Genomic DNA, 72,089 nt, shown 5'->3' on the forward strand with positions numbered 1-72,089 from the left:
TGAAAAGTACTACTAATTTTAAACTTTTGTGAGCATATTAAATACTTTTAAAGAAGACCTGTCACCAGACTTTTACCCCTCACACCAGTAATACCTGCTGGTAAAGGTTTAAAAGTACTCCACATATCACCTAAAATTATATGCCACTGAGGCACCATACCTCAACTACAGCTGCTGTTCTGATATGCAAATAAGTAGACACGAGTCAACTTCTGGAGAGAAGAGTCATGTTTTCTCCGGGCTGCCAGTGAACCCGCCTCCTTCTTTTGACTGACATCACAGCAGTCAGGAAGTCCTCTTCCTGTTCTTTCTAGAATTACCTTATATACTCGAGTATAAGCCTAGTTTTTCAGCACAAAAAATGTGCTGAAAACCCAAACTCGGCTTATACTCGAGTAAAAAAAATATAGGTTTTACCAGGTTTTTCTGGTAAAATTAGAGGCCTTGGCTTATACTTGGGTCGGCTTATACTCGATTATATACGGTATCTCCCTCCCACTGAATGTGGACACAGTGAGCAATGTATGGGAAACTGCAGATCTTTGCACCATTTCATGTTTGCCATGATGGGGAAGGCCAAGATAATAATTTGTTTTTTTATATAGCGCAGAGTTTTCCAAATCAGTCAGTCACTCTCCCCATTGGGCTCACAATCTAATCACACAACAAAAACCAAAAATGCCCCTACATTCTATGGTATAACAACACAACTCCTAAACTACAGCAACCAGAAATACCAAAAGAAGGAGCTGCCAAATAACTGGTAAAAGATATGTTCAAGTATGTTATTAAACGATTTACATTTTTTACCATTTATTTGGCAGCTCCTTCTTTTGGTATTTCTCACAATCTAATCAACCTGTTTTTTTTTTGGAGTGTTGGAGGAAACCGAAGGAAACCCATACAAACACAGAGAGAACATACAAACTCGTTGCAGAGGTTGATCTGGATGGGACTTGAACCCAGTACCCAGCGCTGCAAGGCGGAAGTGCTAACCACTGAGCCACCGTGCTGCCGTATATATCAACAGGATGGGAAGTCCCCCAAAACACCCTGGGCATTGGCAGCAGAAAAAAAGCACAGTGTGAACCCAGCGTTACAATGGTGCGAAATGCTAAATATTTGATAAAAATGCACTTTATATTATGTGCTCTTTGAGGTCAGTTTATAAAAGTCTAAAAACCCTCATATTCCCAAAATTGTCCTTTCTATGAAACCCCCACCAGTTCTGAGACTAAAAGGAGCCACAGCACGGACTCCACTCTCCTCCTTTAGCAGATTTTGGGAAAGCCAAAGAATGGGAAATAAGCCTTTCCAAAAAAAATATTTTTTTTTTTTTTTTTTTACGCAGTCACTTTTTGCCAAGTAGATTGTGGAGGTGTACGATTCTGTCACAAAATCAAAAAAATAAATGTAGCTAAAACTGCGATATGTGAATAGACCCCAATACAGGACATGGAATGAATAGAGGTAATTCCTAGTAATTGTGTTATTCCTCATACTGTAATCATAGCCGTTATCAATCATGTCATGAATGTAATCACATTATGTGTACACATCCACATGACTGGCACCATGAATCAGCCTCCCTCACCCCTACACACAGCTTCGCAGGGGGCAGCTTCTTGGATTTGTATGTATCACGACATCGCCCTGTAGTTACTAATATAATTTGGCTGTAGCTAAAAATTTTCTATTCCTCACCAAGGTCAAGAACAGCTTAAAAATAAACACGATAACAGGAAAATACCTGAATGGTGACAGATCCTTGAAATGCCTTTCATTATAAACAGCCAATTTTCCAAGGATCAGCCATTGTCATGGAAACCTGCTCCGTTTCATATGAATAAAGACATTTTTGTCTGCTCGCCTTCAGAAAAATAAAAATTTTTGATTCCATTTTGTTTGCTGTAAAGGATTTATAGGAGGGAGATAGATATTTGTATAGACAGAGACCGTACAGGGAAGTGCAGAGCGTGGGAGGATGGAGACCATTATCTTAAACTTATCCTAAATTAAAGGAAATCAGAGAATCATTTTTGACCATGATAAACTGCAGACAGTGTTAGGTATAGGCCCTAGACTTCTGTGTAATTTTACTTCTGTGTGTAATAGGTAGAATCATTGACTGTGAAAAGTTAATCCAAGTTTGCAGCTCCTCCAAGAGCTCTGGTTGGATCTATAAGCCTGAAGAGCTTTCTGCACTTTGCAATGAGCTGTTCCACAGCCCCTCCCCTCTGCTCTGAGTGACTGTGTAAGTAACCAACCAAAATTCCGATACAGCATCTACTCCTAGCATAATGGAGGGGCTGTGGAGCAGAAAGCGGAAAGCTCTTCAGGGTGATCCAACCACAGCCTTTGAAAGGGCTGCAGAGCTGGATTATAACTGAAAAAGTGTTCACAGTCCTGTCACTACTAAAAACATACACAAAGGTATGGCAACACAGATCTCCAGGACTGCTACATCACACTGTATGTAGCTTTATAGGGCAGCACAGTGCCTTAGTGGTTAGCTCTTGCAGCGCTGGGGACCTGGGTTCAAGTCCCAGGTCAACATCTGTAAAGAGTTTGTATGTTCTCTCCATGTTTGCATGGGTTTCCTCCTGGTCCTCCGGTTTCCTCCCACACTCCAAAACATACTGGTAGGTTGATTAGATTGTGAGCCCCATGGCGACAGGGACTGATTTGGCAAACTCTGTGCAGCGCTGCGTTATCTGTGTGCACTATATAAATAAAGGAATGATTATTATTATTAGCTTTGTATGGTTAAAATCACTGAAACATTTCCTTTAACTTAGACCATAAAATTATCTGGATCATAAAACTAGTCATGCAACTTGAATGAGAACCTGCCTTCTGTCAAGATGTTTCTCTTACTGTTCTTACTTGCTATGTCGCCCCCTGGAGATTATTTTAAATCTCCCGCAGAACATCTAATAGGTCCAGTTTGGTGGTCACACATGCTCAGTAGAGTGGTCTTGATATTTTAGAACACAGGCAGCAGAATAATTCCTGTAAGAGGCAAAAAATAAGAATCAGTTCAAAATATCCAAGTTCATGAAGTGTAAACTAAATGTACCTGTTCAAACATGACATAAGTAATGAGGATTCCGACTTTGACTACACAGTAAATATCATTAAATCCAGTAGTAGTCTGAATCTAACACTTGTAATGTTAGTAGCGTCTCCCTGCTTACATGTATCAGAAAAAAATATGTGTGAAAATAGCTTATAGACAATGGATAAGGCAGTGTCCACATCTGATCTGTAGGTTTTGGTGCAGGCATTAATAATAATAAAATGACGGACACCATAACAAGAACCTGATCAACCTCATCGGTCTCTTGAGCACCATTAATGTTCATCATGTGACAGATTTGACACTGATATTTTTTTAATATTATCGTCCTGCAATGAGGGAGCAGAGGATGAGAAATGAGTAAATAGTAGAATCCCATAAGATTTACTCCCGTTTAATAAAACCTATTGTAACTTGCACAGATTAACAGGACATCAAATTGCAAGTCCTGCAATGAAATACAGCCTCTGGCTTCAGGGCTCCTAGTAAATATGTGTCACATTAGCCACAGGCAAATCCAACACAGGTAGGAATCCTCCTTATCATACACCAGTGCCTGGAGGGAGGAAAAATAAACCTGTATTCCTGCAGATTTTATTATATTTCTATGTTATATTGCCCTTTTTACCCATTAAATGATACAAACACAGGTGCCCTCAATGTGGCCATCATTGCATTGTCTATGTGTATATAACCTACAACATAGTCTATGTGGCCGCCACATGCTTTAATAAATTACCCTATAGTGTAGACAACGTGGCCTTATCTATGTGGCTGCAACAGGAACAGCTATGTAACTCTATAGCATAGTCTTTGTGATCAGTACATACATTGATAAATGACCCTTATAATAATAAGAATCAGTCCCTTTCCCCAATGGGGCTCACAATCTAATTAACCTACCTATATGTTTTTTTGTAGTGTGGGAGGAAACCCACGGAAACATGGAGAGAACATACAAACTCTTTGCAGATGATGACCTGGATGGGACATAAACCCAGGACCCCAGCGCTGCAAGGCTGTAGTGCTAACCACTGAGCCACCATGCTGCCCAATAAACCCTATTGTTTACTCCATGTTACCACTACACATATTGATATATAAACTATAGCGCCATCAATGTGACTGCTACACACATTGATATATCCCTTTAGGCTACCTTCATAAGAACGAATATGTCCCCCATACACAGCAATGGGCTCACGGCACCCTACTGGAGTTGTAAGGGGCACCGTACGGTTCCGTAGCTGGGAGTATGATAGGACATGTCCTATCTTTCCCCGTAATACGGCGCCGCAGCCATATATATCGCTATGGAGAGGGGCGGTGGTGAGCAGCGCTGCCTGCCGTACTGATATATAAAGTATAGCGTCATCAATGTCTGTAGTGGTAACTTGCTGGTTGGTACATACATTAATATTTAACCTACAGTGTTGTCTATTTGGTTGGTAACCTAGATTTATATAAAACCCTATCCTGTTGCGTTGTCTATGTATATAGAACATTATAGCATAGTCCATGTGGCAGCTACATACATTAATCTATAACAATGTAGCGTAATCCAAGGGTCAATACATACATTTATAGACAACCCTATAACGTAGTCCATATAGTTGGTAAATACACTGCCAAAAATCCTATAGCATATAGTCCATGTGACCACTACATACTGAGATATGTACCACTATATCAATGTGTGTAGTTTATGTGACAGCTACATACATTAATATATAAACCTACTGTGTCATCCACGTTGTCAGTACATACTCTGATAACTAAACCCTATAGCGTCGTCTATGTGCCTGTTACATACACTGATATGGAACCCTATATATTATTGCTACAAATATTGGTATATAACCTATAGCATCATCTTTGGGGTCAGTACATACATTGATATATAATTTATAGTATTGTCTATGTAGTCAGTATATAGATTTATTCATAACGTAGAGCACTGTCCATGTGGCCGTTACAATCATATATAAATAACCCTATAGCATCTTATATGTAGTCAGTATATACACTGATACATTACATGTGGCATTGTCTATGCTATAAAGTTATATACACAATGCTATAGGGTTATATATCAATGTATGTATAGTTTATGTGGCAGTGATATATAACCTACAGCACTGTCTAAGTCATTATATACTGATATATAACCCTAGTCCATTGTGTATATAACCTTATAGTATAGTGTGTGGCATCGATATATAACCTGTAGCACGGTCTAAGTAATAATATACTGATATATAACCCTATACCATTGTGTATATTACCTTATAGCATATGTGTCAGCGATATGTAACCTATAGCAGTGGTGGCGAACCTATGGCACGGGTGCCAGAGGTGGCACTCAGAGCCCTCTATATGGGAACCCTTGCCATCACCCCATGATACAGTTTGCCAGACAGGACTCTAGGCCTCTTGCAGTCCCAGGCAGCCATTGTAGAAGGAAGCTACAATGATAATCCAAACTTCTTCTCCTTCTTTCTACTGTATTGGTGTCCTCAGGTGTCTATACAATTTAAACCTGTGACAGAGCAGATAGTAATAAGTTATTGCTTAAATTGTTGTAATGGCACTTTGTGAAAATTATGCAGGTTTTGGTTGTACTTTGGGCACTCGTGTCTTAAAGGTTTGCCATCACTGACCTATAGCACGGTCTAAGTAATAATATACTGATATTTAACCCTATAGTGTTCTCCGTGTGGCCACTACATACATAGATATACTGTATATCGCCCTATTACCCAAGTTGCGGGGCTGAGAGTCAGATTTCCATATTTCTCATAAGACCATGAAACCCCCAGCATCTTTGTCTCCGCTGTCCATCATCGTGTAAGCTAAAAGAACAGACTGACTGGTAATAAACTGAATACTTATTACCCCTAAGCTGAGGGGCCTGAAGTGACAGCTTAACCTTTTATTGCTCAGGCTGCCTATACAGAGTGATAAATGATGCCCTTTCCTCCTGTGTAATGAGAGGAGGAGAAGAGGCATCTGTAAACTCCCAATTTTCTCCCTCACACGAGGAAGATTTGATTTGCACAGTGTGGAGTCCCTGAGGAGGCGTGCAGTGCGGCAGAGTGTCCTGCAGAGGGCGCCCGGGAGCAGAGTCTTCCTGCAGCACATATAACACAGTGCACACTCAGTGCTGCTTACACTGAGGATCAGACTTAAGCAAATATTTCACTCCTCAACTGTTTCTGTCCATTTCACATGAGAGATTAATGGGAGAGCAGGAGGGGATCTGGACCAGCCTGTCCCTGCAGTCATTATGTATGCAGCAAGATTGATGCCTCATTAAACCTCATCCAGGGAAACCCTGTCTTCTCACCTGCTCCAGAGGTTTTTCCTTTCTAGCTGCTCCTGCTATTGAATGAGGACTGAGCAGAAAGCATGCAGTCAGCCACAGCCTCAGTACTGGATCTCTCAAGGACTGTCCTGGTCACAGAGGAGAAGAGCAACTTGTATAACAGCACAGGTAAGCACCAGCTATCTGCTCATCACATACCCCATGACCGTATACTACACACACACGTATACAGCAACATTCTATCCCTAGTGTATACAATCTATATTCTAATATATGTCAGATAGTAACTGATTATTTTGAAGCCACTGATAATGAAATAATATCAGAATTGTCAAAAATTATCCCAAAATTGATGCTCTTAAGGGGGATTTCTTGTTTTCATTAGTAAATGTGAATCCGGAGCCTACATTTCTTTATGATAAGCCATTTCCAATGTGGGATTTCCGCCAGATGTCAGGGATTTTGTAATATAGGACTTGTAGAAGGAGGAATCTTCCCATAAGTTTCGGACTTCTTGACTCAGGTGACCTACAGGTTGAGCTGGGGTTATCCTAAACGGTCCTCCCCTTTAATTGTGATAATGTATTTAGAGATTGTGTCCTCTCCTTTAATTGTGATAATGTATCTAGAGATCTATTATAAGTTTGAGTCCATTGGTCCATATTTGGGGAATGGGGGATTTAGTTTTGAACATGAAGAAGGTCATATAAATTATATTATGTAATATATTATGTGTGTACAGCTATTACTTGTCACATGTTTGTTACATTGTATATGATGTTTGAATTATATGCAAATAAATATATGCTGCAGGGGGCACATTTATTGCAATTTTTTATTCCCAAATTTTGCACAATTTAGAGATAAATCAATATTTTGGAGAATTTCTAAGTAGATGTTTGGGTTAATTTAAACCCTTTAACAAATGGTGAGTGTATACATAGGTGATGTCACATTGTAGTCCTAATTCCATATTAACATCATTTGAATGTACTAGAGGTGTTAATAATATAATGAGCCCCTAAGCTTTTAATACTGCACCAGTCTCTCCATTACTTGGGAGGTTAAAGTCTAAAACAGTCCAGGAATTCCCAGTAATTAAATCTGTAGAAAATAGCAGAGAAGTCCCAGAAGTCTACACTCCGGGAGCCTTGTTAGAGAAGAGTTTGACTCAGAAACAGGCAAAGTGATCTATGTCCCCCGAGGGCTGATATGATCTGTTTCATGGGCCATTGTGACAGCTCAGTTCCAGCCCTTTAAATAACAATACAATGAGGACAAGTAACAGATCCGCCGGTAATTAAGCCGTGCTTTACAGAGACGGGGTTAATCTGCTCCTGTATGATTTGTATTGAACAATTGGGAGCAGTCATTTAATCTGGATGAGGCGAGGAGTGTGGTATTACCACACTGACCTAGTGTCTGTCCAAGTGACACAGATTCATAGCAACAAACCATATGGTATATACAGTCACTATAAAAAGGCACTGCCATGTGTGACTATACAGATACTAAAGTTCCTTAGCTATCCCATTGCTTAAAAGCAGATGGCAGGATGGAATTCTATGTGAATAATTGGATTTCCCATAATATATGGATTCTGGAACATCCTCATTAATGTTATGATACATTTTTTATTGGCAACTGGGTGTTACCATGTGGGGGGTGTCCCTCATAGAATGATTTCGTCCAATCAGTGCTGACATACATCACTTTGAAATGAGTAATGGCTACACCCCCTTTGACAATTTTTTCATATTTTCAGAGAGGAATAACAAAAACGGCAAAACAAAGAGCTATAAGAAAAAAAATTGTGCGAGAATTACGATTGCTACAAAAGACAAAACAGTGACGGGTCCCGCCATAATAATCTTGGTTTATGTTTGATTTACATTGTCTACGCTGTCCTGAAGTTCACCCTCCTTTCCTTATACCACCCCACCCCCCTCAGGCGGCTTGTTTGAACCCCCTATAGAGGTCTACCCTCTTCCTACTCATCTACCATTTACTTGCATAATGAAATCCCTATCATTCAATAAAAAGGTCAAAGGGCAACAAAAACTAAGAAAAAAATAAGTCTACTTCTCAATTTCATGAGGGTTGATAGTTCCTTTAGTGGCTTTTGAGTCTAATATCTTTGTGCACCAGTCAAATCACTTCCCTCACCATCATCTCTGGATATGGGATGTATCATTTGATATTCTAATCATGATTCAGAAAGAAATAGATGGTTTGTCCGGTATAATGTATGGTTACACTGCGTCCACTAGAGAGGATGGTTCTCCTTACATTTGGAGGGGGGGGCCTTTTATGAAGTCTATTTACTTTGCATGAAATGATTTATGGACTTGAGGGACAGCCACTTTTTTTTCTGCTGATGGTTATTACATGTTCTTGTCACCTTAGAAATTTTTAACTAACCCACAGCACAAATTCCAAAACTGAACATGGATCTTTAGTCACCAATTGGCCATCAGATCCTCAGGCAGCTTTATATTTTTTGGCTGCATTCATACATTCAGTCTGGATCGCGTTTCAAAATGTAATCCAGATAGAACGTAAAGGGGCGCTATCGCATATGCATTTCAAAATAAATGCAACGAGTACCCGTGTTTTGCATGTAAATAACGAAAATAACGCCACGAAAAAGTTCTACAAATTACCGATCGTATGCGTTTCAATGGCAACGCATATGCGATCCCACCAAGCCCCGCCCACATCAATTTGAAGGCGATGTAATTGGAATGTGTGGATGCAGCCAAATACCAGAGATTTTCTGAGCCTTTTCCATGTCATGTTGACAGGTGTTTTTTTGCAGCCTGTGAATGGGGCATAAACTATTGCAAGGGGAGTAGTTGTAAAGTTTTTGAGGATTTCGATGTGGAATCAGCATTCAAATCAATGTGTAAACTTTATAGAAATTTTGGAGACGTCCGGAACAAGCACATGCACACAGAAGCATTTTATTTAAAGGGATTGTCTGGAGCTAGTGGCGTAACTAGAAGCTGATGGGCCCCAGTGCAAAGTCTGTACCAGGCCCCCGACTATAATGTATGGTTATAGTAATAGTCTTCTCATATGGGAAAGTCACACCATAAGGGCCCCCTAAACCTCTTGGGCCCGGGTGCGATCGCAACCTCTGTACCCCCACAAGTTACGCCCCTGCCTGGAGGGTGAAAAACATGTCTGTTCCAAAAGCAGCACCACACCTGACCATAGTGCTGGTATAGAGCTGAATGGTGCTTAGTTACAGTACCACACACTAACCATGGTCAGGAAAGGAACCTTCTTTTGGACGCAAGAAGCCATGTTTTTCACCTCCAGACAACCCTGCCAGAATTGTTACATTTTGACTTGTGTAACTTACCGTATGTACCCAGTTATGTGTTATCGGAGCTTAACCAACCATATAACCCCATTCCAGATTATTATAATTTATGGTAACTCATTGTAATAATTTACACTTTGTATGAACTCCTACAGAGCCTATACATTATTTTCCCACCATTCTACTTTGCATTCTGTTGTTACAAAATGTAACTGTCCCCAGTGCATTAGACTTTAGGTTTAAACATTAATTAGACAATAAGTAAAAGGTCATGATTGTGGATAGTTACAATTTGTCTACGGTGCTAAATAGTTTTTACCGTATATAGTTTCCCCGGGTTTTCATATCAAATCTTGTGTGCAAAATTATTAAGATTTAACCTTCTTTGTCTAGTTGTAACTAAGTTGTCCTTATGAACTTTGCTCATCACTTTAAAACTTTTTTTATGGGAACCTGTCACCAGATGTTACCCGATTAAACTAGCAGCCCCCTCAGGTGGGATATGAAATGTCCTTTCCAGCATTCCCTAGAATTTAATGTGAAATCTCGTACGTTTATCTATAAAAAAAAAAAATCTTCTCTACAATTATGTGAAAATAAGCATAGAATAGTCATAACACTTTCTGTCCTATTAGGGGTATGGAAGGAATTTTACCCTGCTTTGGGCCAATTAGCATCAGCCTTGCAGGGTTTTTGCCTTCTTCTAGATCAACACAATGGGGGTCATTTACTAAGGGCCCGATTCCTGTTTTCCCGACGTGTTACCCGAATATTTCCGATTTGCACAGATTTTCCCTGTATTGCCCCGGGATTTTGGCGCACGAGATCGTATTGTGGCGCATCGGCGCTGGCATGTACGCGACGGAAATCGGGGGGGGGGGGGGGCGTGGCCGAGCGAAAACCTGACGGATTCGGAAAAAACGCTGCATTTAAAACAAAAAAAGTGCCGCTTGGGACGCGCTTACCTTCATTTGGTCCGGCTCGGTGAATTCCAGTCCGTTCAGATGCTTTTCAGCGCAGCAGCGACACCTGGTGGACGGCGGAGGAACTCCCGGCTGGACCCGAATCCACAGCAGAGAACGCGCCGCTGGATCGCAAACGGACCGGGTAAGTAAATCTGCCCCAATGTAATGTATAGGTTGGACTTGATGGACTGATGTGTTTTTCTAACCTTTTTTTTTTTACTATGATATTTTGCTTGAGATCGGTCAAGTTTGCAGGAGGGGGGAGCATTAGCACAGAGATCCCCATTAACAGTTCTATAGCACCTAGAAACATGATTTTATATTAAAGATAACAATCTCATCCTTAAGATCGCACCAAGATTCTGTGAGATACTGTACAGAATGAGAGATACATACAGTTTTAAAAAATAACAGTTTGGAAATGGATTTTTATCACAGCTTACATTTCCAACTGTGTCTTTAGCTGCATGTATAGCTGCCTAATGTGATCTGAAAGATAAGTCATCTCTAAAGCATATTTCTAGCTTCTTTAGAACGAAAGTATGTGACACTCCCTCTGAAGCCTCTACACTTGACTTATCTCAACCAAAAATGACTCTTCTCTGCTCCAACATGTTGGAGAAGATATAAAAAGGAAAGTAAATGGGTGAGATTTCATATAAAAAGGGAATTCTAGAAAAGACATATCACACTGTATCTATGGGAGCTGGTAGTTTAATGGGGTGAAATTGGGTGATAGGTTCCCTTTAAACTTTTTTTTTTTTTAACGCCTTAAATGTTTTATTAGGTTACAATGAAACACTGGCCATACAATTCAATGATATATTGCCACTGACCACTGCAGTAGATTGGGGATTCAGATGTGGTGGCGACTGTATTATTTGGAAGATCACCTGCCTATACCCAGAGATGCCCATTGAGTTTCCTGGAGGATGTGTCATGATTCAGTGAACTCCCCTTGAGGACATATTCAGCGCTCCCCGCTGATCGAGAACCTTCAGCTTCATCTTGAATCCTGTATCTCCAATATTCTGTCTAAATTGTATAGTCAATTTAAGCTTGTTCATAGACCTGCATCTAACCGGTATATGATCCCATATAGTCCATATTTTGCAGTTTTTTCATACTGCTCTGCTTTGTTATACATAAAATATGTAGAGGCAAGTTTAAAGGGATCATGTAACCGTGAAAAATCCTAATTTCATTTTACATCATCTTTTTATAGCATAGCAAGAGCTGAGCAGATTTTAAATAGTGTTATAACATCAGTTAGCATGTTATAAAGCAAGAGGAGTTGAACAGATTGTAGATTGTGTCCTACCTACAGACAGCATCTTATAGAGCAGGGGGAGCTTAAAAGATTGTACATTGTGTCCTACCTGCAGGCAGCATGTTATAGAGCAGTGGGAGCTCAAAAAAATTGTACATTGTGTCCTACCTGCAGGTTGTATGTTATAGAGCAGGAGGAGCTGAGCAGATAGGACACTATGTACAATATGCAAGCAGCATGTTATAGAGCAGGAGGAGTTAAACAGATTGTACATAATGCCCTACCTGAAGGCAGTATGTTATAGAACAGGAATTCTAAGAATATTGTACATTGTGTCCTACCTGCAGGCAGCATGTTACATAGCAGGGGGAGCTCAAAACATTGTACATTGTGTTCTACTTGCAGGTTGTATGTTATAGAGCAGGAGGAGCTGAGAAGATTGCACATAGTGTCCTATCTGCAAGCAGCATGTTATAGAGCAGGAGGAGCTGAGCAGATTGTATATAATGTCCTATCTGCAGGCAGCATGTTATAGAGCAGGAGGACTTGAAAAGATTGTACATAGTGTCCTCTCTGCAGACAGGAGAAGCTGTGCAGGTTGATATAACTTACTTTCCTCTGACTCCCTGTTATCTCCTGCCCCTTTTCCCTTGGCTGCTGAGGTCAATCACAGGAGGGACAATATTGACCTCATTTGAAAACAGAATTAAATGAGCCTCATTATATGGCCCAAGTTGTATTGTTGAGTCCATGTAATAAAACTGGGAGGGTGCTATCCAGGGATTTTAGCTTTGGCAGAGCCCACCGCAGCCATCGCTTATTTCTTATTTCCATGTTGTCATTTTCCTGCCAGTTTCTGCTTTAGTTTTGTGTAGATCGATCGTCGCTGGCACCAGACCAGAGGAAATAGTGTGAAACGCGTTAAGCCTGACAATAAACTCTGCGCGTGAAATAGCTGCGGCGCCGGGTGGCCTTATGTCTGTTAAATTTTTTACCAGCAGAAGATGCTTTTGTCACTCTCATGCTCGAGGTTTTAATCTAATATTCATTAAGCGCCGCCGTCTTATCATATCAGGCTATTTATGCCGATATTATGTTATCTCAGAAATATTCATTGCCGCAGTTGGGTCAGACAAGGAATGGGTGGTGAGACATTACATTGGTAATTTTATTATGCTAAAATTGACCTTTTTAGGTGGCGTGCATGAACAGTTTTATTCCAATTTATTGCTTTGGTTATGGCTTCTTCTTGGGATCACACTGAAGGATGTTATAATAAAGGCTGGAAAGTCCTCCGTCAGCATTTAAAGGGTTAGCAGAGTCACTTGCCATTGAATTGCTGTTAATCGGTCGTGAAATTGTTTCGTGATTCCAGTCTTTTCTTTGTCTACCTGTCGGCACGTTGCTGCTCTGTGACATCCGTTTTACATGTTCCTCTTGTACCAGGGCCATTATTCCATGGTCAGAGAGAAGAATTCTTATACGCTTCGTGACTCTATTGTACTGGGGGCCTATGAGTAGCTCTAGATTTTCCCAAATTTATAATCATCTTTAGTGGTAAATATTAATATTTTTGCATCATAATCAGTGGCGTAACTTGAAGCTGATGGGCCAAGTGCAAAGTCTGTGCCAGGCCCCAGACTATAATGTAGGGTTCATAGTAATAGTCTTCTCCTATCGGAAATTCACACCTTATGGGCCCCCCAAACCTCATGGGCCCGGTTGCGACCGCCCCCTTTGCACCCCCTCAAGTTACGCCCCTGATCATAATATCGTCATTTTGTAGATAGAAGTAGTTTAGTGAAAGGCTGCTATGTTGATGAGTAGTGGGGTACATCACACCAAGGAAAATTGGGCATACAATATGATTCTTATGCTGAAGGGGCACTGGTAGCGCTGTGTCTGGTCCTCACAATGCTCCATTTAGTTTAAGTGAACCTGCGCCAATCCCTGTTTGTAGTGGTGACCCCTCAGTCTCCGATTGGCCTCCTCCTCGTGTTTCCTGTGACGATACAAACAGGAAGTGGGGTGTGGTGGGAATCGGGAGCAGTGCTACCGGAACAGGAAGTATAGTTTTATTTGTTTACTAGTCCCCTATATTATTGCAAGCAAGTAATGTATGAATAAATTGACACCTGGGTGTTACCCTTCCTCTTGTTATAGGGCTTCTCACAATACAGTTTGACATGCTAGTAACACCGGAGTGTCATTCCGGAATTTCTTGATGGAACAGCAGGGAAATGTGATGGAATTCTTGAAAAACAACTTCATAAAATAACCATGGGGCTTGTTAAGACTAAAGTAACTAATGGGTCTGTCGTGGATAAGGATATGTTTCAAGAAACTGGACCAAGTAATAGGGGATAATAATCATCAGATTATTATCCCCTATTACTTGGTCCAGTTTCTTGAAACATATCCTACTGGATCTACTGGAAACCCCATAGATCACCACAAATGGGGGTCTCACTGATTGATGGCGTGGCAAGTCCACCATTCATTCCAACTTTGCATTCAAAACTATGGGAGTGTTGGAAATTACTGAGCACACCATTCCAATGATTGGTGGGGTTCCGTTAGTCATACCCCCACTGATCGGATAGTTTTCCTCTACCCTTGATACAACCCCTTTCCAGTACATATTAAACTTTATGCTTTATACAATAGCTACTAGTTTTCATAATTACTGACTATATATTTATAAACCATATGTACAGCTTTTTTCACGGACAATCCCGTCTTTCCATGTTATAATTGTTATAATTTACCCAAGCCAGGCAAAATGATCAAAGGTCAAATGTACTGGTGCACTGAACTTTGAGGCCACACCCATGGTGCACATTGAAAATCAAATTTGCATATTAATACAAATGAAGATTTCTTTGAATTCAGCCACAGATTGTTGCCTATAATGCAGGACACCTACATGCTCATGCGATTAGTTTATATGTGACCTGGAAACTGATAAAGTCCCTTGAATTGGATACACAAGCATTTGGCTCAGCGGTATAAATAGTATAAGATAAAGTAGTTAGTTATTAACCGCGGTGGGAAGAGGGCAGACAGAACATTACAAAGAGTCCTAGAAGAAACCTCGGCTCAGCTGATTGAGGAAAATCATGGCGTTTATGCAGTTTCTGGAGGCGCCATAGTATCCATGATTAGTTAAAAGCCTTAAATAATTTATATTTGTCAGACCCTGCTAGGAAAAAAAATTCTAGGTCTGTTCGGAGAACACTTCTGTAGGATGGATAATTGTAACATTTATCAGTTCCCAACAGAGCTTTCATTTGCTTAGTCATGTCTTGTTTTGGATGTTGGTGATGTATCTTGTATGACAGGCACTCGCACTTTTAACTCCTACATGAGCAGAAGGAATGAGAACACACTGGGGGGGGGGGGGGGGATTTACTAATTTTGTCACAAGCACGACTGTTGGCATCAGAGATCAGTCTCCGGAAAGCACAGCCCGATGTTTTCAAAGTGGCGCCATAAAAATGCTGACATCAATGAGATGTGCGCCAAAATCTTACATGGACTGCCCCTTAATTTTACTCTCTGACCATTATTTTCCCTGGTCTATTGTGCGCCAAAAGTTGCACCTAAAAATGCCAACAAAATACACACAAAATGTGACGGATAATGTGGAAAAGTTAGGCCGCGCCCACTTGCGCCAAAAAAAGACGGAGGAGTCGGGATAGTCGGAAACATCTGTTCTTTCTGGCGCAAACTCATTATAAATGATCCGCAACAATTCTGCGCCCATCTGCACATTTTTTAGCCGCAGATACGGTAATACACGTGCCCCACTGTGTAGTAAGGATAATAACTAAATGTAAATTAGACATCCTAAAAACCTTAAGGGTGATGCCACATCTGCCGTTTTGGGACCGTTTTAAAACATGCATTTTCAATCCGTTTTAAAACGGACCTAAAATGGACCTAGACCTCTTTTCTTCCCATTTTCCCTTTTCGAGCAAGTGTTCATGTGTTTTCACAAAGGGCAGGGGAATAACTTTCTACCAGACTTTTCTGCTATGTATACGGGAGTCTAAAGTAACTTATTTAACTAATTTATGATCTGAAAAGTAGATTGTGACAGGTTTGCCCAAAATGTGGAGCCTAAAGGTGGCAGGACTTGATTACTATCGTGTGTGTATGGGAGTCTTCTACTACTCCGCAGATACAGGATGTTGTGCAATAGAGGGATCAGGAGCTGTTGTAATTGATCATGTACAATCCTTGGTTTCCCTGAGGGTGCGTTCACACGTTCCGCTAGCGCCGCGTTCATAATGCGACGCTAGCGCACAGGGGGCGGAGTTTGGGGCGATCGCATATGCGTTTCCAGAGAAACGCATGCGATCGGGTTATTAATCGCATGCGTTTCCCGGGAAACGCATATGCGATCAGCCCGAGCCCCGCCCACTGTGCGTTAGCATCGCGTTATGAACGCGACGATAGCGGAACGTGTGAACGCGCCCTGAGAGTTAAGCCACTGTCAGAAGTGTTTCACATCGGCTTTAAGGAACCTGTAAAGTTTTTGGGGTGAGGTCCCCTACTGAACCCCCAGTTCATAGATAAAGCACGCCAAAGCTTCCTAGGGTCCGATGACTTAGGTCCAGTATAGCTTTTTGGTGCATAATCATGGCGTCTGGTTAAGACAAGGTCAGTACATGTGGCTTCACTGTTCATGTGGACAGGGAATGTGCAGTAATGCGGTTTTGTGCCCTGTCTATTTTTTTAGATCTCTGCTTGCTGTCCTACTATAGAAAGTTTCTATGTTTACTTTCACTGGATCTGTCCATGGTCATGTCATGTCACTGTCTGTCCATTGTCACACAGGTGCACAGCTCGTTAGTATCATAGATAGGGTGGTGGCACACGTGGCATTTTGTACCCGTTTTTAGTCATACATTTTCAGTCCGTTAAAAAACGCATACGGTTTTTGAAAACATATCAGTTTTTCACCACTTTTCCCAGTTATCTTAATTAAAAACAGACAAAAATGGGTGCATTTTCAAAAACTAAAAACGGGTTCAAAACGCCACGTGTGCCACCACCCATAGTAATCAGAGCTATGTGATATAACGAGACGTGCACCTGTGTGACCATGGACAGATATCTATCCAGTGGAAGTAGATATAATAGCTTCCTATAGTATGACAGTAAGCAGAGATCTAGAAAACCAGGAGGAATTGATACAGAAAGTGTTAAAAATTGTATAACTTTTCCTTACTCAAACCACCATATCAATTATTTGCTGGAAGTGGACAACCCCTTTAACAACACATGCATGCTCACCCCAGCTGAGCATGCATGTGTACAGGGAACTTGCAGCCAATATACAGATTTATCAGGGTTTGTTTGCCTGAAATGCCCATAGCCTGGGGTCGTTGATGCGCAAGGTATGGCGCAATTATAAGCCAGATCAGACCTGGTGTAGAAGTGCACTTTGCGCCAATGTATGATTAATGTGTCCCTAATTCTGGTTTGATGGTCATCTTGTTTTAGGAAAGATCTGTAAGGCCGGTGACACGTTTTGTTTTTGTTGTATTTTTTTCATTGCGTTTTTGCGTCCTTTTAAAACGCATCAGTTTTGTATACTGGCTTTTTAAATGTGTTTTTGGATAAAGTCTCTCAACTTGGCGTTTTCTCCCTTTTTTGTGTTTTTAAGGTGCGTTCTTATGGCGTTTTTGAAACCTTATGCGTTTGTGGTCTGCATTTTGAAACGCACAAAATTACATGCACAAACAGCAGGGAGAAGAAGATCACAGCTGCTTGCAATTAACGCACATCAAGCATGGAGTTTTAAAAAACGAAAATAAACATTTGAAAACGCATGCAAAAAAAGTGCCCGTTTGGTTCGCTCGAAATCCCAGCAAAAACGTGACGTTTTAGCAGATGCAGTGGAAAACCAATGTAACCTTAGCATGTAATCAAGGCTGAAGCCAGTGGAATGCGTCAAAAACGCAAAGCACGACGCGCCGCAACACATTCGTGTGAATGCGCCCTGATTATTAGGTAACAATTTGGGAGGATAGACTAGTGATGTTGAGGATTGATGTATTTGGGTATTTACATACTCCACATTTTTGTTGTTTAGTGCTCATTTGGACAGGTCCCCTCCCTGTGTGGCCACCAATTGTCCTGGGACCAGTTGCCACACATCAGGGAGCAGATGTCACCTCAGTCTGCGGCTCTCCTCAGCTGCTGCAGAACTGTTGGATTTCGTTATTGACACAGTCAGCTCCAGCAGACAGAGGAATCGCCCCGGGCAATAAAGTCATTAGTCAAATCCCTTTCTGATTTCACAGAGTTTGTGGGTTTCCAAGGAGTAATTGGAAGAATTAGTGGGAATCATTTCAATTTCACCAAACTTGCCAAGCACTGCTACGAAAAGTCTGATGAGACGCAATTATTCCCTGCAGGAAGTGACATTATGTCATCGTGTCACGAGAAACGCAAAGCGATTGTACGCTTTATTTTAACTAGAAAGTCGAACACAACAATGGGAAGAAGATGAGAGGAGGTTTTCTACTGGCTACAATGATATATGAAATTAATTAGCATAATCATGGATATAGTTACAATATATCCAGATCTGACTGTGAGTGTAGCAGAGCTGAGTTTGTCATCGAGGACAATGTCATATTCCTTCTATGTTCCAAAAAAGGTATTTATTAGTAGGATATGGTGAAATGTAAAGTTAGACCTACCTCAGACTACGTTCACACAGTTTCAAAATGCGATCCAGGTGGAATGGGGAGGGGCTCGGCCAATCACATATACGTTTTAATAGAAGCAATTGGTAAGGGTGATGACACACATGGTGTTTTGAACCCGTTTTGAAACCATTTTTGGCCCGTTTTTAAGCAAGAAGCAAACGGGCCAAAACCGGATATAAAACGGGTTCAAAACGCCATGTGTGGCATGACCCTTAGGACCACGCAGTCTTTTGCTTTGTTTATAAAACGCTATCCAGACGGAAAATTTGTATATATATATATATGATACAAATTTTTTAAAGTTCTGGTACACTAAAAGTTTAATGAAAATAAGCATAGGGCTGTGGAAGAATACAGGAACCTCCCATCGGATCCTGTCTTATTGGGTAGATCTTTAATGGTGGGTTTCCTTTAAAGTGTAATAGAAAGCCCTGATGCAGGTGGGAACTGGGATAAGTATGGCCTCTGGTGTTTTTGATGTTAGGATATGTCATCACTTTATGATTGGTTGTGGTTTGACCTCCAGGACCCCCCAGATCCTGGGATTTAAGTGGCACGGGGATGGATTGATTTCAATTTCTTTCCCTATACAGTGGAACTCTAAGAAATATGTTTAAATTGAATTGAATGGGGCACCTCATTAGTTCCCTATATAAAATGTGTACCCTGGGGTGCTGTGCTTATATAGAGTGGGAGCGGAAAGTATTCAGACCCCTTTACATTTTTCACTCTTTGTTTCATTGCAGCCAATTTGTAAGATCAAATATGTCCTTTTTTCCCCTTAAAGGAACACTCTGCTCCCCATCTGGACAGAAAAAAAGAATGTACTTTTGCTAATTTACATGATCACAAGTATTCGGACACTTGTTTTTTTTAGAAAACTGTATGCAGCTTTCATATGTCTTGCACTGAGGAGAAGCTTCCGTTGGCAAACTCTAACATAAAGCCCCAGCTGGTGCTCAGCCATAGTGATCTTGGGGTTCTCTTTTACTTCTCTCACCAAGGCTCTTCTCCCACGATTGCTTAGTTTGGCTGCCAGGTCGTGGAAGAGTTTTGGCCGTCCCAAACTTCTTCCATTAAGGATTATGGAGGCCACTGTGCTCTTAGAAATCTTAAGTGCTGCAGAAATTCTATTGTAACCTTGGACAGATCTCTACCATGCCATAATTATGCTTCTGAGCTCCTTGGGCAGGTGATTCTTATGTGCTCTGACATGCACTAGGAGATGTGAGGTTTTATATAGACAGGTGTGTGCCTTTCCTAATCAAGTCCAATCAGTTTAATAAAGCACAGCTGGACTGCAATGAAGGAGTAGAACCATCTCAAGAAGGATCAGAAGGAAATGGACAGAAAGTGAGTCGAATGTGAGTGTTACAGTAAAGGGTCTGAATACTTATGACCATGTGATAGTTCAGTTTTTCTTGTTTAATAAATTGGCAAAATGTCTGCATTTCTGTTTTTTTTCCTGTCAAGATGGAGGCAGAGTGCACATTAATGAGCAAAAAAGGAGGTTACCAATTGGCAGCAATGAACCAAAGAGATATAAGTTTAAAGAGGTCTGTATACTTTCCATACCCACTGTATATGTGTAGATAGATCGATCTTTGCTGTGTTGCAAGGTAATGCCAGGTCAAACAGCCAAGAAACTAATAGTACATGACATCTGCTTTAGAACTTTTTACAAGTGGAAGCTTTTACATACGGTGGTGTTTATTTTCCGGAATACCCCCCTTGTGGCGCTGACGGGGATTCTAGGTGGTAACTCAATTTACCTTGAAATGGATTGCAGGCTGGCTGAGCACATCAGCTGTTCACTGCGCTCTGCCGCCAGCATGGGATGGAGACATTTCTTATACATTAGTGCGGCTCTATGTGATTTCAGGTTTATTTTTTTTGTCTAAAAGACTACAGGATAAAACACAATTCTTACTGCTTAAGTATCTATTGTTTGTATAGCACTGCCATATTTTTACTATCACCATGGGGATCACCATCTACTATTTTTAAAATCCGGAGACCAATTGAGCTGATTCTAAAATACAAGAAACAGTGAAAACATCTTCAAGTTTTGTGGTGCTCCCTGCAGACATGACTTTGGCAGCAGATGCCACCGACAAAAGTTATAAGACCCTAATAGGGTCACCTATCAGGGCTGGTGACAGCACTGGGCATATCAGGGAAAGTGTCAGGGGCCCAGGGTTGCTGAGGGGGCCCACATAAAGCTATAAATAAGAATTCTATAGGGGGGGGAGGGTTTATGTGAAATAACCATGAGGGGGCTGTTTGGGATGATAATCTAGGCAATATTTTAGGGAACAGGAGACAGGAGGGGTTTTCATTTCTTAATTTTTAATGCGCCACATGAGTTCACTGCAGAGAGGCCCACTGAGGCTCTGTCGCCAAGGGGCCTACTGCAAACTGGAGCTATTCCTTTCACCTGTAATATACTCACCCTGATAAAGTTTCCCTCCTGGAGCCGCAGGTCATGTGATCCCCAGTCAACAGGTCCTGGGACTTCCTGTGACATCCGGTGTTCTGCTGGCGTTCAGCGAGCGGTGGGGGCTGTGAAGCCATTACTATCTGAACTCCTCCGCCATAACCACTACCATAATAGTGGTTTGAAAAGTGTGCATTGACCTCCTTAGATCCCAGATTTATATGTAAGTAACAACCCCCTCACTTCCAGCCAGGCTGCAGATGCCAAAGACTGGATCACCGTATCATTGTGGGAACCAGAACAGCTTAACTGTCTAGCACCCCCTAGGATTTTAACAATTCGTGCATGACCCAGTTCAAAGATTTTGTTTAAATTGTTAAATGTACTGATCACTTCAGAGTGGCTCATTTACTGAGGGGGTAATTGACCCATAAAGCATAATAGGCAATTGCTTGGGTTCAAGGAGATCAGAGGAACCCCACACAGTGGTGGAAACGGTACAATTCTCTTGATCCAGATGGGATCAAGTGAGGATCTGGGTGCCGATTCGCATTTTGCAAACTGTATAAGCATCCAGTGGACTCCAATACAACTAAAATCTATAGTAGCGCAGGAACCTACGGGTGCCCTGTCGTTTTGAGCAGATAATGTGCATTTGGGAGCCATCAGACTTTTTCTGGAGCCCTAAAAATGCCCCTTTCACCCCTGAATATGCCAAGTTCTGAACAGAAGGTACTTGTTCTACCCCACAGTGAACACTTATAGCTCTTCAAATCCGTAACAGGCCCCAACATCCAATTCTAATACTGGTAATATGCCATGCGCAGGGGAAGCTCTAACTCCAGTTGCAATCGATCTCTACACTCACTACTTGCTACCACTCTTCTTGCCCGTATGTAACTCGAGCCACAAATCTCCTCAATTTCAATCTCCGTGAAAAAAGCATTGTCGTTATTTTTTCCTCTGAACCATTCAGCTTCAGCTCTTTGAATTGGAAACTGTCATTGCCGCAAATCAAGAGCATTTTTTCTGTATCTTATTTTTATTTCATTTATGCTCCGATTGTCACGTCGAGGGCTTGTGATTAGTTTCCCGAGCACTCTATTTACTTAAAAATGCTGTTCTTTTATATTCACTGCCGCTGGTATATCCTCTGTAATTATTTTCAGAAAAGCAGAACATATTTCATCCTGCTTTACATTCCACCAGAAGAAAGTGGATTGCTTCATATCTAGAGAGTTGGGGAAAGCAAAATCCTATTGTTCTTGGAGGTTTTTTTTATGTCTTTTCATAATGTTATGAAGGACGATCTGTTCCTTTGGTCAGTGTATCGGCTATTGTTTCAGACGTGTAATGAATCAACTGACAAAAATATGTCACCGCATTCTACCTGAGAGAGTTCACCGATTGTTACCATAGGAACTACGGCCGGGCTTCATATAGCCTAAAGTGACTTTACTGTAGTTAGTACTGACAGGAGAGCAACTTCTCATGCAACTATTCTAGAGAGATTTACAACAAATAAGTCCTTATACCATTTAGAGCCACAGTATCAGCATGAAGGATGGCCACTTTCAAGGCTCCAGGACAATGTTATATCAATGTCGGGCTCCTAAAAAATAATATTTGGATGTAATATTTGGATCTTTTTAGAATAGTATATTGTATTGTCTGAGTTGCACTTGTTGTTTCCAACATCCTTCCATTGGGGCCTGATCTTATGGTGTGGGGGCTGCTGTATTCTGCTGGTACCTGAGTGGTTTGCTGAAGCACAATGGTTCATGGATAGCTTGGTCCAGGTGAACAGTCCACTTCCACACCAGGCAGGGCCAGCAAGGGAATGCAAGAAGAGGTAGTGGTCGCAATGAGGCACTCCCGGAGAATAGGTGATGACCGGATCCCCAGGTAAATAGTAGAAGGGAGGCACATGATGTTAGTGGCAGCCAGGGATCACATGTGGAGATAGAGGTTATGAACATCAAACTCACAGTCTCTTTTTTCCAAGCTTTCAATGCAGCATTGGTTAACAGGCTGAGATGGAAAGATCCTATCTGCCAGGTCTGAGATAGGCCACTTCTCAGTCTGAGCTCAAGAACACTCTATGGGCCCATACAGGGACAGTCCCAGGAGCAACTGCTGAGAATTAACTTTATTTATTTTTCTTAAAAACACTATAACCAAGGTGTTTGTAATGTGCACCCTGTTTTTTATGAATATGTGCTGTACCCAAAATAAGTTACTTGTTGTTTGATTCTGATGATTCGATTTGTTTATGGTTCTCAGTTTAAAGGGCATCTACCATCAGGATGAAAGTTTGTATGCTAATGAGCCTAAGGGGTTCCAGGCTCCTTTGACCCTATGGAGCCTGGAGCCCCTCAGGCTTATTTGCATACAGTCCTTCATCCTGGTGGTAAATGCCCTTTAAGATCATTGTCAGAATATGTATAGGAAGAGAGCTCTGTTAATTATAATTGCATTGCAATTCTTTACTATACATAGAAAAAAATTGTGTGTCATGTGTTACTATATGTTAGTCTATTGTAATCGTACTTTTGCACTTGGATTATTGTAATATCTTGCACTCCAATAAAAAAATTATTCAAACATTTTTAAAAAGGAACAAAACGCAAGCAACGGATTCATACACATTTCTTATTTTCTAATGTAATTTTGGTCTCCGCTCTTGAATACTGATTGTAGGAGCATGTAATAAGATAATGAAACAAATGGTTTGTGCCGGTTTAATATTCTGTGTGTTATGGTTCCAGCACTTCTGCTTTGGTTCCCTCTTGTAATATTTATTTTTTGTACTGAAGGAATGATATCATGCCGGAACATATGACTGTAGCAATCAATCTCTATTCTCAATGCTGTAATGCCTGCAGCACAGTCAACAAACATTGGCAGGGGGACCCAGAACAGCAGTGCTGGAATGAAGGAGTTGTACATTGAAACTGCTGCTTCTTGTCTCTTTTTTTCCTTTAAATTTTGTGAATACTGCACTGATAGAAAGTATAAAAAGATATAAAATTCCACTTTTTTTCCTCTGTTGGTGAATTTTCATTGAGTTGCATTTCGACCGCAAGTAGACTCTGAGTAGCACATCGAGTTCTTTCATCCCTCATAATAAATATATTATACTGTAATACCTGATTGCGGGTCGGCGTATACTCAGAACTCTACAAGAAAAATCATTTGATGATTAATCTTTCAACAGGTTGCTAGGAGCAACAAATGTTATTATAGCTACAATGCTGGTTCCCATAGAAACCTATTATTTCCATGAAGTCAAATAATTGAAATGCAGTTTGGGGGTAGAAAAAAAATGTGATGAATGTATTAAAAAAAAATATTCATGGAAATTCAGAATGCGATGAATCAACACATATAGAGACTGGATTTTTGTGTCTCACCTGTGGTTATTCATCGGATTGTATTCTGGAAGGGGCCTCCATGAATTATACATAGACATTCAGTTGGGGTTGTGCTGTATACCCTCCCCTGACTTCACGGCTGTTGTACAAAATTATAAAGTCAGGTTTTCATTTAAGTGGATTACTCTGAGAAGATGATGTGAATTTTTTTTTTTACGCTCAGACAAACATCTGCTACACGAAGACGTTTCGGAGGAGTGTGGGAGGCAGGTGAGGGAACAGATACCCGGTATAGACAGATGTGCATCTGCTTCTTACAAGAGACTTAGAAAACCAAGAATACATTGTAAAGGTCAATGGTCCTTATATGCAATGTATGGATAATATATACGGAATCTCATCAGAAATTTTTTGACCATCTGTTTCCATAGAACTATATTGGGAATGTTTGACTTGTATATGTCAGTGCACTACTCTATTATCCCTTTCCGTTTTTCACTCCCCTCCTTCGACAAACCATATCTTTATGATTTTATTCCATTTACAAAGCTATGAAGGGCTTGTTATCTGAGGGACAAATTGTGCTTTCTAGTGGCACCAGTTAATAAGTGGTGCAAACAGACAATAAATGAAACCATCCATTGAAATCAATGAGATCAGTTACACTTCCCTTATTATTATATATACATCATTCACACAAAGCCAATCAGAAGATTTTCAGATTTGGTGCCTGAAAATAGTTAGATTCTTACTGAATTTAAAGGGGTTTGCCCATGAAAAAAAGTCTAAAAATTTAATCCCCTAGTCAGTGGCGTAACAAGACCCCAGTGGGCCCCGGTGCGAACTTAGAAACGGGGCCCCCATACACCTAAACCCTCACTGCCGGCTCCATACCACATGTAATTCTTCAGAATACACATATTTCATATATGCACTCCACAGATATAACCACATATACACATATGAATAACACCGGGGCATAACCAGCTGAGGTAGGGCCCCATAACAGACCTTTGAATGAAGCACGCATACAGTATATACACAGCATACACACACATATATACAGCATACATACACAGCATACACACACACATATACAGAATACATACACAGCATACACACACACATATACAGAATATATAAACACTCATCCATTATATATATATATATATATATATATATATATATATATATATATACACACACACACACAGCATACATACACATATACAGCATGTATACACACACATACAGCATACACACACATTTACAGCATATATATACACATGCATCCAGTATATCCAGTATATAAAGAATACATACACATATTCAACATGTACACACACGTAGAGCACACACACACAGCACATATATATACACACACACATACAGCACATATATACACACACACACATACAGCACATATATATACACATACATACAGCACATATACACACACACACATACAGCACATATATAGCATATATACGCAACATACACAGCATATATACACATGCATCCAGTATATACAATATATAAAGCATATAGATACATATATATGTACACAAACACATATAAATATTCTATTAATTATACTCACCCACTCACAGGACGGGCCGCAGTTGAGTGGGTGGATAGGCCTGCCCGCTGGTGAAGAGGGTGGACGGGCCGGTACGTGCTGCAGGTTGGACGGAGCAGACCCGGCCTGGTCGCATGTTGGACGAGGCACGCCGGGACGTGCACAGGTCAGACGAGGCGAGCCGTGGCGCTCCAGGGGTCAGAGCGGGCCGTGACGAATGTCTGGCGGAGCGGGCCGGGCCTGTCCGCAGGGGTGTGCCTGGAAGCATGTTGGGTGGGTGGGCGGTCCGCAGTAGCTATCACCGCCCCCCTTCCCCCGGCAGCTATTGCCGGGGAGTGTAGCTTTTACAGGAGAGACCCGTCCGATGGGCCCGGTCGCAAGTGCGACCGCTGCGACCGCGATCGGTACGCCACTGCCCCTAGTGATGTTTACACAATAAAGATAATTTTAATCCCCTTACTTTACAATTTTACTCTGTTTTATAGCAGTTTTAGCTCCTATCATTCAGTGATGGCCATTATAAGACTCTCTAAGCAGACACATTGGGGGTCCTTTACTAAGGGCCCGATTCGCGTTTTCCCGACGTGTTACCCGAATATTTCCGATTTGCGCCGATTGTACCTGAATTGCCCCGGGATTGTGGCGCACGCGATCGGATTGTGGCGCATCGGCGCCGGCATGCGCGCGACGGAAATCGGGGGGCGTGGCCGAACGAAAACCCGACGTATTCGGAAAAACCGCCGCATTTAAAAACCGAAAAAGTGTCGCTTGGGGAGCGCTTACCTTCACCTGGTCCGAGGTGGTGCATTCCGGCATGATCCTTGTGAGATGCTGTGTGCTGACAATGGGGGACATTTACATAAAGTGCACGTGTCTGCATTGGCTTTGTTACCGACCTGCTCTCGGAAAGAAGATACACATTTAATATTGTGGAGCTGTGCACATACATTTCTGGCGCCGAGACCATTTTCTTCTGTCCCTGTGCCCAAAATGTGCCCCACAGTCGGGGAACAGGCAAAAGTGCAATAGCATTGTTTTGTGTCCCTACTAGACCAAATTTCTACTTTCCGCCAGTTTACAGCGCCCAAAAATGGCTGCGACACAGATTAATTGTGTCTGCGTTTCCACTCCGCTAAAGCCACGTCCCTTTTCAGAGAAGAGTCGGAGCAGGCGGAAAAGGTAATTTTTTCTGGTGGGGCCAGCTAATAAATGGGACAGAGAGCAGAACATGCAGTGAGAGCGCTACAAAACTGGCGAAAACACCATAGTAAATGTCCCCCAATGTGCTTAGATTACCAGGATTCAGGGTTTATCCACACTTTAGCTTTTGAACGTTCTACTAGGCTCTGACACATAGAAAAAGAGAGAAAGGTCAGAGATGAAAGATGATGAAATCCATGAGATGGATATAAAACACAATGACACTCTCCAGCTCTTCTATCTCACCTATAACAGACACAGAGTCAGCTCTGCTATATGCCTCTCTCACAGATGAAGACCTTATCTGTCTGTAGCTAGTACAGCAAGTCTCTGCACACTGCTTCTTGCAGGGTACCTTCAAACCCTCTATACTGTTCCCTTTAGATTGTTCAGATACAAATTAATAATAATTTGTCAAATAAATCTAACTTTTTAGTTGTCTAATCTGGCCTTTCCTATCTTGGGTCTTAGTAGAAGTATGAAAAATCCTCTGGATATACAACCATGATGGCTTGGACTAGGATATGGCAGCTATGTGTTGTCAAGCTTTCCCTCCTTTTAGCAATGTTCCAAATTGTTGATTTTGCCACTCAGAAAGTTTCAGTTTTCTCTCTGACTCAACTATAGATATAACTTTCTGCAGAAGGAGTCTGTCAAAATTGTTAAAAGGTTCTTGTTCTTCTGTACCAGGCACTGATAGACTGAGACGGTATGTAGTGTTCCCTGTCTATTTATACAAGGGGTTCAGCAGCAGCAGTGTGGACTATACATCTTCATAATATACAGTACATCATAATTGTTGCTGCAGACCCTCGTAATAGAAAAGGATGAGTAAGTTTTCTATCAGTTACAGTATATAAGAACCATTGCCACATATATGCATTATAACAATTAATCTACTCCCTACTATAAATAATTAGAATTTGTTATATGATCTATATACCTTATATTACATACTTATTATGTTTGTATTCGCTTGAATATCTTGGTACCGTATATCTTATACATTTAAGGTGTGGGAGGTTTTATGACACGGAGTGAATGCATCTGGGGCTTCAGTATTTCAGCACCGGTATCTTGGAGATATCTGTACTCTTCATTTTTGAGCTTTTGTGACATTCTTGAAATAACTTAAAGAAATTTTGTTTAATTTTTCTAGAAAACTTTTACAATTTATAGGGTGCAAGTGGTAGATGTGTATATGCCCCACCTTTCTTATCTGTGCGTAAGCTTCAATACTTTCCTTTAAATTTAAAATGTATTTAGTTTTCTAGGTGCAGCTTATGAGAGATTGTGATGGTTAAAGTGAATTATTCTTACCTCTTATTTGAGATTTCCACTGACGGCGGACACCACCTGCCACTGATACATGCCTTTATCAAATTCAACAACCAGCATTTACTTTAAGGAAATATACTTACATAATTCATACCTTATAAAACAGCATCACTTACAGAATCTTCTTTTCACCCTTTTAGTAAAAACGATGTATTAAAAATATGCTAATAAGCTGCAAGTGCGGGGTAGGGGGTCTGCATATCCCCATTCAGGCTCCTCCTGCACAGGCAGCTCATTAAGTCCCAGGATACCCTTTTATTTTATAAATAAATAAGTGAAAATTAAAGCATATTCTCATATGTGATTCACCCTATAAAAACAAAAATCGTTCTCACCATTGGTGAAATGGGCAGAGACTAACCTCTTCTTGTATCTACCCTGAAACTGAGTCCAATTCACTTTTCCCACAGATCCCATGATGCCTTGTGTTCTCTCATTCAGTAATTTTCTTTCTCATTTAGCAATTTAGCTGCAAATCCAGTGAGATTTAGTAATGGGAAGTTCGGCTCTTTATAGTGAGTTGAGTAAAACTCTGCTCACTATAAAGAGATGGCTCTTCTGGTTCCTGAATGGCTGCCTATGTAATTACATAGGGAATCATTTTCAGGCAGCCTTCCACCCATGACTATTCCACCTTTAACCTGAAACTTTAGGGTATAAAAGGGGCATAGGGGTGGGACGATCTGAATCCGGTGGAGTTAAGTGAGCCGTTGGCTCTCATGGCAGAGCCAACTTCTCGCGTTCATCTGAAAGAGACGGCTCTTACTGCTAGCTCTTACTGAATGACCCATCACTAGTGAGATTCATCACATGGAGGAACATGTAATAAGTAGTAGAAATCAAAAGTAAAACAGTTACATGAAGTGTATAGTCTGTGTTGTGTGAGCACTAAGGGTTAATTGCTTTTCTGCACGGTGCAGAAAGTGCCGGGTAAAAGTGGGGGAGGGTGCAGCATGAGGTACAGAGAGACACAGAGAAAGTTCTGTAGAATCACAGACTGTGATGGAGAAACTGATAGGGAACTATTCAGTGCAGCATCTGCATCCACAGCACTGAACACATCCAACCCTGCTACACACACACGCAGAGCACTGTCACATGACCTCCCCCCTCCTTCCTCCTCCGTGAGCAGGGAGCAGCAGCCCCCCCTCACCAGTGACTGTGTAGAGTTGTTTACAGGACGTTCTCCAGGGCTTGTCAGCACAACCGGTGGAAGTAGCTACTTCACCACTAGATAAAGAAACCGCCAGCATATGAAACAAAGATAATAGGTAAAGTTCTTCTAAATTCCAAGAGCCATTGATTTGTGGGAAAAAAAACTTACACACTTGTGCCTTAAATATATGACCCCAAAATAGTAATGGGTGAGGGGACCTATCTAACATCTGCAACATGGCTGCCATCTTAAAAAAGCCACCATATTGAATCATGGACAAGTCTTTCCAATGGGAATGTGGTCATGTAGCAGATTAAAGGTAATCAGAATCGACTCATAAATTGAATGCTTCTATTAGATTTGTTTTTTGTTTCAAAAATTAGCAACATAGAGATTATTCAAAGATACTCATGCAAGTTTATAACAATTGGATCTAGCGCCTTCAGCTGTATGTTCAGCACTATAGACAACACGTCAAATAGCTGGGCATCGCATCTCAGTTTTAGTCGCAACATTCTGTGTTGATAACTTTGCATATGTCCCAGGGTCAACATCTGCAAAGAGTTTGTATGTTCTCTCCATGTTTGTGTGGGTTTCCTCCGGGTCCTCTGGTTTCCTCCCACACTACAAAACATACTGGTAGGTTGATTAGATTGTGAGCCCCATTGGGGACAGGGACTGATTTGGTTCAATAGTTATTTTCTATAGTTCTTAGCAGTTTGAGGTCCCGGGACAACCCCTTATAAATTCACTAAATTGAAAGGTTCTCTCCTGATGACAGGTTCTCATCAAGGAGCAGCAGCTTAAGGAGGTGAAACTATTTAACCTGAATCCAAATGAACTTCTTAGACTCCTTGTGGGGTGACACATTGGCTTAATGATTGATGATATTCTATTCAGCTTGGAGTTTATCCCTCTTGACTTATCTAGACTCCATTGATTCTTCCGCTTGACTCAATTAATGAAGCAAAGTGTAATCTTATAGGTAATTACCTCTAACGTATTTGATACAGGAGGATCCTTGAGTGATTTTATGATGCAAAGCACATGATACTTTCAGCCTTTGAAAGAACTAATGCGGTGCTCAGAGAGGCGTATTCCGTGGATATCTCCATTAAATGTTACAGTGTGTATTTCGGCTTGTGAATTGCGCATCTACAGATTTGGATGAGCTTATTATTAGTTTATTGGTGTACTGTACCCAAGGCTAATAGCAGCACAAGTAATGAGTTATAGACTCCATGAGATATAGTTGTGACCTAAATACAAGGTGAGTGACTTTCCCAGTAATAGGTGAGGGGCGACCTATCTTTTAGGCTATGTCCAGAAATTTAGATTATATGGAACATGTGGTTCAAACATTATCAACACAGATTCTCTGTGGATTCTCATATATAGTAGTATAGATCCAACATCTTCAGCTCTGTTTTCAAAACCATGGACACTATGTCAAATAGCGGTTCCTTGTTGTGTGCCTGTGTCACCTTTCTTCCATTCTTGCATTCTTCCTCTACTCCACACCATCCTGCTCAATGCACATGACAAGAAGGGGGGAGGGAGCTGGATGAGTGTGTAGGAGAGGAGACTGACACAGGCACATACAAGGCTGCAGCTGCCCCTCCCCAGGACTCACCCCACTCTACTGACAGGGAGCCAGGTAATGTGAATTAAACTTACATAAAGTACAGGCAGTCCCTGGGTTACATACAAGATAGGGTCTGTAGGTTTGTTCTTAAGTTGAATTTGTATGTAAGTCGGAACTGAATATTTTATCATTGTAATCCCAGCCAGAACTTTTTTGGTCTCTGTGACAATTGGATTTTAAAAATGTTGGGTTGTCATAAGAATCAGGATTTACACTAATGCTTCATTACAGACACATGTGATAACTGTTACAGCTGTTTATTGTAGCCTAGGACTAAAGTAGAATAAATTACCAATATCCAGAGGTCCGTTTGTAACTAGGGGTCGTATGTAAGTCGAGTGTTCTTAAGTAGGGGACCGCCTGTACTGAAATGATGTAGAATGCTGACAAAGGCATTTTTAAAATCCGCATAGCATAGGACATTGGAACCTGTGATCAGCTAAAAATGACATTCCTGGTCACAGGTTCACTTTAAATATCTCCGGAAATGTTTGAAACATATTTGCCAAATTTATCAAACACACTGCATGAGAGTAGAGTGTTACTTAGAAATAAAAAAAACCTACATCACACCCCCTTTGAGGTCCATTCCACACCCCTTTTTGATACACAGGCACTGTAGATGCTGATGAGGTCCCTAAAAAGAGGTGTAACCCTCATGTGCAGTGCCCATATCACATCTAAACTCAATGATAACATAGCACCAACAGGAACACTGAACCATTTTGAGAGATTCAGCTTCTCTTTTGGGACTGCAGGGGATCACAGAACCGGGAGCCCACATGCAATACCACCAAGTATCCAAAATGTATCCAAAAAATATGTTGAAATACCACTTTAAGGGAATAAATTCCAGTGTTTTATAATTAAAACTGCATACAGCAAAAGTAATTAGTGTAAGAGCCGTCTCCTCCTTGACTCCTCTGAACCTTTTGCTTTGTACACCCTTCAGTTTGCACCTTGAGGGAATCGCAGTAACACAATGCTAGAGATACAAGTATGCAGGTCACACTGTGCATCAAGAAGAAGGGCCGGGAACATTGCCGATGGCTTTATAGAAAGTTTCCGCTTAGTGTAGCATGAAACTGCGGTACTTAGGGATGACCTCGTATTTACGGGCTACACACTCAGCCTACTGTTTATCGATTATCTGAAATCCTCGCAATCATTGCAGCTTTTCTCTCTGCTTGTTTGTAGGTCAGTGTAAAAAGATTATGCCGCCAGAGTCCGGCTCGCTCCACGTTGTGCATGGAAATGGCTCTTCAGTCGGGACAGTGATTATGTTCCAGTGCTCGTCGTCTTATCAGTTAGTTGGAGATGAATTAACCACCTGTGTCTGGAAAGGAAACAGCACCTTATGGACAGCCGGGGCACCTTCCTGCAAACGTAAGGGAGATGTTTTGTGATTTTATTTATTTATTACTTATGATGTGTTCTACCATTTCTTCTTTGCAAAATTTGCAGATGATATATTAAAAATAAAATTATAGCAACTTCGCAAATATTCATGCAGAAAAAAAGCGTCCTACTTTCGGTACACAGCTCCAGCGCAGGCCTATGCAATTGAGGTAGCCACCAATGTATGTGCGGTCAGAGCAAGTTTTTTATTTTCACACAGTAGTTTATATATAGCTAAACTTCCAAGCTACATTGGCCAACATATATCACATTTATCAAAAGGTCGCGCCATTTTTCAGGTGCATTTTGCACATGTATCTTTGAAGCGTTTGCACCAGTTTTGTGTTGTGGCCGCACTGTGTCCGCCATCACACAAAACTGTGCACCTAAAGGGGCGGATTTGCACTAGCCGCCACATTTATGTTAGAAGTCCCAACATAATTGTGGTGCACGTCCATTAAACTGAGTGCACCAGAAAAAAAACTGGGGCTTTCAGTTAAAGCATATTCAGCACGAGTAGGGTGCGCCGGATTATTGAAGACTGAGCGGTCTTCAAAACTCTGGCGCACTGTGTGTGCCTCACTATTGATAAATGGGGGTCATTGTCTCCCGTAAAAGTAATATTTTAGTAATGACATAGGAATGTAAAGGAATATGCACATTAACGTGAGCTCTGTACTTGTAGCGTCACAAGCAGAGAAAAAAAATCTTGAAACTTGAGAAATACTGGAAACCGCCAACACTGTTATGCAACTTGAACCTTTCCGAGTGCACAGAGACACAATAAGAGTACTTGTTTATGACATGATGGCTCAATTTCACTTGGAATAAACTTTCTCATTATGACAGCTTCTGCCAGTACAGCCTATTAGACTTCAAATGAGGAACCCTCTTATATCCGCAACTTGCCAGACCAAGGAGTCAGTCGCCAAAAATGTACAAAAAATGGCGCTACCATTTTGCCTAGTATTGCAAGCCGGTATTGCAAGACTTTGGCCAAGCTGCAATACCTGCCACAACCTGTGGATACAAGTGGTGCTGTTTCTGCGAAATAAAACACACTCCTCTTAATAACATGGGATGACCCATTCCTGTATAAAACTGTCTTAAATGATTGTACAAAACTCAAAGGCTATTCCTACCGACCTCTTATACACATGCATGCTCAGTTTAGTCGAGACAGTGATTTTTAGGCTTCTGGTAGTGGCTTATCTTTAGTGACATCTGCAGAAACAAAATCGACGCAACATCCAATCCAGATTGAAGGACAGCCCACCTTTAGTCAGCAAGGGGTTAAATTACTGTGAAAACCTTTTTAAATAAACATGTTGTTGTTTATGGAGCTTTTTATTAAAACATAAGCTGGGTCTAGGGAAGCTGTTTATTCTGTATGGCTGACTCATGAGTTCTCTCCCCATCTGTCACTGCTGACTGTAGTGCACGATGCAGGAAGGTTAAATGTACACCAGCGAAATATTTGGGAAAATATTTGGGAAAATACCCAAACCATAAAGTAACAAGGGCAATTATACATTTAATGTGCGGTCAACGGAAGGGTCGTTGTTAGTATAGACAAAGTGTAGAATATGGTAGAATAATTTTAGAAGAGGCACCCTAGCTGTAATTGGTTCTAAAATTAAAGGGGTATGCCAAACTCATTAGGAGAACCAAATCTTGTTTATATTGTTTTCTGAATCTTCTCCTATTGAATGATTGATAGACCACAAGCTCTTCGACTCATTATAGAGAGGAGAGTGTGATGTGGACTCTGTGAGAGAAAAAAAAGAAACATGGTGCTGAAGTCAATAGTAAGTTTTCTATCTCATCCCAAGAGCTTCAGTCACACGAGTACAGTAAGCTCCTGCAAGCAGGGCCCTCACTCTTAGGCTGCATTCACACACATGTATGGGGGACGTATATACGGCCGACGTATATGCGGCCGATATACGTCCCCCACTTCTATGGGCTCACGTGCGGCACCGTACCGCTCCGTAGCCCGGGAAAAGATAGGACCCGTGCTACGGTGCGGCGGGCTCACGGCAGTGTGCATGTAGCCTTATTGTTTTATATGACTGTTGTTACTCTGTAATGTCTTATTTTATTTGTATATGTTCCCCAGAATCTGTAAAGCACTACATTAGATTATTATTATCAGTATCACAAAGTACTGCTCTATAATACTCCCTGTGATGCTTCTTAGTGAATTAGGAAGCACTGATACAAATTGTTCATAGCATTTAGCCTCCGTCTACTCATTAAGGGAAAAGTGGCACACATAAACATAGTACTGCAGCTGACTGTAAGTTTTCAATCTAACTCAAAGTGTCTTTTTTATATGAATACTGCTCAGTATCGCTCTATAATGTTCACTATGCTGTTTCTAAATGAGAGAGAAAGTCAAATGTCCAGTTTTTTTCACCTGCTCATATCACATAGTAGGGACAAGAGAAAAATGTAAAAAAGGTGAAGGATTCATTATTCCTTTATTTTAGGGACATGGAGGCTCTACCTATGCCTCTGTGTATGTATATATACTATGGATATTTATTTCAATGGCACCTTAATGTAACATAACACTCCTTGATCCCTGCACATAAATACATTTACCATTTATCACCAAGGTCCACTTGGCTCGCTGTTTTCAATCAATATCTGTCACCAGGTAGTCTTGAGCATTAGTGACATAAAATAAGATCAAACTCAAGAACGGCCTTAAAGGACACTATGGAGCTTGAATGACATCCAGGTTTAAGATAATTGTTCATGCAGAGACTGATCAGCGACTCTGCAATAAAAGAGGGAAGGGGGTGGATCTGAACGATGACTTAATGATTAAATGGCTCTTCTATTTGGTGTCCTCATTCATAATTTATCTTACTTTACAGCCTTATCGAAATACGAGACATTTGGATTTAAAGTGGCGGTTATCGCCTCCATCGTGAGCTGCGCCATCATCCTTTTAATGTCCATGGCTTTTTTGGTGTGCTGCCTCTTGAGCTGTGTAAAGAAAAGTGAGAAAAGACGATCGGAAAGGTAAGAATTGGGGGGGGGGGGGAATTTTTTTAAAAAATATGCATTTTATCTTTGTTCACAAAGTTAAGTTGAAAGCGGGAGAACTTAAAAAAAGAGGTATGTGTATAAAAAATTTCAGCTTTGGTACTATTTGAATAAGAACTCATTGTTTTGGCTCAGCAGCCTCTAGCCAACTGGGAACAACTAAATTCCACAGAGTAGGTGCAGCACAAGAGAAGTGTCTTAAAGGCACACATACAATTGATTCTATTTTCCTCTCATGGACCCGCAATACTCTGCCTGGCAGATGCAGGCCCCTATTTGCAGGCCCAGTCTCACCCCCTGATTGTTACACCAATGACTCCAAGTGTGTTGCTTGTCTGCAGAATTACCGAAATTGCTCGAAATCCAATGTATAAGAGGGAACAGGTCCCAGCAGCAGACACATATATAAAATAAATTTAAAAAATTTGTTGTAATTTATAAAGTCATATATTTTTACATACTTTTATGCACAGCCGGCTCCAGTTTTTAAAAGGCCCCTGGGCGACAGAGGCTCAGTGGGCCGTTTTACAATGAAATGGTGGCAAAATTAAATTTTCAGTAACTAAAATAGTCCCCTGTTCCCTAAAATTATCCCTAGTTTGTCATCCCCATTGGTTATTTTATATTAATCCCCCGTGAACTGATATTGGGGCATATGGGCCCCCTCAGCAGCTCTGGGCCCCGGCATTTCACCAGGTATGCCGGGTGCTGGCGCCGAACTTGCTTTTATTCCTTGTACAGCAAAAAAGATTTGTGGGAAGGGGTGTGACTTTATGGAAAGGTTATGCGCCAAAAATGATGCTAATGCATTTTGAGCGGAGAACTAAATAATAGGTGTAAAGTTAGACAGTCTGACACTTAGATATACTCATTTGGACGGTCACGGCGGTATCTAAAAGAGATGTACTGTTCTGTGCACACTGATTGGCTAAAGTTTAAATTTGGTTACATTTGGCAGGTGAGATCTGTGATTTGATTGGCTGCTCAGAACTACAACAGCTCGTCTCCTCTTCACTAGTTTTGATGAATATTTTCTATTATGTTTTATTTCAGGCTCATTTCTGAAATGTCTGGGCCATCTGTTTGTATCATTAGGCAAATCCCCCCCCCCCTTCCCTGTATACTGTACATCCTCACAACAGCCTTGTGTGATATCCCAGGAAAGTGGAAACAATCAGGGGTAATAAACCAAGAATGAATCAATAAAGCAAAATTAATGTCTTTAATAAAATGTAACAGGAGGCACATCCAGGCTCCATATTACTATTTGAATGTATCCCTGTCGGATATGGACACAGTAGTAGTGAACGTGCGGTATTATTTATGTACGTCCCCCGTCACGTAATAATGAAATGTAACTAGTTATGTGGAGCTCATACATTTCTTATAGTAAGCATCTGCACCGGAATCAGTTTTTGCTGACTCAGTCGTTCCCATTATCTCCCTGGTTACCGCCGGTATCGGTCGCCTCATTATAGAACCTGACTCCATGAATTAACTACCGCTATAGCATCTCAGGATCTTTAAATACTAGTATGCTTATGTATTTTATATTTCCCTGATATCAGCATAATCAGCTGTATATTGTAGTTGTAGGTTTTTTAACATTCCTAAGTCAAGCTCCCTCCAATCAAAGAAATCACTTCAATGTACCCCCAGGGGTAGGATGATAATACACTCTGCTGTACATAAAAACCACAGCACGAAGACTCTGGGGTACATGTACTATTTCTGGCTAAAATCATTAATGTAAAGTTGCCTGTACACATTCAGTAGGTGTTAGCCAAAAGCTATTCCTCCTGACTCATCCATATTCATGCATGCACAGTTCGGCTGAGCATGCACGTGCTCTATTGGGAGAGCAGGCTGACACCTCTGGAGGTAACCTTTATCCCATAAAAACAAAGTATCAAGCATATTCAATGCATATTATATGAATAACTACACCACATTATGTGTATATGAGAAGTAACTCCCTTTCTGGTCATTAAGTGATTGCATTTCTAGCAGTTTTCCACCTATATGTATACTATGTAGTTATCTCAGAGCTGGTGGGTGGAGGTCTAGCTGCTATGACTTACCCCTTCCCCCCCCCTTCATAGATCTTCCATGTTATCTGATATCTCAGTGAATTTCTGTTCTATCATGTTAGCAGGGTGAAATTCAGCAAAACTTATTAGTAAGGGAGGGAGCATAAGAGGATTAATAGAAACCGTAAAAAGTCCTTTCAATAAAGCTTCTTATATTCACTATTCATTTATGCAAAGTTTATTGAAAAGTGACAATTGAAGGGGAACCTGTCACCAGCTAGCTTATGCTATGGTGATTTTAAAAATGCCTTTGTCAGCATTCTGATTCATTCCTTCTTTTTCCCGGTGCATGTAAGTGCTTTGTCTTGCGCTCAATCCGAATCAGTCGGATCGTCCGACGTCCGCGCCCTACGATTTCTGTCACATAGAAGCAGCGCAGCTGCGCCACAAACCGATCGCGTGAGACACAATCCCAGCGCAAACCCCTGATAAATACCTGTCAAAGCGGCGCAAATCCCTAAAAACTTGAACAGTTCGACAAATGTGCGGTCCGCGACCCTTAGTAAATAAGCCGCCATGTTTTTTTAGACTGAACACTAACTGTGAAACTTGCCTGAGGGTGATTTTTTATGGCCAGATGTACACTAGTATATAGGCGTCTATTTCTTCAGGTTTTTGTACCTTCTATTCAACAATTATTAGTGTTTCTGCAGAGTGAGACTAATAATACGTCTATCATTACAGGTTGTCTCGCAGCTTTTCTCTGACCTAGAATGAAAAATTAGCCTATTTATATATCAATACTCAGTGATTCATGGCTGTATAGGGCTCTGTTCACACTTGTGACGTGACTTTCGTTTATAACAGAATCCCCTACACCAGTGATGGCGAACCTTTTAGAGACCGAGTGCCCAAAGTACCACCTAGATCGACTTATTTATTGCAAAGTGCCAACACAGAAATTTAATTTGGGATTTATACTCGCTTCTCTGTCACAGCTTTCATTGATACCAGCCCCTGAGGACACCAATACAGCAGTAAATAGAAGAAATTTGGATGATCATTGTAGCTTCCCTTAGGGTCCCGTAAACAGGAAGAATTGTCAGGGCCGGAGCAGGAGCTACAATGATAATCCAGATCTGTCCACACCTTCCCACTCCTCCAGTAGTCCCAGGTAGCGCTGCCACATTAAAATAGCTCTGTGCACAGCAAGTCCTGGGCTGTCTGGGACTGCAGGAAGATACCTGGAGTCATCTCTGGTGATCGCCTGAGTGCCCACAGAAAGGGCTCTGAGTGCCACCTCTGGCACCAGTGCCATAGGTTAGCCACCACTGCCCTACACTGTATGACACATGTAACTGGCTCCTGACAGACCAGATTGACTTTGGGGTATAACATGTTCCCTCAGGCAATAATTCCTATTAGATTTGACAGAATTTGTGTTGGAGTCTACAATGGAAATGGGACTTGTCCTGTTGTGGTGTAACTACAGCCGTAGCGGTTGCTACGGGGCCCGGGAGGTCCAGGGGCCCGCGCTCCCGTTCCTGACTTCACAACTTCACTTTGGAGGTCGGATGATGGTCCCTGCTCAGGCTGCCCTGCCACATACATTGGCACAGGTCCGGCGGTCCATACGCACTAAGTCCCCGAGAGTTCCTGCACCCGGCTCTCCTCCTCCTTAGAGTACTGTTCTCCCGGCCAGTGCTCATACAGCAGCAGCGAGGCCCGGGCTGCTCCCTGCTGTACTGTATGCACACAGTGCTGCTGTACTGTATAGGTACAGGGCTGCTGAGCCTCTGGGGCCTCGAGGAAGCAGCAGCCCCAGGGAGACAGCAGGTAACACAGGCCGGGCAGAGAGCTATGGGCTCCCGGGGAGTGAGGAGCAGAGAGACTAGGCTCCAGGAGGAGGGAGTTCCCGAGCAGCACAAACTATCATCGGAGGAGCCTGCAGAGAGGAAACATCTTCTGGTAAGTATATTTATAAGTGTGTGTATGTATATGCTGTATATGTGTGTGTAAGTGATGTATGATGTGTATATACTGTATGTATCTGTGTGTAAATGATGTATGATGTGTATATGCTGTTTGCATACCTCCCAACTTTTGGAGAAGAGAAAGAGGGACACAAAGCCCCTCCCCTTTTTCTAAGCCACGCCCATTGTCCCACCCTCAAGCATAGTATAATATCGGACTTGATGGTCCCCAAATGCTACAACGCCCCTTAATTTGCCCCCCTTCCCGTGGACCAATATAATATCCCCTAATGCAACTCTGTAACATGTAAAACATATAGACTGTCCTCCAGTCTCCTCCTGTAGCCTCCAGCCCCCTGTCCTCCTCCTGTAGCCTCCAGCCCCCTGTCCTCCTCCTGTAGCCTCCTGTCCTCCAGCCTCCTCCTGTATCCCCCTGTCCTCCAGCCTCCTCCTGTATCCCCTTGTCCTCCAGCCTTCTCCTGTATCCCCTTGTCCTCCAGCCTTCTCCTGTATCCCCTTGTCCTCCAGCCTTCTCCTGTCCTCCAGCCTCCTCCTGTCCTCCAGCCTCCTCTTGTAGCCTCCTCCTGTCCTCCAGCCTCCTCCTGTAGCCTCCTCCTGTCCTCTAGCCTCCTCCTGTCCTCCAGCCTCCTCCTGTCCTCTAGCCTCCTCCTGTCCTCTAGCCTCCTCCTGTCGCCTCCTCCTGTCCTCTAGCCTCCTCCTGTCGCCTCCTCCTGTCCTCTAGCCTCCTCCTGTCGCCTCCTCCTGTCCTCCAGCCTCCTCCTGTCCTCCAGCCTCCTCTTGTAGCCTCCTCCTGTCCTCCAGCCTCCTCCTGTAGCCTCCTCCTGTCCTCCAGCCTCCTCCTGTCCTCCAGCCTCCTCCTCTAGCCTCCTCCTGTCCTCTAGCCTCCTCCTGTCCTCTAGCCTCCTCCTGTCGCCTCCTCCTGTCCTCCAGCCTCCTCCTGTCCTCCAGCCTCCTCCTGTCCTCCAGCCTCCCCCTGTCGCCTCCTCCTGTAGCCCCCCTGCCTCCTCCTGTAGCCCCCCTGCCTCCTCCTGTAGCCCCCCTGCCTCCTCCTGTAGCCCCCCTGTCCTCCAGCCTCCTCCTGTCCTCCAGCCTCCTCCTGTCCTCCAGCCTCCTCCTGTCGCCTCCTCCTGTAGCCCCCCTGCCTCCTCCTGTAGCCCCCCTGCCCTCCAGCCTCCTCCTGTAGCCCCCTGCCCTCCAGCCTCCTCCTGTAGCCCCCCTGCCCTCCAGCCTCCTCCTGTAGCCCCCCTGTCCTCCAGCCTCCTCCTGTAGCCCCCCTGTCCTCCAGCCTCCTCCTGTAGCCCCCCTGTCCTCCAGCCTCCTCCTGTAGCCCCCCTGTCCTCCAGCATCCTCCTCCTGTCCCCCAGCCCCTCCATCCTCTATCTTCCTGCTGTCCTCCAGCCTCCTCCTTCTGCTCCAGCCTCCTCCTTCTGCTCCAGCCTGCTCCTGATTTCCCAGCCTCCTCCTCCTGTCCCCCAGCCTCCTCCTCCTGTCCCCCAGCATACTCCTCCAGCATACTCCTCCTGTCCCCCAGCCTCCTCCTCCAGCATACTCCTCCTGTCCCCCAGCCTCCTCCTCCAGCATACTCCTCCTGTCCCCCAGCCTCCTCCTCCAGCATACTCCTCCTGTCCTCCAGCCTCCTCCTCCAGCATACTCCTCCTGTCCCCCAGCCTCCTCCTCCAGCATACTCCTCCTGTCCCCCAGCCTCCTCCTCCAGCATACTCCTCCTGTCCTCCAGCCTCCTCCTCCAGCATACTCCTCCTGTCCTCCAGCCTCCTCCTCCAGCATACTCCTCCTGTCCTCCAGCCTCCTCCTGCCCCCCAGCCGCCTCGAGCATCCTCCTGTCCCCCAGCCCCTCCATCCTCTATCTTCCTGCTGTCCTCCAGCCTCCTCCTTCTGCTCCCCAGCCTGCTCCAGCCTCCTCCTGTCCTCCAGCCTCCTCCTGTCCTCCAGCCTCCTCCTGTAGCCCCCCTGCCTCCTCCTGTAGCCCCCCTGCCTCCTCCTGTAGCCCCCCTGCCTCCTCCTGTAGCCCCCCTGCCTCCTCCTGTAGCCCCCCTGCCCTCCAGCCTCCTCCTGTAGCCCCCCTGCCCTCCAGCCTCCTCCTGTAGCCCCCCTGCCCTCCAGCCTCCTCCTGTAGCCCCCCTGTCCTCCAGCCTCCTCCACGTGTCCCCCAGTCTCCTCCTGTTCCCCAGCCTGCTCCAGCATCCTCCTCCTGTCCCCCAGCCCCTCCATCCTCTATCTTCCTGCTGTCCTCCAGCCTCCTCCTTCTGCTCCAGCCTCCTCCTTCTGCTCCAGCCTCCTCCTTCTGCTCCAGCCTCCTCCTTCTGCTCCAGCCTCCTCCTTCTGCTCCAGCCTGCTCCTGATTTCCCAGCCTCCTCCTCCTGTCCCCCAGCCTCCTCCTCCTGTCCCCCAGCCTCCTCCTCCAGCATACTCCTCCTGTCCCCCAGCCTCCTCCTCCAGCATACTCCTCCTGTCCCCCAGCCTCCTCCTCCAGCATACTCCTCCTGTCCTCCAGCCTCCTCCTGCCCCCCAGCCGCCTCGAGCATCCTCCATCTTCCTGCTGTCCTCCAGCCTCCTCCTTCTGCTCCCCAGCCTGCTCCAGCCTCCTCCTGTCCCCCAGCCTCCTCCTCCTCCTGTCCCCAGCCTCCTCCTCCTCCTCCTGTCCCCAGCCTCCTCCTCCAGCAGCCTCCTGATTTCCCAAACTCCTACTCTTGGTGATCGGCTGTCATGGTAGCCTAAAGTCCCATTGAGACTAGTAGGCCTGCCATGTGTAATGATCTCTAATAGCAGATGAGAGGCTATTAGAGATCAGCAGTAATATTGCTATACACTAGTATTCCAGTATATTATATTAGAGAGTCTAAAATAATGGTAACATTTTTTTAAAAAAATTGAAAAAAAAAGAAAAATTTTAAAGCAACCCCCTTTCACTAGATCACATATATACACATTATATACCTGTCACACTGCCCCCCACACATTATATACCTGTCACACTGCCCCCCCCACATTATATACCTGTCACACTGCCCCCCACACATTATATACCTGTCACACTGCCCCCCCACACATTATATACCTGTCACACTGCCCCCCCACACATTATATACCTGTCACACTGCCCCCCACACATTATATACCTGTCACACTGCCCCCCACACATTATATACCTGTCACACTGCCCCCCCACACATTATATACCTGTCACACTGCCCCCCCACACATTATATACCTGTCACACTGCCCCCCCACACATTATATACCTGTCACACTGCCCCCCCACACATTATATACCTGTCACACTGCCCCCCCACACATTATATACCTGTCACACTGCCCCCCCACACATTATATACCTGTCACACTGCCCCCCCACACATTATATACCTGTCACACTGCCCCCACACACACATTATATACCTGTCACACTGCCCCCCCACACATTATATACCTGTCTCACCTCCTTGCACTGCTTCTGTATAACTTCTCATACATACCTTGGCATGCATGGCAGCAACCTCTACCGTGGTCTTCAGTAGCTCCTCCCACATAGGCGTCACATGGTCATGACCTCATCGAAGGTCCTTGACCACATTCACTGCTGTGATGATCCCCAGAGGTAGTGTGTGCTGCAGCCAGCAGGTGTGCCCTGCCCACCCGAACCCCCCGCCCCCCCCTCGCGGTTACCGCGGTTACCGCGGTTACTCTCAGCCAGGCAAGTCGGACCCTGGTCCCGGGACCAGGAGACGGGACTCAGTCTCCTGGCCCGGGACAATGCGGGGAATAGCGTGACATTCCCTTATCCTCCCGGGGCGGCGGGACTGGGGTTAAAAAGCGTGACAGTCCCGCCAAAAGCGGGACGGTTGGGAGGTATGCTGTTTGTGTGTCTGTATCTGTGTGTGTAAATGATGTATGATGTGCATATGCTGTATGTATCTGTGTGTAAATGATGTATGATGTGTATATACTGTATGTGTGTCTGTATCTGTGTGTGTAAATGATGTATAATGTGTATATACTGTATGTATCTGTGTGTAAATGATGTATGATATGTATATACTGTATGTATCTGTGTGTAAATGATGTATGATGTGTATATACTGTATGTATCTGTGTGTAAATGATGTATGATGTGTATATACTGTATGTGTGTCTGTATCTGTGTGTGTAAATGATGTATGATGTGTATATACTGTATGTATCTGTGTGTAAATGATGTATGATATGTATATACTGTATGTATCTGTGTGTAAATGATGTATGATGTGTATATACTGTATGTATCTGTGTGTAAATGATGTATGATGTGTATATACTGTATGTATCTGTGTGTAAATGATGTATGATGTGTATATGCTGTTTGTGTGTCTGTATCTGTGTGTGTAAATGATGTATGATGTGTATATACTGTATGTATCTGTGTGTAAATGATGTATGATGTGTATATACTGTATGTGTGTCTGTATCTGTGTGTGTAAATGATGTATGATGTGTATATACTGTATGTATCTGTGTGTAAATGATGTATGATGTGTATATACTGTATGTGTGTCTGTATCTGTGTGTGTAAATGATGTATGATGTGTATATACTGTATGTATCTGTGTGTAAATGATGTATGATGTGTATATACTGTATGTATCTGTGTGTAAATGATGTATGATGTGTATATACTGTATGTATCTGTGTGTAAATGATGTATGATGTGTATATGCTGTTTGTGTGTCTGTATCTGTGTGTGTAAATGATGTATGATGTGTATATACTGTATGTATCTGTGTGTAAATGATGTATGATGTGTATATACTGTATGTGTGTCTGTATCTGTGTGTGTAAATGATGTATGATGTGTATATACTGTATGTATCTGTGTGTAAATGATGTATGATGTGTATATACTGTATGTGTGTCTGTATCTGTGTGTGTAAATGATGTATGATGTGTATATACTTATGTATCTGTGTGTAAATGATGTATGATGTGTATATACTGTATGTATCTGTGTGTAAATGATGTATGATGTGTATATACTGTATGTATCTGTGTGTAAATGATGTATGATGTGTATATGCTGTTTGTGTGTCTGTATCTGTGTGTGTAAATGATGTATGATGTGTATATACTGTATGTGTGTCTGTATCTGAGTGTGTAAATGATGTATGATGTGTATATACTGTATGTATCTGTGTGTAAATGATGTATGCTGTGTATATACTGTATGTATCTGTGTGTAAATGATGTATGATGTGTATATACTGTATGTGTGTCTGTATCTGTGTGTAAATGATGTATGATGTGTATATACTGTATGTATCTGTGTGTAAATGATGTATGATGTGTATATACTGTATGTATCTGTGTGTAAATGATGTATGATGTGTATATACTGTATGTGTGTCTGTATCTGTGTGTAAATGATGTATGATGTGTATATACTGTATGTATCTGTGTGTAAATGATGTATGATGTGTATATACTGTATGTATCTGTGTGTAAATGATGTATGATGTGTATATACTGTATGTGTGTCTGTATCTGTGTGTAAATGATGTATGATGTGTATATGCTGTTTGTGTGTCTGTATCTGTGTGTTTAAATGATGTATGATGTGTATATACTGTATGTATCTGTGTGTAAATGATGTATGCTGTGTATATACTGTATGTATCTGTGTGTAAATGATGTATGATGTGTATATACTGTATGTGTGTCTGTATCTGTGTGTAAATGATGTATGATGTGTATATACTGTATGTATCTGTGTGTAAATGATGTATGCTGTGTATATACTGTATGTATCTGTGTGTAAATGATGTATGATGTGTATATACTGTATGTGTGTCTGTATCTGTGTGTAAATGATGTATGATGTGTATATACTGTATGTATCTGTGTGTAAATGATGTATGATGTGTATATACTGTATGTATCTGTGTGTAAATGATGTATGATGTGTATATACTGTATGTGTGTCTGTATCTGTGTGTAAATGATGTATGATGTGTATATGCTGTTAGTGTGTCTATCTGTGTGTTTAAATGATGTATGATGTGTATATACTGTATGTGTGTCTGTATCTGAGTGTGTAAATGATGTATGCTGTGTATCTGTGTGTAAATGATGTATGATGTGTATATACTGTATGTGTGTCTGTATCTGTGTGTAAATGATGTATGATGTGTATATACTGTATGTATCTGTGTGTAAATGATGTATGATGTGTATATACTGTATGTATCTGTGTGTAAATGATGTATGATGTGTATATGCTGTATGTGTGTCTGTATCTGTGTGTGTAAATGATGTATGATGTGTATATACTGTATGTATCTGTGTGTAAATGATGTATGATCTGTATATACTGTATGTATCTGTGTATATGCTGTATGTGTGTCTGTATCTGTGTGTGTAAATGATGTATGATGTGTATATACTGTATGTGTGTCTGTATCTGTGTGTAAATGATGTATGATGTGTATGTACTGTCTGTATCTGTGTGTAAATGATGTATGATGTGTATATACTGTCTGTATCTGTGTGTAAATGATGTATGATGTGTATATACTGTATCTGTGTGTAAATGATGTATGATGTGTATATACTGTATCTGTGTGTAAATGATGTATGATGTGTATATACTGTATGTGTGTCTGTATCTGTGTGTAAATGATGTATGATGTGTATATACTGTATGTGTGTGTAAATGATGTATGATATGTATATACTGTATGTGTGTGTAAATGATGTATGATGTGTATATACTGTATGTGTGTCTGTATCTGTGTGTAAATGATGTATGATGTGTATATACTGTATGTGTGTCTGTATCTGTGTGTGTAAATGATGTATGATGTGTATATACTGTATGTGTGTCTGTAACTGTGTGTAAATGATGTATGCTGTGTATATACTGTATGTATCTGTGTGTAAATAATGTATGATATGTATATGTGTCTGTATCTGTGTGTGTAAGTGATATGGTGTGTATATACTGTATGAGTGTCTGTATCTGTGTAAATGATGTATGATGTATATATACTGTATGTGTGTCTGTATATGCTGTATATGTGTGTGTGTATACAATGTATGATGTGTATATACTATATGCATGATTTATTTGCTATGTGTATGTTTATGCAGTATGTGTGTATATGACGTGTTTATACTGTATGTATATGTATATATAGGGTTTGTATATATTTTATGTATAAGTATATTATGTACATAAATTCTATATGGGGGAGATTTATCACAGCTTCTATGCCAATTTTCTGGTGTAGAAGCAGTGATATAATTGTGAATTCTTGCACAAAGCAAGAATTTGCAATTAAAATCATGAATATGCCAACTGGCGCCAAATATGGATATATATTTTTTAAGGAGAAGGGGGCCCCACGCAGAAATCTGCTGTGGGGCCCAGACTCTCCTAGTTACGCCACTGCCTGTTGTTAAAGCTTTACTATCACTTTCTTTTAGAGACCCTGCCATACTAAACATGCAGTTTGCTTAGCTACACCATGTACAATCTACTCCACCCATCCTGCTCCATAACATGCTCCCTGCAGATAAGATATTTTCTCTATTTTCTCCCTGCTCTGTAACATGCTGCCTGCAGAGAGGACACTATGTACATTCTGTTTAGCTGCTACTGCTCTATAACATGCAGCCTGCACATAGAACACTTTGTACAGTCTGCTCAGCTCCTGCTGTTCTATAACATGCTGCCTGAAAATAGAACACTATGTACAATCTGCTCAGCTCCTCCTGCTCTATAACATGCAGCCTGCAGACAGGACAGTGGGGGTCATTTACTAAGGGCCCGATTCGCGTTTTCCCGACATGTTACCCGAATATTTCCGATTTGCACCGATTGTACCTGAATTGCCCCGGGATTTTGGTGCACGTGATCGGATTGTGGCGCATCGGCGCCGGCATGCACGCAACGGAAATCGGGGGGCGTGGCCGAACGAAAACCCGACGGATTCGGAAAAACCGCCGCATTTAAAAAAAAAATTTCACTCACCTTCATCCAGGATGGGCCGGTGTATTTCGAGGTATTCCAGCGGACTTCAGCGCAGCAGCGCCACCTGGTGGACGGCGGAGGAACTACCATCATAAATCGCGGCCGGACCCGAATCCAGCGCAGAGAACGCACCGCTGGATCGCGAATGGCCCGGGTAAGTAAATCTGCCCCACTATGTACAGTCTGCTCAGCTCCTCCTGTTCTATAACATGCTGCATGCAGATAGGACACCATATGCAATCTGTTTAGCTCCTCCTTCTCTACAATATGATGACTGCAGATAGGACACTGGGGCACATTTACTTACCCATCCCTGTACGTTCCCTGAAGTGCGTTGTCCGACGAGAATCTGCCACGATGCACTAAGATGCATGTAAGTACATTGTCTTGCGACACAATTTAATTGTACATTCTGCTCATCTCCTCCTGTTCTATAACAGACTGGGGTACATGAAAGAAGGTCCGTGCGCCAGGTTTCTTTCGGATCTCTGGCGCACCCTGCACTATACACAGGACACTGCATTTAGTACAGATTGCACTGTAAATGTGCACCACTGCGTTCATATAGACCTCTATGTACAATCTGCACTGCTCCTCCTGCTCTATCCCTGTATAGCAATATCATGGTGACAGGTTTTCATTAATAGGATTGCGGTGTTGTGTACATGAGGCCTATAACTACTGTTCATGGAGCTTTTCCTTTAAAAAAAATATGACGATTAGGAACATAAAACGTATCAGTGACAATTTCTTTTCATTCCGGAATACAAATCGGGTATAAGAGTTACAATCTTCCCCCAGCCAATTAATTTCCTTCTGACACCTGAAAAAGAGACGTCAATTAGACTCCTCTGTAATCGGCCCGGGGAACATTATGTTTTTGCTGAGCTTAAATTGAAATTATGTTAAAGTTAATTAAGTGGAAAGTAAAAAAATCAAAAATAAATGAAGAGGCAGCAGGCGGAAGAGACAGTGGGAATTATCATCAGAATATACTTTTCTTACGCGTGGGTTAAATTAATTTTACTTATCATCTATGTTGTATAGAAAAAAAAACCTTTTACATGTTTAATGGACATTTTGCTCAAAAGATATGGGCTGTAATTGGCATTTAGATATTCCCGATGAAGTTGTGCTGAGTCAGCGACTCTAGATCCTCAAGCTGGAGATCATAGCAGTCAATCTGAGGCTGATATCCATAGTAAGAGAAGGACATGAATAGCATCCGTGAAGGAAACTTATTATTGGACAATTGGACAATTTCTTTTTATTTGATGCTAGCAATAGATAATTGCAGCTCTGGATGTGACTGGAGTATATAATGGCAAGAATAAGACTGCAGCTGATGTGACTGGAGTATCTATTTATATATATCTCTTTTTTTCTCTCTATATCTATCTATCATATTACCTCACTCACCCATATTACTTCACATACTACCTCACACATAAGCTGTCTTATACAGGCAGTCCCCGGGTTACATACAAGATAGGGTCCGGAGGTTTGTTCTTAAGTTGAATTTGTATGTAAGTCGAAACAGTATATTTTATAATTGTCGATCCAGACAAAAAAAAAATTTTGGCCCCAGTGACAATTGGAGTTTAAACATTTTTTGCTGTAGTGGGACCAAGGATTATAGTAAAGCTTATAGCCTGGGATTATAGTAAAGCATTCAGAAAACTTCACCAGAGGTCAAAGGGGTCTGTCTGTAACCCCTCTGTAAGTCGGGTGTCCTTAAGTAGGGGACCGCCTGTACTCATTGGGAGATTTATCATTGGTTTTGCCAGGCTTTTTTGGCATATAAAAGTCGCATAGATGGTTTTTGCGACTTTATATTGTTAAAAAGTTGCATAGGACTATTGCCGCTAATGCATTATACTGGCGTAAACATGGAACTGCTGCTAGTATAACACCTTGCAAAACCAGACTCATGATCTGAGACTTTTTGAAAAAAAAATCCCAGATACAAGTAGAACATAAGAACATTTTTTAAAGGGCCTAAGCCACCAAAATTAATCTGACGAGCAGCGCAGCTCCAAAGACCGACCTTGAACTGTCCCAAGGAGCCGCCTAATGATAAATCTTCCCCATTGCCTATACCAATTACCAATCCAATACATGACCTGTGGCAAAATAGAAACTGAGCTGTGATTGGTTGCTAACTGCCACAGCAGCAGCAGACAATGGCTTCTGTATATGGTGGATAATAATTGTATATTGGAAAGCGTGGGGTGAAAATTTCGGCTCAAACTCTAATCTATGACCTTCCCTCAGTCACAGAGAGCGGCTGTGCAAAATTTGGTGATTGTAAACATAAGGGTGCAGATTCCTTAAGCGGGCATACATACATATATACATACACACATGCATATATACATACATACACACATGCATATATACATACACACATGCATATATACATACATACACACATGCATATATACATACATACACACATGCATATATACATACATATATACATACACACATGCATATATACATACATACACACATGCATATATACATACATACACACATGCATATATACATACATACACACATGCATATATACATGCATATATACATACACACATGCATATATACATACATACACACATGCATATATACATACATACACACATGCATATATACATACATATACATACATACACACTCTCAGCTTTATATAGTAGATATTATACAATAATTCTGCTCATTTTGTCTTGATTGTATATGACACATTGACAAATTCTGGCATGTATTAGATGGTAAATAGCGACAGCACAGATGAAAGTTTAGGGGTAGGTAGCAGAATTATTGCTGCTTATAATGTGATCCCACAGTAATTTAATAAGCTTTCAGGTAATCCTGGAAAATCGTCTAGAAGCAGGGATAACCAAAAAAGTATTTTGTTTCATTACCAGGTTTCATTGCATCTCCAAATCTTCTGCACTTCCAACTGTTCTGGCTGCTGAGCTCATTGAATGGAAGTGGCAAAAACTGGAATCGGTATCTACAACAGGATTAGTTGACTTTCTTATGCTTACCCTTTACACAGGGTGTATTAGGAGGATGTAGTAGGATTATTGGAAAACACCTTTAAAGGGGTATTCCCATCAGGGCATTCACATTTAATTAAATTCATTTGCCATATATAAACATTTCTTCAATTGGATGTTATTAAAAAAAATGTTCCTGTGTGAAGATAATTTCTCATAAATGTAGTCATGTTGTCCCTTAGAAACGAGATAGCTTCCCCGGATACGACCACATCACACTCTGGCAGCGGTGGCCAGACAAGCGCTATTGAGTCCTGCCTGACCACCTGGATTAAGCGATCATTACCACAGGACGGGGGGGACATGCAGTAACTCCTGGACATTGCATATACAAAAACCTTTTGTTTCTTTATGCAATCACTCCAGCAGAGGTGGTCGTATCCGAGGAAGCCATCTCGTTTCTATGGGACAATATGACTACATTTATGGGGAATTATCTTCACACAGGAAATTTTTTTTTAATAACATCTAATTAAAGAAATGTTTATAAATGGCAGATTAATGAAACTGAATGTGAATGCCAAGACGAGAATACCCCTTTAAGGCTTAACATCTAACATCTCTTGAGACCTAGGCTGGTGAAAGGCTTAAAGGGATTTTTTGGTTGTATATTTTCCCAAACTTTCCATAGGATATTAGATTGGAGCCAATCAGTGGATCCTGTCTATCCCCGGCAACAAAGCAGCACAGAAAATGGAAGCTCCATTCTCCGTTTAGTGGCCAGCCTGGCTACCTGCAACTCAACTCCCATCCATGTGGTCAGGACTTATAGAGACCTAGTCTTGCCGTTCTGTGATGACTTCAGGTTCATACCCTTACATGGTTCTTGTGCTAGAATTTCTGCCTAGTCTTCTCCTTGGCTTGACCCCTGGCTTTGTCCTTAACTACATTTCTAAATGATCTTTCCCACCTTCCTCCGGGATGACCCCCACCTCTATTCATGACTAGGTTACTGCTTTTTTTAATGACCCAAGTTGCTGACTTTTCTAGGGTTCATTAGCAGAGAACAGGAATAGACTAGTTCATACCTCTTTTTAGATGTCCCTTCACCCCACACCCCCCTCTATTCAACCCCAGTCAATTGCATCTAATGGAATCCTCATCTTTACTGAAATAAACCTAAATAAATAATTCATGCTAAAAGCGTCAACTTCAATGTATTCCCTTTCCACTTTTAAGGAGGCTTTTATACGAGCAAAGCCCAATGATTTGATTTTAATATCATGAACATATTACTGTCATCTACCCAAGGGTACGGACCAGGGCACTGCCACTCTACAGCCGCCTTGGCAAACTGTCTGCCCGAATCATTGTCAGTACACAAAACCCTCATCTTTCCATGCACGGAGCCCAGCCCTGATTACATAGCGCAGAAGCGTGTGAATAACAGCTAGAAATCACAGAAGGTGGCAGATTAGACTAATTACATGGTAAAAATAAACTCCGAGTCAAGGACGGAGATCCCATTGAAATTTGTGTTTGGAAACAAATATTTTTAATAAATTGGAGACACTGCAGCGGAAAGAAGAAATCATTTGTAGAATATCTGCCTGTTATCAGAAGCAGTAAATCCTTAGGGAATGAGGAATTCTGGGAAGTGTTCTTTTTCCATGACCAGTGACACAGGGAATAAATTCTGTGAAGGAGCTTCACAGTGTTGGATTGGGTGACCTCCTTTCATTATCCCCTTGGTTAGAGCCTGGGCCCACTGGAGGATCCTCTAGTAGTTGCTCCAACAACGACCTTCATACGTAGAAAATTAACGCTGGTTGACCATTGGGATTCATTGGGATCATTGATGGGTCAACTAATTGCTTTTAAATTTTACATGCCTGATCCGTTTGTTTTTGGGGAATAAGAGGAGGTTGCAGAGGAGGCAAAACCAGCCATGGTGCATTTTCCCGCTAAGGTCAGGAGGAGGAGAGGCAGTTCAACAGGAGGAACAATTAAAATAAATGTATTGATCAGCTTACCTCCCTTCGTGGCAGAGATGTGTGTGCAACAAGTTCTAGGTCGGGAACATTTTAGACAATGCAGAAAAAGAAAAGTGTGTCCCAGCTTCCGGGGCCATCCAAAAAAAGTAGTGGGATTAAATATACATTTTTTAAAAAAATAATAATTAAAGGGAATCTAACACCAGGATCAAGGATTGTAAACCAAGCACACCTACATGCAGATGTGCCCCCTCTGGCAGTATCTGCTCTTCTTTTAGCTTCTTATTCTTGTTTAAACAAAAAAAAGGTTTTAAAAATTATGCAAATGAGCCTGAGGAACTCTGGGCTCTAGTAACATTTATGGAGCCTTGGTTTACAATCCTTCATCCTGGTGGTAGATTTCCTTTAGAGACAACATAGTGGGGGTCATTTATTAAGGGCCCGATTCGCCTTTTCCCTACGTGTTACCCGAATATTTCCGATTTGCACCGATTGTACCTGAATTGCCCCAGGATTTTGGCGCACACGATCGGATTGTGGCGCATCAGCACCGGCATGCACGCGGCGGAAATCGGGGGGGCGTGGCCGAACGAAAACCCGACGGATTCGGAAAAACCGCCGCATTTAAAAAAGGAAATTGTGTCGCGGAGTTTGCACTCACCTTCATCCAGGATAGGATCGTGAACTTCGGTGCATTTCAGGGAACTTCAGCGCAGCAGCGCCACCTGGTGGACGTCGGAGGAACTGCCTTGATGAATCCCGGCCGGACCCGAATCCAACGCAGAGAACGCGCCGCTGGATCGCGAACGGACCGGGTAAGTAAATCTGCCCCAGTGTCTCTGTTCCCAAAAACCGATGTGTTTTGGAACTTCAGTGACCCATAATCCTAGGCCTGCAGTAATCCTAAACTCTTCTTGTTATGGTTCTGTTCCTTACGTTCTGCTTCAATAAATAGGAAACATTTCTTGGGGCGTAAATCACATTATAAGACAGATCAGCCCCACTGAATATGACATGTAAGATTTTTAAAAACCAATTACGTGTCCTATTGTACGTAATTAAGATGCTATAGTTTTGAAGTTATTCCATATCTGTTATTCTGCCTTTTACACCTCTTTGTGCAGTCTCTTAAGTAGTTTGGGTTTTGGGTTGGGTATAAGGCGAAATTGTGCTGCTTTTATCTAATGTATGGTATCTAATGCATTGCAGAGATTCAGAAATGGAAATGGAAGATAAATAATAGCAGGTTTTTGTAGAGCGTTATACAGTAATCCCAACGTGAAAAATAAAAGTTTTCCCCCTCAGACTGAGCAATGATGGCGCCATCAGTCTTTTTCTCATTTTTCGAGATTATACGAATATTCTGCTTCGCACATCACAATCTGCCGCTCTGCTGTTTTTCCATAAAATGCATAGCAGGATAAGCGGCTTCCCAAACAATGTAACTGTGAAGCCGAAAGCAGAAAAGGTTGTATGTGATCAAAATGGATTCATGTTAATAATCTCAACTGTGAATAGAAGACAAACAGAATGTAACTTCAGCAAAAAAAATGGAATCAAAATTGTGACTTGAGACTGAAGTCTTTGGGGTTAGATGTGGCAATGAAAGACCGTACATTGACAATATGCGTATAGTGATGATTTGTCTCCTCCATTCATCTCATCTTTTGTCATCTCTCATTGTGCAGAGACAAGGTCATGTGGCATCAATTAGAATGTGAGGAGCTGGAGAACATGCAGGCTGCGTACTTCGCTATGAAAGGTAGAAATAACAATAACAACAAGCCAGGGAGCCGGCCGAGGATCGATGACTGGATAAATATGGCTTACGAGAACCAGGGATTTTGCAGGTAACTCTCAAATTTATGTGATTACAGCATTTCTTATCTCATCTAGTGGCTCCATAGGTTTATAACAGATGTAAAGATAGATTGATGACCTAGACATGGGAAAGATCATTAATATCAGGTCAGTTGGTGCCCAAACCTGCCATTAGGTGTTTGGAGAATCTAGCACTGAAGTTTCTTCTCTGCTCACTGAGCACAGCACCATACATTGCATAGTTGCTTTGCTTGGTGTGGCATTTGGACATTATGGGGCACATTTACTTACCCGTCCCGTTGCGATCCCTGAGGTGTGTTGTCCAACCAGGATTCGGAGCTGCCGCGATTCACTAAGATCGTGCGTCCAATTTCCTGCAATCCAATCGTGCATCGGCCGCCAGAGTTCACCTTCTTCTTCCCGGTGCATTTAAGTGCTTGGCTTGCTACAACTTTTTGAATGTTAAATCCCGTGTGTAGTGCGAATCCGTCGGATCGTCTGACGGCCCGCCCCCCGATTTGTGTTGGGCGCCAAAATCCGATCACGTGCGACAAAAAATTTATGGGACAGCAATCCAGACAATATGACCGAGAAAAGTATAAGCGGCTCTCAGAGCAGCACTGCCACTGTAGGCAATTGATGTGTGGTTAGACCCCCATCCATCTAAATTGTATGACCTATCCTTAAGATAGGTCACTAGCATCTTAATACTTATGTCACACACAGTGGGGACAACTTTAGTGGAAGTCACTTATAAGAGTTTGTTTGGCTACGAGAGAAATCTGGAGAATCAAAACAAAGGGGCATATTTATCAGGTCCTCTTCACCACATCAGTGGCGTGGAAGCCCTGAAATAAGCGCAAATGCTAGCACTGGCAATTATTTAGCCCTCTCCGCCACCTTCATGCCTGCGCACTAGCTGCGGCCGGCAACTTTTCACATGTGCGCCGACGCATAATAAATATCCCCCAAAGGCTTCATGTACACAGACATTGGGCCACATTTATCAAAAGTAGTGGTGCACTAATTTTGGTGCACTTTGTTCATGCTGCAGAATTGTGGTGCACGTCAGACAGAATTGTGGCGCTTGACCCGACTAACCACTAAGTTTTTTTTAATAGCGAACACAAATAGGAAAACTGAGACGATTGGGGACCCCTAAGGATCTGTGAGTGGGTCAATGTCTCAAATTACCCTGACAGTTCCTGTTTAACAATAATATATATTATACAGGCAATCCCCAGGTTACGTACAGGATAGGTTCTGTAGGTTTTTTCTTAAGTTGAATTTGTATGTAAGTCGGAACTGTATATTTTATAATTGTAATCCCAGCCAAATGTTTTTGGTCTCTGTGACAATTTTAATAATGTTGTATTGTCTTAAGAACCAGGATTAACAATAAAGCTTAATTGCAAACACCTTTGATAACTGTTATAGCTGATTATTGTAGCCTAAGGCTAAAGTACAGCAAATTACCAACATCCAGAGGTCAGTTTGTAACTAGGAGCAGGGCCGGCTCCAGGTTTTAGTGGGCCCCTGGGCGACAGAGCCTTCAGTGGCCACACAGCGCCCCTCCCCCTGCGGACTCACTGACCCCGGGGACACACTGAACCCCCCCCTCCCCTGCAGACACACTGAACCCCCCCCCCTCCCCTGCGGACAAACTGACCCCGGGGACACACTGATCCCCCCCCACCCCCCGGGGACACACTGATCCCCCCCCCTGCGGACACACTGAACCACCACCCCTCCCCTGCAGACACACTGAACCCCCCCCCTCCCCTGCGGACACACTGAACCCCCCCTGCTGACACAATGATCCCCTCCAGACACATTGAATCCCCCCTCCCCCTGTGGACACAATGACCCCCCCTGCTGACACACTAACCCCCCCCCCCCTCCCCCTGTATACACACTGACTCCCCTCCGGAAAAGAAAAAATAATTTACTTTCCTGGTTCCCCCGGAGCAGCGCCTGCAGCTGTCTTCGGCCTGGGCCTCCCGTATGCGGCGGCTCTGAAGCCGGCACACATGATCCGATGACGTCATCATGTGCGCCGGCTTCAGAGCCGTCGCATACCCTGCAGAGTGCCGCAGCGTGGGAACAGGGACAGGTGAGTTTTAGATTCTGCCTCTATGCTGCGCTCCCGACCAGCGCAGCATAGAGGCAGAAAAGTGATCGATCCGGATGGTGATCAATTGTACCAGTGTCTTATAGCGACACTGGAACAATTGATCCGGGGGCCCGAGTGGGCCCCTCCAGTACCCCGGGGCCCCGGCACTTGCCTGGGTTGGCTGGGTGCTGGCGCCGGGCCTGACTAGGAGTTATCTTTAAGTCGAGTGTTCTTAAGTAGGGGACCGCCTGTACCTTAATTTTTTTTTAACTCAACCCACATGATGACCGTCACCCCCTATTCTTAAAAGAGAAGTCGACATTTCCCTTTTTTTATTATTACAATGGAGAACGGTAATGATTGACAGATTTTGTCTCCCTCTATACAAACCATTGATAGAATTAAGAGGTTACAACCCTATCAGCATTTCAGATGTGATACTTCAGATCTCAGAAGTTGCTTTACTGTATCTCCTTCATTCTAGGGATCACTGGAGGAGAGGTCCCAGAGGTTATCATTTTGCTGACTCCTCTCTGCCTCTGAGCTGCTACGTCCTGCAAGCTAAATATAGAATACTGAGATATAAGCCATGCTTTATTCTCTTTTATGAAATAATACCACCTCTAGTGGTAGCTGCATTCATAATTTTGCAAACTGAAAATCTCTCAGCATTCTCTGTTCTGTTCCTGCTCTGGTAACAACTATTTTATGAAGCATTCATAATGTTTCACCCAGAATTGTACCCTAATGTAATAATAATTAAAAATAATAATTCCTTTATTTATATAGCGCACACAGATTACGCAGCACTTCACAGAACTTGTCAAATCAGTCCCTGTCCCCAATGGGACTCACAATCTAATCAACCTACCAGTATGGGAGGAAACTGGAGGACCCGGAGGAAACCCACTGAGAGAACATACAAACTCTTTGCAGATGTTGACTCTGTTACAGACAAAACTTACAGAAGGGTATTTCCCAGACCACTTGGCATGGAGGTGGGGTAAGGAGGGAAAAAGTCAGAATCCCTGGCAATGCTCCTGGAATTGCAATTTTTTTCATGGGCAGCACTGTGGCTGTGTGAGTAGCACTTCTGCCTTGCAGCACTGGGGTCCTGGGTTTGAAGCCCACCCAGGTCAACATCTGCATAGAGTTTGTATGTTCTCTCCGTGTTTGCGTGGGTTTCCTCCGGGTCCTCCGGTTTCCTCCCACACTCCAAAACATACTGTTAGGTTGTTTAGATTGTGAGCCTCATGGGGACAGGGAACAATTTGACATGCTTTGTGCAGCGCTGCATAATCTGTGTGCGCTGTATAAATAAAGAATTATTATAATTATTATTCTTGGCTAATACTCCATTATAAACTACCCCTTTTGTCTTTATTAGATCTCAGTTAAGCCATTAGGGATGAATGTGATGAAATGGGTTAAACTACAAACAGCATTATATGTATATTGAACATAAAAATACTTTAAAATGTTGTCTAAAAGATGAAGATACTGCTCAAAAATACAAACGTGACATAATATATTTTATCAAAATTATGACAATATATGACATAATATATGACATAATATATTTTATCCCTACAGATGCCATGATGTCTGGAGTAACGATCGTGTGGGACGTAATACTAGAGAAGGGCATTGTGGACATTGTCCTAGTAAAGACCGCTCCAGCAGACCCCTTGTCCCCGGTCCCAGTGTTGCAATACAAACTATAAGCGGACTGCACGTTGTCGAAATATATGGACACGAAAAAGATACTCAGAGGAGACTTGAACCTCATGTCCCTGAGTGACAACATGATTTGACATGACTGATGTCCTAGGACTGCTATTTGTTATAACTATGTGCCTTACCAATCAATGAACTATCGAAAATTTAAACTTTAGCGCAAAAATTCCCAGAGGACTTGCCTAATATCACATGATCCAAGACGTAGAGGAACTTGACCCTCTCTTCGAAGACATGAGAAGATCTCAACCATAGTATATTATCCTCTACTGCCATACCAGGTGCATTAATAGTGAACTGTACATATGTGTAATGATACATGAAGAATTGTAATATATGACAACCTTTTCAATACAGGAATGGCTTTTCTAGATTTATACTGTGTCTATAGATTTGTTTAAAGAACCGTCATCTAATGGAACACGGTCACCCCTGTGTATTATTCTGATATGATTCTCTTCTATTAGGCAATGCTCATGGCAATACCACCATAACTAATGCTCTCACTCACCGCTCACACGGGGGAGATTTATCAGTAGTGTCTGAGAGCAGAACTGTTCTGGTTGCCCATTGCAACCAATCAGAGCTCAGCTTTCATTTTCCCACAGCTGTTTATAAAATTACAGCTGAGCTCTGATTGGTTTCCGTGGGCAACTAAAACAATTTTACCGCAGACACTTCTGATAAATCTCCCCAATATTTATCTCTACATCTTCTACTCCAGGCCTAAGACACCAATAAAGACTTTTACTCCATCTTTGATCCTGCCCATATGAAAATATGTGTAAATGTGCCATTGGTTTAAAAAAAAAAAAAAAAAAAAGATGTTTTCTAGCCATGATCATAACATTTAAAAAAAAAAAGAATTAATCATAAAACAGCGGCTCCTCTAGTCAGTTTATTGCATGAAAACCACAGAACCGGAAAAATCTTAAAATCAGTATAACAAAACACATACTTATAATGCAAATCTTTGCAGATAAAAGTCAGGAGAAGCTATTGAAATCTGTGAAGAGCCTATTGAGGGTTTTTTCTTTTTAAAAGGAATGACACTTGTGAAGTAACTAAAAGAGTGCAGTTAAAAAAAAAATGACAATCAATGGTGGATCTTTATATGGGCAGTATGGACGCGCGGCCGGGGCCTTATATGAAGAACCGCCATCAGTCTTAAAAACAAAATCTATACTCGCCTTCCGGCTTCTTCTCCACGACCCTGTGGCTCCATCTTCTCCTTCTGACCCGGGCGCATCACTATGGACATTTCATTAAAAGGGGATGGTAGATGGCGTGGAGGTTTTCATGCAGTTAGGGAATGTGTTTCCTTAATAGATGGGTTCATCATTAAATTATTTTTATGAACAGTCCAAGATTTAGGATATAGAGTAGCACTTAAGTCCTAACATCTGGGCACAAGTTGATACATGTGATAGATGTGCTATAAATAACAGTATAACATAAATAAAGAGAAAGAGAGTACATGTAGTGCAGGTAGAGAGCAGTGCAGTACATGTAGAAGACATAGAGAAGAGCAGAGTACACACAGTACAGGTAGAGAGGAGAACAGTACATGTAGTACAGGTAGAGAGCAGTACAGTGCATGTAGTAAAGGTACAGAGCAGTACAGTACATATAGTACAGGTAGAGTGCAGCACAGTACATGTAGTACAGGTAGAGAGCAGTACAGTACACATAGTAAAGGTACAGAGCAGTACCGTACCTGTAGTACAGGTAGAGAGCAGTACAGGACATATAGTACAAGTAGAGGGCAGCACAGTACATGTAGTATAGATAGAGAGCAGTACAATACATGTAGTACAGGTAGAAAGCAGTGCAGTACATGTAGTAAAGGTACAGAGCAGTACATGACATGTAGTACAGGAAGAGGGCAGTACTGGACATGTTGTACAGGTAGAGGGCAGTACAGTACATGTAGTACAGGTAGAGAGGAGAACTGTGCATGTAGTACAGGTAGGGAGGAGAACAGTACATGCAGTACAGGTAGAGAGCAGTACAGTACATGTAATACAGGTAGAGAGCAGTACAGTACATGTAATACAGGTAGAGAGCAGTACAGTGCATGTTTTGTAGGTAGAGAGCAGTACATTACATGTAATACAGGTAGAGAGCAGTACAGTACATGCAGTACAGGTAGGGAGCAATACAGTGCATGTAGTAGAGGTAGAGAGCAGTACACTACATGTAGTACAGGTAGAGGGCAGTACTGGACATGTAGTACAGGTAGAAAGCAGTACAGGACATGTAGTAGAGGTAGAGAGCAGTATAGTACATGTAATACAGGTAGAGAGCAGTACACTACATGTAGTACAGGTAGAGGGCAGTACAGTACATGTAGTAGAGGAAGAGAGCAGTATAGTACATGTAATACAGGTAGAGAGCAGTACAGTGCATGTTTTGTAGGTAGAGAGCAGTACAGTACATGTAGTATCAGTAGAGAGCAGAACAGTTCATGCAGTACAGGTTTAAGGTAGTTCAGTACATGAAGAGTGTAGTACTGGTAGAGGGAAGTAAAGTACATGTAGTATAGGTAGAGTGCAGTACTGTACGTGTTGTATAGTTAGAGTTCAGTACATGTAGTACAGGGATAGGGCAGTTCAGTACATGTTGTACAGATAGTACATGTAGTATAGGTAGAGTGAAGTACAGTACATGTAGTACAGGTATAGAGCAGTGCAGTACATGTTGTACAGGTAGAGAGCAGTACAGTACATGTAGTATAGGTAGAGTGCAGTACAGTACATGTAGTATAGGTAGAGTGCAGTACAGTACATGTAGTATAGGTAGAGTGCAGTACAGTACATGCAGTACAGGTAGAAGATACTATAGTGCATGTAGAGCAGCACAGTACAGGTAGTACAGAATACTGGAGTGGCTGGCTAGTGTGGCCTTGGGCTGTAGGACCGGGGGGTTGTCCTACAGCCTGGCAGGTCTCAAGCAGGTGGTGTGTGCAAGAAATATGGAGGGAGAGGCTGATGCAATGGTTTCTCCCTGGGGCAGCCCATGAGCGGTATGTAGGAGTCCCTGGATGATGGAGGTTGGGGAGCCCATGATGGTGATGCAGCCTAATCCAGGGATTACACGGCAACGTTGTGCAAATGAACTTACAGTTCTTTATTCAACTTTAACGGTAGGCAACGGCTTTAACAGTAGCAGCAGATTCAACAGAGCTGGAAAGCTGTCGGAAGATAGGTAGTACAAGTAGAGGGCAGTGCAGTACATGCAGTACAGGGAGAGAGCAGTAAAATACATATAGTACAGGTAGAGTACTGTACATGTAGTAAAGGTAGTGTGCAGTACATTACATATTGTACATGTAGAGTGCAGTACTGTACTAATAACAATAGAGAGCAGTACAGCACATATAAAGCAGGTAGTGGGTAGCGCAGTAGAGAGCATTACAATACAAGTAGTACCATAAACAATAAAGTTACAGTGGATGGCAGCATAGTACATGTACATGTAGTAAAAAAATTGAAGTGTATGTAATAAAGTGAGCAAAAGAAGCGCTGTACATACAGTACAGATACATTGCAATATAGTACTGCATATATTAGAGGGAAAAAGCTGTACATTTCATGTAGTGCTGGTTGACATCAGTACAGTCCATTAAGTATAGAGCAGTAGTTCATCTGACGCAAGTGGAGTAACATACAGTACATGCAGTACAGATAGATAGCAGAACAATACATGTCATTTAGGTGAAAGGTAGTATATAATATATACAGGCAATCCCTGGGTTACGTACAAGATAGGTTCCAAAGGTTTGTTCTGAAGTTGAATTTGTATGTAGGTCGCAACTGTATATTTTATAGTTGTAGTTCCAGACAAACCTAATTTTTGCCCCAGTGACACTTGGAGTTTCCAAATTTTTTGCTGTAATGGGACAAAGGATTATTAATAAAGCTTCATTACAGACACCTTACAGCTGAACATTGCAGTCTGGGAGTATAGTAACATCCAGAGAGCTTCACCAGAGGTCACAGTCGGCAGAGGGGTCCATCTGTAACTAGGGGTCGTCTGTAAAGTCGGGTGTCCTTAAGTAGGGGACCGCCTGCACTACTATACAAATAATTTTACACCCAAAGAGAGAGGTATAGTACATGAAAGATTACACTGAGGCTCAAGTAGATGTAATATTGGTTGACTGTATAATGTGGCCAATTGCAGGTATGTTAAACCTGCTTAAGCCCGGGGGTTGCAGGACTGGCCGTGCTCTATTGCTTGGAGCACGGGCCGCCCCGCGATCCCTCCCACCCGGCCGCTCTTGGGCCAGCTCTTTATTTCTTTCATTGTTAATTATGTATTGGAAGTCACAGCTTGGCCTATGGCAGAATCCTTGACCCTCACGGGAGTGAGATCAAGTCACCTGATGAATCAACGAAGACATGCTCCCGCGGAGGCGGGGCTTGGCATGCAAGGTGGTAATAGGAGGGTCTCGGGTTCCCCATTTGGACCAACGGTTATTTTGTTTAAAGATTAAAGCTGTGGCCGACCCCCCATTTTTTATCCCAATGTTCAAGTCCATGTTTTTTGTCCGCTTGCCGGGTGGAAAGTTTAGGGTACAGTGACGTTAGTACGGCCAGTCTTCCTCCAACCATTGGAGTGTACAATGGTCAGTACCACCAGAAGCATGATAAGCTGGATATATTTTTTTGTCACGTCTCAGACATAAAATAAATGGTAGGTGTGGGGGGAGCTGCTTAGTGGGTGCAGTTGCTCTACTTGTTTTAGCATAGAAAGTGCATCATTTTCAAAGAGGTTTCCAGGTAAATGTCTACCTCTAACCAAATACACTGATCACATTGTTTTCTTATTTCGGCAACGTGCTGCCTTTCAGAGTTGATCTAATGCACTTTCGGCAACGGTGACAGGTAACATTTGTCATGGTTATACATTAGCCCTTTTTTTCTTCAATCAGATTTGCATTTCCTCCAATTACATTATGTCACAATGTCCTACTGAGAACTACAATAAATCCTCGAGCGAATACACTCCCCGAAATTTTACAATGCGGTGGATCCAAAGACTAGACTATCACCAGGTCTAGGAAAAGAACATGACAATGAGTCAGATTTATGGTGCCAGTTTTTAGGCACAGTTTGCACATACAGGCAGTCCCCGGGTTACATACAAAACAGGTTCCATAAGTTTGTTCTTAAGTTGAATTTGTATGTAAGTCGAAACTGTATATTTTATAATAGTAGTTCCAGCAAAACATTTTTTTGTCCCAGTGACAATTGGAGTTTAACATTTTTTTGCTGTAATGAGACCAAAGATTATCAATAAAGGTTCATTACAGACACCTTACAGCTGAACATTGCAGCCTGGGACTATAGTAAAGCATCCAGAGAGCTTCACCAGCGGTCAGAGGGGTCAGAGAGGTCCGTCTGTAACTAGGGGTCGTCTGTTAGTCGGGTGTGCTCAAGTAGGGGACCGCATGTATATATATTATATATATATATATGTGTGTGTGTGTGTGCAAACTGCTTGCACATGTATTTATTCATGTGTTTGCTACAGTGTTTTCATGCAGCTGCAACTAAAAACTTATCACCGAAAGGGGCATTCTGGGGCAGATTCGCACCCGATGCCACATTAATTAATGTCGAAAGTCCTACATAATTGATGCACACGCCCGTTAAGCTGAGTGGGGCAAAAAAAATGGTGCACTCAATTTAAGCACGATTGGTGCATGCACGGTGTGCCAGATCAGTGCATGCAGTTCACCTCACTATTAATAAATGTGTCCCATAGTTGCCAAATTTTTGGAAGGTAAGGTAAATTTATCTACGTAAAGATCAAAGGGTATTTCAGAGGGTATTTCTTGCACATAAAAGTATGTCATCACAGTGACAATTGTTTTTGTGAAGGGCCATGTTTGGACCAAAAATTTCTACTTTACCCCTGTGGGTGGGACACTCAAACTTTTATTTACCATAATTTAGGTTGAGTTTATTTAGAGAAAGGGTTAGGTTTTAAAATTTGCACAAATGTAAGACTTTTTGAGACAATTATTTTGTTGCATCTCACTTCACACAGTTGTACACCCCAGTATCAATAAACTGATCCCCCAATCTATAAATAGGGTTAGGGTCATTGTTTCGGCCAGTTCCTCTGATTTCTAGCCCTCTAGAATCGAACTATCCAAGTGTCATCCTTTCAGCCAATTCCTCTGATTTCTAGCCCTTCAGAGTCAAACCAGAGTACCAGAGGATTCTCCAGTGTGCTTTGGCTCAAACCTAAGAGAATACCTCAGAGGACAAGGAGAAGACAACCCTATTTGGAGATCTGGTGGGTCTTCAGATAAATTTTCATCTACTGGGCCAAGGACCCCCATTACGACACCAGCTTTGTGGAGTTCTCTGTGCACATTGATCTTTGGTAGTCTGAGAGACTGCTACTAGGGTCTCCAGCCCAACCGTATTTGGAGATCTGGTGGGCCTTCAGATTATTTCTTATCTATTGGGCCAAGGACCCCCATTACGACACCAGCTTTGTTAAGTTCTCTGTGCACATTGATCTTTGGTAGTCTGAGAGACTGCTACTAGGGTCATGGGCTGGTCCATCAATGAGGATAAAGAAAGGTCTCAGATTATCAAAACACAAGAAGACTTAGAGGATGGTAGTCATTTTAGAGAATTGGAGAAAACAATCCAGGAACATTAAAAAAAATAATGAACATGGTAGTGTAACTTTATATATTATGCATATTTTGGAAGTCGAAGAGTTGCATGAAAGTTGCTGGGATTTTAAATGTGTTCAGTTCCTGTAGAACTTGAGCTATTTTAGCATTCACACATGCAAGTAATATTCTGGTCATAGTGTTGGCATATTTTTAGGATGTGTTATCATTTGCTGGTTGTCCGGGGGATCCAGACATGCAGGGAAATTTTATACATACAAGTTGCTGTGAGGATAACTGCAACCCAGACTCAGTTATCAAGATTATATAAAGGCAGTCAGTCCTGTTGCTGTGCGGGGAAAATTTAGGAAGAACCTTGGTGATTCAAGTGTGTAACAAGAGGAGGCCCTACGGTGTGGTATGGAGGCTCATTCATGTTATTATATTAGGAAGGACAAGGTTTTTTGGATGTCTGGGATGTTTTCAACACAAATTCTGATGGGACATAGGAGAGAACATAGGACATTGAGCATGGGAAGGACAATTCCAATTATTACTCACTTGAGTCAATTTATCAGAAAATCAGTGGTTAATAGAGATGAGCGAACATGCTCGTCCGAGCTTGATGCTCGGTCGAGCATTAGGGTACTCGAAACTGCTCGTTGCTCGGACGAATACTTTGCCCGCTCGAGAAAATGGCAGCTCCCGCCGTTTTGCTTTTTGGCGGCCAGAAACAGAGCCAATCACAAGCCAGGAGACTCTGCACTCCACCCAGCATGACGTGGTACCCTTACACGTCGATAGCAGTGGTTGGCTGGCCAGATCAGGTGACCCTGGGATAGACTAGCCGCTGGCCGCGCTGCTCGGATCATTCTGTCTCTGGATGCCGCTAGGGAGAGAGCTGCTGCTGCTCAGGGAAAGCGTTAGGGTGTTCTATTAGCTTACTGTTAGGCAGGAGTGATTCTCAAAGAACCCAACAGCCCTTCTTAGGGCTACAATAACGTTCTACTTTTTTTATTTTAATTTGCATCTTTTACCATTTTGTGAGGAATTAGCAGGGGGACTTGCTACCGTTGTGTTTAGCTCTTAGTGGCACACATATCCATAGCAAAGACCGAAGTGGGAAAATTCAGTAGGGGTTGGATTTCTATTAGGCAATAACTCAGTGTCATCTCATCTGGCATAGTAGTGTGCTTCCTTTGATACTTGGCTAGAAAATAGCCATAGGAGAATACAAATAGCTTCTTGAAGCCTACAGTAGCGTTCTATATATTTGATTTCTGGTTGATCTGCTGGTGGCTGTAGTTTCTGCAGTGCATGTACTTGCCAATTCTGAGCAATTTGTAGTGAGACTTGCGACCGCTGTGTTCTGCGCTTAGTGGCGCACATATCCATAGCAAAGGCTGAAGTGGGAAAATTCAGTAGGGGTTGGATTTCTATTAGGCAATAACTCAGTGTCATCTCATCTGGCATAGTAGTGTGCTTCCTTTGATACTTGGCTAGAAAATAGCCATAGGAGAATACAAATAGCTTCTTGAAGCCTACAGTAGCGTTCTATATATTTGATTTCTGGTTGATCTGCTGGTGGCTGTAGTTTCTGCAGTGCATGTACTTGCCAATTCTGAGCAATTTGTAGTGAGACTTGCGACCGCTGTGTTCTGCGCTTAGTGGCGCACATATCCATAGCAAAGGCTGAAGTGGGAAAATTCAGTAGGGGTTGGATTTCTATTAGGCAATAACTCAGTGTCATCTCATCTGGCATAGTAGTGTGCTTCCTTTGATACTTGGCTAGAAAATAGCCATAGGAGAATACAAATAGCTTCTTGAAGCCTACAGTAGCGTTCTATATATTTGATTTCTGGTTGATCTGCTGGTGGCTGTAGTTTCTGCAGTGCATGTACTTGCCAATTCTGAGCAATTTGTAGTGAGACTTGCGACCGCTGTGTTCTGCGCTTAGTGGCGCACATATCCATAGCAAAGGCTGAAGTGGGAAAATTCAGTAGGGGTTGGATTTCTATTAGGCAATAACTCAGTGTCATCTCATCTGGCATAGTAGTGTGCTTCCTTTGATACTTGGCTAGAAAATAGCCATAGGAGAATACAAATAGCTTCTTGAAGCCTACAGTAGCGTTCTATATATTTGATTTCTGGTTGATCTGCTGGTGGCTGTAGTTTCTGCAGTGCATGTACTTGCCAATTCTGAGCAATTTGTAGTGAGACTTGCGACCGCTGTGTTCTGCGCTTAGTGGCGCACATATCCATAGCAAAGGCTGAAGTGGCAAAATTCAGTAGGGGTTGGATTTCTATTAGGCAATAACTCAGTGTCATCTCATCTGGCATAGTAGTGTGCTTCCTTTGATACTTGGCTAGAAAATAGCCATAGCAATAGGATAGGATTGTTTGGTTCTAAAAACTCAAAAAAAAACAAAAAACACAAAAAAAAACAAAAAACACAAAAAAAACACACAAAAAAAAAAAAAAAAAGTAAAAAAAAAAAAAAAGTTATAACTCTCATTTTAAAAATGTTTAACCCCAGGGCTAGGGGTAGAGGACGAGGGCGGGGACGTGGGCGTCCAACTACTGCAGGGGTCAGAGGCCGTGGTCCTGGGCGGGGTGAGACACCACCTGCTGATGAGGGAGCAGGGGAACGCCGCAGAGCTACACTCCCTAGGTTCATGTCTGAAGTTACTGGGACTCGTGGTAGAGCACTGTTGAGGCCAGAACAGTGCGAACAGGTGATGTCGTGGATTGCTGACAATGCTTCGAGCAATTTGTCCACCACCAGTCAGTCTTCCACGCAGTCCACCCATGTCACCGAAATCCCCACTCCTCCAGCTCCTGCACCTCAGCCTCCTCCCCCCCAGTCTGCCCCCTCCCAGGAAAATTTGCCATTTGAACCGGCATACTCTGAGGAACTGTTTTCTGGACCCTTCCCACAGTCACAAACCACTTGTCCGGTTGCTGCTGAGCAATTTTCCGATGCCCAGGTTTTCCACCAGTCACAGTCTGTGGGTGATGATGACCTTCTTGACGTAGTGGAAGTGTGTAAAGAGGTGTCCGACGATGAGGAGACACGGTTGTCAGACAGTGGGGAAGTTGTTGTCAGGGCAGGAAGTCCGAGGGGGGAGCAGACTGAGGGATCGGAGGATGATGAGGTGACAGACCCAAGCTGGGTTGAGAGGCCGGGTGAACACAGTGCTTCTGAGACGGAGGAGAGTCCTCGACCTGAACAGGTTGGAAGAGGCAGTGGTGGGGCCAGACGGAGAGGCAGGGCCAGAGCTGGTGCATCAGCGCCACTGTCAACTAGTGAAGCTCCCGTGGTGAGGGCTCTTGCGGCGAGGGCTAGATCTTCAGAAGTGTGGAGGTTCTTTAAGGAAACACCGGATGACCGACGGACTGTGGTGTGCAACATTTGCCAAACCAGGCTCAGCAGGGGTTCCACCACTACTAGCTTAACTACCACCAGTATGCGCAGGCATATGAATGCTAAGCACCCCACTCAGTGGCAACAAGCCCGTTCACCTCCGGCCGTGCACACCACTGCTCCTTCCCCTGTGTCAGCTGCTAGTCAGCCCCCTGCCCAGGACCCTGGCCCAAAAACCCCATCGTCGCCTCCACGATCCTCCACAGCATCCACCAGCGTTCAGCTCTCCATACCCCAGACGCTGGAGCGGAAACGCAAATATAGTGCAACCCACCCGCACGCCCAAGCCCTTAATGTGCACATCTCCAGATTGCTTAGCCTGGAGATGCTGCCCTATAGGCTAGTAGAGACCGAGGCCTTTCGCAACCTCATGGCGGCGGCCGCCCCTCGGTATTCGGTCCCCAGCCGCCACTACTTTTCCCGATGTGCCGTCCCAGCCCTGCACCAGCACGTGTCAGACAACATCATCCGTGCCCTGACCAACGCCGTTTCTGACAAGGTCCACCTGACCACGGACACGTGGACGAGTGCTGCCGGGCAGGGCCACTATATATCGCTGACGGCACATTGGGTTAACTTGGTGGAGGCTGGGACCGAGACTGACCCTGGGGCTGCTCATATACTGCCGACGCCGAGGATTGCGGGGCCTACCTCGGTCCAGGTGTTTCAGGCCTACTATGCCTCCTCCTCCTCCCACCCCTCCTCCACCTCCTCCTCCGAACTACCATCCGTGGGCACGGCGCCATCAGTCGGTAGCTCTAGGCACAGCAGCAGTGCCGTCGCTAAGCGACAGCAGGCGGTGCTCAAACTGCTGAGCCTAGGCGACAAAAGGCACACCGCCCAAGAGCTATTACAGGGCATCACGGCGCAGACTGATCTGTGGCTGGCACCGCTGAACCTCAAGCCGGGAATGGTTGTGTGTGACAACGGCCGTAACCTGGTGGCGGCTCTGCAACTCGGCAGACTGACACATGTGCCATGCCTGGCCCATGTGTTAAATCTGATAGTGCAGCGTTTCCTCAAGACATACCCCAATCTGTCTGATTTGCTCACGAAGGTGCGCCGCATCTGTGCGCATTTCAGGAAGTCCAGCCCAGATGCTGCCACTCTCAGGGCAGCGCAGCGCCGCCTCCAACTGCCCGCTCACCGACTGTTGTGCGACGTGCCCACGAGGTGGAATTCAACACTGACCATGTTATCCAGAGTTTACCAGCAGCGCAGAGCGATTGTAGACTGCCAGATGTCAACTTCCACCAGAACTGGTAGTCAGGTCAGTCAGCTTCCTCAAGTCTACAATGAGGAGTGGACGTGGATGTCTGATATCTGTCAGGTGCTGAGTAACTTTGAGGAGTCAACACAGATGGTCAGTGGCGATGCCGCCATCATCAGCCTCACCATCCCGCTGCTTGGCCTGTTGAAAAACTCTCTGGTCAGCATGAAGTCGGAAGCTTTGCGCTCGTCACAAGAGACGGGGGAAGAATATTCCCTTGTTGATAGCCAAAGCACCCTGAGGTCTGTTTCTCAGCGCATATCGGAGGAGGTGGAGGTGGAGGAGGATGAGGAGGAAGAGGAGGAGAATGTTGGCGAGACACAAGAGGGGACCATTGTTGAGTCCTTCACTGTTCAGCGTGTATGGGCAGAAGAAGAGGAGTTGGAGGAGTTGGAGGAGGAGGAAATGGACAGTCAGGCCAGTGAGGGGAGTGAATTCTTACGCGTTGGTACTCTGGCGCATATGGCAGATTTCATGCTAGGCTGCCTATCCCGTGACCCTCGCGTTCAAAGAATTTATTCCAGCACCGATTACTGGGTGTTCACTCTCCTGGACCCACGGTACAAGCAAAATCTTGCCACTCTCATCCCTGCAGAGGAAAGGAGTGTGAGAATGCATGAATACCAGCAGGCCCTGGTGCACAAGCTGAAACAGTATTTCCCTTCTGACAGCGCTAGCGGCAGAGTGCGTAGTTCTGCGGGACAAGTAGCGAGGGAGAGTAGGCGAGCAGGCAGCTTGTCCAGCACTGGCAAGGGTACGCTTTACAAGGCTTTTGCCAGCTTTATGTCACCCCAGCAAGACACTGTCACCTGTCCCCAGTCTCGGCAGAGTAGGGCTGATCTTTACAGAAAGATGGTGAGGGAGTACGTAGCTGACCATACCATCGTCCTAAATGATCACACAGCTCCCTACAACTACTGGGTTTCAAAGCTGGACATGTGGCACGAACTGGCGCTGTACGCCTTGGAGGTTCTTGCCTGCCCTGCCGCTAGCGTCTTGTCCGAGCGGGTTTTCAGTGCAGCTGGTGGCATCATCACCGATAAGCGTACACGCCTGTCGACTGACAGCGCTGACAGGCTGACGCTTATTAAAATGAATAAAGGCTGGATTTCTCAGAATTTCCAATCTCCACCAGGTGAAGGAAGCTCAACCTGAATAATTGATCCACTCCTCCTCCTCCTCCTCATTTTCCTCCTTCTCCTCCTCTTTGTACAGTAAAGCAGAGGAAAATGGCTATTTTTTGACAGGGCCCACTGGCTCTTGCTATACTTCATGCATTTAATTTTTCTGGAGGGCCACCTACCCGGTCCTCTGTTTGAAACAATTTTTGTGAGTGCCACATACAGGCACTCAATCTATTCCATTTTTCTGGAGGGCCACCTACCCGGTCCTCTGGTTTGAACAATTTTTGGGACTGCCACATACAGGCACTCAATCTATTCCATTTTACTGGAGGGCCACCTACCTGCTCCTCTGGTTTGAAGAATTTTTGGGACTGCCACATACAGGCACTCAATCTATTCCATTTTACTGGAGGGCCACCTACCTGCTCCTCTGGTTTGAAACATTTTTGGGACTGCCACATACAGGCACTCAATCTATCCCATTTTACTGGAGGGCCACCTACCTGCTCCTCTGGTTTGAACAATTTTTGGGACTGCCACATACAGGCACTCAATCTATTCCATTTTACTGGAGGGCCACCTACCTGCTCCTCTGGTTTGAAACATTTTTGGGACTGCCACATACAGGCACTCAATCTATCCCATTTTACTGGAGGGCCACCTACCTGCTCCTCTGGTTTGAAACATTTTTGGGACTGCCACATACAGGCACTCAATCTATCCCATTTTACTGGAGGGCCACCTACCTGCTCCTCTGGTTTGAAACATTTTTGGGACTGCCACATACAGGCACTCAATCTATTCCATTTTACTGCAGGGCCACCTACCTGCTCCTCTGGTTTGAACAATTTTTGGGACTGCCACATACAGGCACTCAATCTATTCCATTTTACTGGAGGGCCACCTACCTGCTCCTCTGGTTTGAACAATTTTTGGGACTGCCACATACAGGCACTCAATCTATCCCATTTTACTGGAGGGCCACCTACCTGCTCCTCTGGTTTGAAAAATGTTTGGGACTGCCACATACAGGCACTATCCAAATTA

The 72,089-nt window shown here is 43.0% G+C and overlaps 1 protein-coding gene and 1 long non-coding RNA gene across 3 annotated transcripts; one reads left to right on the forward strand and one right to left on the reverse strand.

The window, feature by feature from the left end:
• The first annotated feature begins 6,221 nt into the window (after positions 1–6,221).
• SUSD3 (sushi domain containing 3) lies at positions 6,222–58,959 on the forward strand. The gene is made up of 5 exons (XM_072127450.1): positions 6,222–6,572; positions 32,619–32,807; positions 35,705–35,852; positions 54,602–54,763; positions 58,441–58,959. The coding sequence occupies exons 1-5, from the start codon at positions 6,488–6,490 to the stop codon at positions 58,646–58,648; spliced, it is 792 nt and encodes a 263-aa protein (XP_071983551.1). The 5' UTR covers positions 6,222–6,487; the 3' UTR covers positions 58,649–58,959.
• On the reverse strand, positions 32,258–43,550 carry LOC140104093 (uncharacterized). Of its 2 annotated transcripts, XR_011850245.1 has the most exons (4): positions 43,395–43,550; positions 35,698–35,816; positions 35,427–35,604; positions 32,258–32,799 (listed from the first exon to the last, which is right to left on the reverse strand). It is a non-coding gene; the product is annotated as an uncharacterized lncRNA (long non-coding RNA). The 2 variants fall into 2 exon arrangements; XR_011850246.1 differs by lacking the exons at positions 35,427–35,604; positions 35,698–35,816.
• Positions 58,960–72,089: the final 13,130 nt, after the last annotated feature.

Source organism: Engystomops pustulosus, chromosome 10, assembly GCF_040894005.1.
Source record: "Engystomops pustulosus chromosome 10, aEngPut4.maternal, whole genome shotgun sequence".
Classification (NCBI taxonomy): domain Eukaryota; kingdom Metazoa; phylum Chordata; class Amphibia; order Anura; family Leptodactylidae; genus Engystomops; species Engystomops pustulosus.

Bases quoted from the DNA above. Each gene is read 5' to 3' on its own strand.
- SUSD3 (XM_072127450.1), top strand. From the start codon at position 6,488: ATGCAGTCAGCCACAGCCTCAGTACTGGATCTCTCAAGGACTGTCCTG. The intron at 35,853-54,601 runs GTAAGAATTGGG...CTCATTGTGCAG, and splicing joins GAGAAAAGACGATCGGAAAG to AGACAAGGTCATGTGGCATC. The intron at 54,764-58,440 runs GTAACTCTCAAA...TTATCCCTACAG, and splicing joins GAGAACCAGGGATTTTGCAG to ATGCCATGATGTCTGGAGTA.